General features: G+C 44.6%; 1 long non-coding RNA gene across 2 annotated transcripts; it reads right to left on the bottom strand.

The window, feature by feature from the left end:
- Positions 1 to 13,378: 13,378 nt before the first annotated feature.
- Positions 13,379 to 61,659, bottom strand: LOC133221509 (uncharacterized). 2 transcript variants are annotated; one of them, XR_009728012.1, is made up of 3 exons: positions 61,452 to 61,659; positions 25,832 to 25,962; positions 13,379 to 14,022 (listed from the first exon to the last, which is right to left on the bottom strand). It is a non-coding gene; the product is annotated as an uncharacterized LOC133221509 (long non-coding RNA). The 2 variants fall into 2 exon arrangements; XR_009728011.1 differs by lacking the exon at positions 61,452 to 61,659 and adding an exon at positions 42,653 to 42,789.
- Between the last annotated feature and the right edge of the window lie 10,430 nt (positions 61,660 to 72,089).

The raw sequence follows: 72,089 nt of genomic DNA, 5'->3' as shown, positions 1-72,089 counted from the left end.
GCGTAAGGAAGGGCATGCTTACACTTGATCACATCAGAGAAGGAGCAAATCAGAGCAGAACAAAGCCAACACTTGGGTCAAGGTTGGACATGCACAGGAAAACCTGTGCTTAGCAAGGAGTTACTCCTTGCATTTGGCTGACTTCAGGGGTTATGAAGGTACTGAGCTGGCAGCTTAAAAGGGCTGGGAGAGGGAAACAAACCCTTAATTTATGGATGTAACAGCTACAGGAGTAAACCACAGCATATTTCCTACCTGAACTTGTGCCTCTCTGTCATAACCAAGGTGATGGGAACGGGTGAAGTCACAGTTAGGCTGAAGCAATCCTGCCTCCCTCACCAAGAGCTCTGCCAATGCAGATGCTTTTCCAGGGGTCACAAAGCCCAGTGTGGAACACAACAGTGACAAAGTGTTTCCAATGAAAACAAGCTGGCTGTGGAGCAGCCTTCCAGAGGTGGCTAGCACAGCAAGCCAGCACCTCACTACCCTGAGGACACAGGCAAACCTTTCCTCCTCCTGAAGGCTGTTTTGAGCAGGAAGTTTATGCAGACACCCCCTCTGAATGCAAAGCACTGTGTTATCCACTCCTTTCCATTATTCAGCATCAATTTAAATTAAAAGCCAAGCATTTTTAAGAAGCTAACCCAGTATCACACTTCACTCTTCCCAAGGTTTTTACCCCCTTAAAATAAGAGTTGAATTAATTAAAGAAATCCCAGAAGGAACCCAATGCTGCTGCCAAACAGTTCACTTCTGCAGATAACACAAAGCCCCAAGATGGACAGCACAGCGTGCCCCCTGTACAGATAGAACAGGAGGAGATACTTTGCAGGGGGTTGCAGAGCTTATACCACAAATGCATCTGAGTACTGTGACCTACCAGACTTTGCTATCCAAAGCATGCCACTACAGTTGGAATAATCAATAACTGGGGAAGCCCCTTAGTGCTTGTATAGAAACCTGGGTCATGCAGAAGGGAGAAAGCAGCACAAGATCCTTCTGCCGCATAGAGTGCATTAGTAAGGACATAAGCATGTATGAAAATGCATGTAGGAAGAAAGTGTTAAGGAGCAGGTACATGAGATCTTGCCCAATATGTACGGACGATGTTCACGATGCACAGGAAAGCATCTAGAAAGCCCTTAGCAACACAGCCTTTTCCACAAGGTTCACTTGCATGGAGGGCCCTCAGTGGCACTGTCACAACCCACACATTCATGCCACACCACACAGAACAATAACATTCATTAAACAACCCATATCAAAAGCTGTAACAATAACAGTAATGCTTTATTGTCATAAAGATCCCAGCACTAAAACTGATACGCTTAGTTAAGGAGAAAGAACTAGAGACAAAGAAAGCATGAAACCGATTGCTTGCTGTACCACAATTAGCACAATGATTGCTATTCAGTCTAAGCAGGATCATAATCAGCTCTCCACCTGAACATGTGTGGTGAACCACCAAAAGAACCTCACCACTTTCAAGCAATATTTAAGAACTACTATGTTAGCATCAGTATATTTGGCCTCTTTTCCACCAAAACCCCACTTGTTCCACACTCCACATTTGGCCAGAAACCAAAGGAAAGAGCCAAGTTCAAAGCAACAAAAATCAAAGCTCAGCATAGACAAAACAGCTCCTTGTACACCCTCTCTTTAGCCACAGTGCAACCAGAACCAGGTCTACATCTCTCAATACAAGTTACCAAGCTTCAACATTCTTCTGGAGAGAAGGTTCCCAAAGAGCCAGCTTAACACTCTGTCTCTTAACACATCCACCACCTAACGCAGCAGAGAAGCTCCAACACCTCTCTGATGAGGGACCATTCTGCAGTCCTGCTACTCACTACATACATTGCTTCTTATTCGGTCTCTGCACACCAAAGTAAAGTTCACTTACAGTTAGGAGCAGATCGTGCCTTTCCTTCCATCTCTTCTGGTCACTCCTGTTTCTCTGGGACCCTTGTGGCAAAGGTGGCTTTGGGCAGGCAGTTTATTTCAGCCAGTCAATTAGGAGACTTCTGTAAAGTCAACCTCACCCCACAGCAGGTTTTTCTCATGACACAGAAAAAGCTTTTCTCATCCTTTAGGGAGGATGCAAAGTCCCCTGTATTTTTCCCACTTGTGATGTTACATGTAGACTGAGAACAATAAAGAGTTCATTTTTCATTTATCAGCACAAGTTGCCTTCTTTTCCTCTTCTCAAAGCAACATAGGCACCAGATAACACACCCCAGTGCAAAACCATAGGGTGTGAGTTCCAACATAAAACTACTCAACCTGGATCCTCCATAAAGGGAAAAGCCAAACCTAGCATCATGCTTATAAAAGAGAACAAAGCTGAGGGACGGAGCTTAAGATCCGCTCCTGGACCAATGAGCAGAGGCTGGGGGACCCAGGTGGGGCTGGTCAGTGCAATAAGGTCTTATTGGCTCTATTGGTGCACACAGGTTCTGGCAAGTTTTACTTAATTGCTGCCAAGAGAAGACCACCTGCACAAGGCCAGGGGACTTTAGAGAGGTTACTTGATTTCTTTAAGTGGATTTTACTCTTGAAACACCAGTGTAGAAGAAATGGGTTGCCTGGCCCTCAAAAGCCAGATTCGTTAGCTGTCATGATCAACCCTCACTGCTAGCCAGGAGTTCAAACCAAGGAACTATGCTGAGTTTCAATTGGATGAAGCCTATGGACTGGCACATAACTCTGGCCCTGAAAGATCCTGACTACTTTCTCTTTCAGTCAAAATGTCTCTTCACACTATGCACCCAAACTGGGACTGGCAAAACCCACCTGACAGACAGCACTTGAGTGAAACCCTCCCAGCTCACAGTGTAAACCCAAAGGGGAGCCAAGCCCAGAAGGGCAAGGAGCACAAGAGCCTGTGATTCATGCTCCTCACCAAGGTGATAGTTCTCTAAACCTACACTTCAGACGGCTCAGCCTGGCAGGGGTACCATGCCCCATCTGGCTTGTAAGCTATTTTTTAACTTGCTCTTTGCTTTTTCTTAGCCCTTGAGTCCAGGAGATGAGTGAAGCACATGGATAAAAGGAACTGTCGTTTTACAACAGTCTTTTCCTTTCCTTCATACGCGTCTTTCTCTGTATGCATTCCTGTGCCCTGCCATCAGTTGTCTGCAGACAACTCCTTGGCACTTCGTCCTCCTTGCTTTCTCTTCCAAGTCACCAGTAGCATCCTCCCCCCAACCCTGCTGTGGCAGCATTTCTGCACCAAGAAGATAATAAATACATCAAAGCTGTCAAAGTCACGTTGTTTTGGCTGGAAAGAGGTGCCCTCCTGCTGGGTGAGATTACTTCCCACTGGGATGTATGGCTTTCCCCTTACTGACAGCTCTCCAACAGGGAGTAATCGGTGTCCAACTGAGAGGAGCAGGCAGCTAACATTGCTGAATGGCACTTAGGACTGATGAGGGCAGGGAGGAGGAAAAAAGCAGCTTAGCCTTGCTCGCAGACAGCCCTTCTCTTGCTGGTGCAGTGTGCTGACAGAGACACAAACTGGGTCTCCTCTCTTGCTCTGCCTGTGGTTTCCCAGGCAGGGGCTGGCAATGAGAAATGGGAAACTAATATTCCTGCTTGAGTCTCAGGGCAAGTGTCAGCCTTAATCCTACAGACGCGTGACACCTGGAACCAGTAGCTCCCGGTGCCTAAATGTATTAGTGAAGGTGAAATGAAGAAAGGCATGAAGAAGGACACAGAAGAATACCTCTCTTTGCCCTTGGGTACTGGTGTTCTTCTAGAGGCCCCCAAGGAACAGATGCCCTGGCAAAGACTCACCCTGAGCTGCACTCCCAGCACAGGATGGATTTCTGGGACAAGAGCTAGCAGGAAAGAGGCATTCACTTGGCAAACAGATTTCCCATGGGAAAAAAATCATAAAGAAAGGGTTTGGTTTGTTTGCATTTTGGAATTGTCTGGGATTTTCTGCAGTCCCGAAGGCATCCAGATACAGTGAAGGGCAGCTGTTTTCCCACCTGCATCAACTCCCCTCAGAAACCTGTCATCATTGAGCTGTTGTTCTGATTATGCCAGCTGAATTAGCTTTGTATTCTTGGCTTTTTTAATTAAAGAAATAGAAAAGGGTAAAATGATCACTGGGATGCTGTGATGAGACTAAGTATTATAGTGAGTCATGTGGAGTTTCTCCACCTCTAGACCAGCCTCTTCAAAGACACTTAAGGGAGTCAATTGCCCATATCCTACTAAAATCCTCTCTGTATGTGGTTCATGAAGCTTTAAACCCCTTTCCCACCCCCACAACCTCCATGCCTCACCTCTCAAGTCTCTCTAGTCCATTATTGTTGAGGCTGGTTTGTGAACAATATGTTCACTTTCCGTACTGCCTAATGAAGATGTTCCTGTCCCTGAATATTACATCTGCTGCACACTTAATGGAAAAAATAGCTATTATTATCATTGGTGGTTCAGATGAGTTTCTTGGCAGGGAGGGTGGTACAGTTATGTGGACAATCAAACAAGCCAGTGATGATTGCCAAGGCATTTTTGAGGAAATCATTGCTGTTTAAACTCTAATCACAGCAATACCTCATTTAAAAGCATAAAAGCTTTCACCCAGCAGACCTACCTTTACTTTTTTCTTTAATAGCCAGACAATTAAATAAATCTCCTGACACTTAACCATCATTTACCCAACAGTCAGAAAATGGATTCGATGCCTTTGCATTAGTTAGATTACTCAAGCAAAAAGCAAACAAGTAGAAGCAGGTGAAGGAAGGTGTTTGAGACCTTTTGCTGCTCTGCAAGTATAGCATGGTATCTTCTGCAGGGGATAGGGGGATTTTCTTTTCTTCTGGTATTCAGACACCAAGAGAGTTCTTAGCATTACTGTGTTTCCTAGATTTTAATGTATTTGGGAAAAGGAGGTAGTCCTATCCCCTTTTACAACCTGGAAACTGGAGTACAAGACAGATAAAACTACCCTGAAATTCTGTGTCTCAATCTGGTGAGCTGTTCAAAAAGTCACCTTACCTTAACCCTGATCCAAGCTTTATTTTGGTAGCATTTCCACTAAAACTGATACCTGGAAACTTCAGTGCAAGTGTGGAATAAATTTCAGCAGGAAAAAAGTCAGGGATCTAGTGCATTTTTTCTGGCATCTTAGGAAAGGCCACATTATCTAAAAACACAGCCCTCAAATTAACATTGAAGCAACTGTGCGTGACCCTGCACTGGTATGAACACCAGCTATTGACAAATGATAGATCTTTTATTACCCCTGATCCCAGTGGTCCTCTTAATTCCTTCTCCCTCATTAGGTTCCTCATGTGAAGAGCATGTTCTTCTGATACCAGTATTCAGAAGCTGATGCTAAATAACTCCTAAATTTATTACCTTCTGCAAGCTGTCAGCTACCAGCAACTGTAATGGGAGCATCTTTCTCCTTTTCAGATAACAAGAATGCTACAAAATTCTTGTCTTCTGAGCAGTGTCTGAGTTGGAGATGGATCATTATATATTCATTAAGCTATGCTGAATTTCACAGTCTCCTTTAGAATATGCTGTTCAGAAAAAGAATACAAGAAAACATTGAAAGGAAGGCAATTGATCCAGACTCTAAGACTGACAACTATGTAGACAGTGAATTGTTTCCTGAGCTCTGCTTACTCAATTTTTAAAGAGTTCCCTCTCCTTAGAGAGATGAAGTCTTGGTTTTTACCTCCCTCCCAAGCCTTGTTTTGACAGCAAAAAAGCCCTTCACTTTATAAAGACGTGTATGATGGGTTGGAAAGAGTTAAAGCCTCATCTTCCACTCCTCCCTCTTTATCGTTTTAATTGGCTGTTCTGATGACCTGACCACCTCTTTGATAGACATCAAACGCCGGCCCGTGAAATACGGAGCATGTCAGCCTGCCGAACAAGGGTCAACCTGATTGTCAATAAGGCCATCAATCAGAGCTGCTGGCACGATGGATCCAATCCAGACCAAAAGCTTCAGCTGGAAATGAAAAGAGCCCCGCTGATGATAACACAGTGTGCACCGTGCGGCCCGACAGCTTGCACAAGGGTCACTGGCCCAGAGGCCAGAAGGCGGCAAACTTCAAACTGGAAGAAGGCAGCGGTGAGCAAACAAGAAACCCTCAAAACCAACAGAAAGGAACCCACTTGGCTGACCCAGTGGTGGCTCCGAATCAAAGCAGCTAAGTGAGGAAAGAGAGGTGGGAGGACATGCGAGAAGTCAACAAGAGAGACAGTGAGAGGTGCCCTTAAGGGTAGCACCTACCCCTTCTGTTTCTCCTCCTGCGTATCCCCATGGGTGAGGAGTGACACCTGCACAAGGGATCCCACAGCTGCACAAATGGTTTCCATGATGAAGTGAATTAGGGAATAGATCCATGGTAAACCATAATTCCTTTCTGAGATTGTCGGTGGCTTCCATCATGAGGCTGTAAGAATATGCTATCAAGGGAGGAGAAAGCATGAAAAAGAAACAGCTGAAGAAAGGAGGAAAAGGGAAAATACCTGTTTCTAGTGAGAATGCTGGCTTATGTTGGCCTCAACAGTTTACAAAATCACTGCTTAACATGCCCATGGTGTGACTAGCTCTAGCCAATGACTTCTCTTTGGACATGCACCATGACCACAAGCTGCAGAAGATCTTCTGTTTATAAATGGGGCACAAAGTAGGGGTGATATTCTACATAACTCTGCAATAAGAATCAACTCTAAGACACCAGTCACTTTAGATGCTGTGTTTTCTGAAGACAAAACAGCTTCTGAAACACATGACAGGTAGTGGGGAAAAGGATTCAAATGAAGTGTCCTCCCGCAACACTAAGGAAAGCCTGATTCTTAACCACTGGGAAACTAAATGGGACAGAAAGGCCTAAAGACACTCCCCACCTTGAGTATTCTTCTGGCTCCATCATCCCTTCAGGGATCATCATCCCAACCAGGGATCCTCCATTATCCCAGACAGGCCAGGTTGGATGGGGCTTGGAGCAACCTGCTCCAGTGGAAGGTGTCTCTGCCCATGGCAGGGGGTTGGAACTGGATGAGCTTTAAGGTCCCTTCCAAACCAAACCAGCCTGGGGTTCTATGGTTCTGTAAAGGGATAAGGTTAGAATCCTCAACAGATACAAGGTACATCTGCAAGGGCAGAAAACTCAAGACAAAGCGTTATGCCAATTCACACCTATAATATATCCATCCCTGTACACCAACATGCTCACACACACTACACATGTAGAAACACAAATGTATACACACGTGGTGTATGTGCTAATTTGAAACACAGGAGCCTGAAAGCAAGACAGAAAATGGCACTTAACAGGTTCCTGAGGACCTGCTATGCACATACACTCACTCACTGAAGTCAGTGTCACACACAGACCTCACTACTCAGAGCTGTGCCCATTTCCACCTACACCCCCAAAGCCAAGTCCGCTTTTCCCTGTTGCTCTGAAGGCGATTGCTTGCTAAACGCTCCAAGCCAACTGCCCCGGCTGCTGTGTGCGAGTTTCACACCCTCCAGCCTTCCACCCCTGCCCTCTGTTGCACCTCCCCGTGTCGCTGCTCACGTCTCGGCGCTCAGAGCCTGCTGGGGTGCAAATATTTGCTTGCTCTGGGGGGAGGAACAGAGGGCACTGGCCTCCAGGGGCAGGCGGTCGGCATGTTTATTCTGGAATAGCAAACACCATGGAGAGCAAAGAAGAGAAAAAGCCAGATAAGATAAAAGTGTGTTTCCAGGCCTAACAACATAAAATCAACAAAGATCACAGAGGAAAAGTTATCTGCAAAGACCAGCAAATCCAGCAGCAAGTGATCCTGACAGAGGAGCCTTTTTGCAGGCTGGATCACTCAGAAGACTGCTGAGATCATAGAATCATAGAATGGTTTGAGTTGGAAAGGACCTTAAGATCATCCAGTTCAAACCCCCCTGCCAAGGGCAGGGACACTAAACCATGTCACCCAAGGCTCCGTCCAACCTGGCCTTGAGCACTGCCAGGGATGGAGCATTTACCACTTCTTTGGGCAACCTGTTTGAGTGCCTCACTAAATGATGAAGTTGCTTGTCTCCTGAGTGCCCAATATCAAGCCATTGTGAATCACTGTGTCTTGGTATGATTTACATAAAACCATGTTTTCACAGTCTTTGGAGTCTATTTGGAAAACACACTTCTGGAGTTTATGCCCTGCTCTGTTCTGCCCACGTCATGAACCTATAACTGCAACCAGCATCTTCATAATACAGAACAGAACCAAAAGACTTGTGCACATGTTAGAAGATAAGATTCTTCCAGAACAAGCCATCAGGCTAATATCTGTATGAAGAGTGGTGTGAAACACTGCAGCAGTGGGAGTGGGTATTTCTTCCAGAAGATAGATTCACCCAGCTGTGAATCTCTGTCATTTAAGAACTATCCACATTTGCTGAAGTTTTAATTCGTGCACATGACTAATTTATAAAGTGAAACAAAGTGTACTTTTAAGACGAACTGCATAATGATGAATGCAGAGGGAAAAAATAGAGAGGAGGTACTAGAAGAACCACATGTGAAAACCATATGGAAGAGTGTTCCACCAGCTTGGAACCAGATGGAAGAAAACATTGTCCCTGGACACTGTACAGAGTCCTACTGATAACACGTGATAAATCATTACACTGAGTGTAAGCAGGAGGGTGAACATCACCACATACCAAGCTGCGCAGGGACAACAGGACCACAAGCTGGAGGACATGAGATAAAAGGACAGCATTAAAAGCTCAGATGTTACCCTCTTGTGTAGATCTAATCTGGGCAATTATCAGCAGGGACAGCCAGAATAGCTGCAGAAAGAATCAAAAGCACAGCAGCAGGGTTTAAATGCACGGAATAAAACCACAACACAGCCAAGTCTGCAATAATGGGAAGCTGAACAGGGATATTGGAGCACTGTTGAGATATTCGTCCCTTCGAAGAAGATATGAACTTAGTCCTGCACCCAAGAAAAAAATCATCTGTGCAACCTTTGGCAAGTCATTTCAGGCCATCTGGAGTCAAAAGGCATCCTCCCATTCACTCCAAGGCTCCATTTCCCAGAGATCCCAAGTCCCTTCTTCCACACTCCTGCCTGCTTGACTTGAGGGCTGTCTGTGACAGCATCTTCCTTCTCAGGAAGGACAACCGTTCCTGACCCGGTTTTGACTGGCTCAGAAGACAAGACAGCAAAATACACACAGATGACACTCAGAAGTGGGTTAGACAGAAGGTGGCTGTGCCTAATAATCAAGAATTTATTTATAGTCATCAGTATCAAAAAGCACTGATGCCTGCAGTAGTTCTGCTCAAGATAAATGGGCCATTACGTTGACGTGGAGCTGCAGATTGCAGATTGACAGCTAGCTAAAGCTTTCCACCCAGCTGAACTTTCCAATCCTGTTTATGGCCTGAAAGGTCATTCCCGGCTGTGACTCCTCTTCTCTTGCCAGTCTTCATTTCTTGTGTCCCAGGGAATTTTCCTATCACAGGGAGGGGAGCCTAATGATAAATACGACTGCTTCATGTCCCCATGTGCCCAATTATCTGTGTAAGCACCAAATGACTTCTCATCCTAAGAACGGTCTGAAATCTCTCTTCCAAGTGCACTGATCTTCTTTTTAATGGTATAAGCCTGCGTAACAGACCCCAGAGCAGGATCGGTCCTTGTGCGCAAACACACACATGGACAAGAAAGCTGACCAAAACACATCTATGCAGGACCACCAAGGATGACCCTAAATTAGACCACCCAGCCACTTTGTTGGCCTTATTTTGAGGGGCCAGAATCTCAGAGCATAAACCAGTGTCCTTGCGCGGGTTCCTTGGCCTGTGTTTTAGACCACTCCGTATCTCCAGTGACTTCCTGCTACTGACCTCTCCTAATAAATCAGCCTCCCTCCCTCCTGGCAACATCCTGTTCCTTCCTCAAAAAAACCTCCCACTCACAATCCCAAGGTTTGATATCAATCTTAAATAAATGCCTCTCTGGACTCAGCTGCATTCCCTAAGCCACCTTATCTCCTGCCTCTCTAGGACGTCTGCGGTTCAAGAAGCATATGCAGAAGCCTCTTAGGCCTGTTTAATTTTAATTCCACACTTGGATCCTCTTCCTTTTCCCCACATTTGCTTACAGAGAAGGAAACTTCTCTTCAGGAGAATGTATACTGCTCAGTGTGACTTCCAAAAGGGAACAATGACAACCCCCAAAAGAGACAGTGTTGCAATTTTCTGTATGAAATACAGTGAAAAGAGAATCCATGGGAGAGGTACTGCTTCATCATCTTCCTTGTTCTGACTTCCCTCACTTCACAGTTTAGGTGAAGAAAGACTTTGTCAATACATCTACCTATTAGAGTCCCTTCTTCAGCATTCAGCACTAGGGGACCATCAGTCTCCTCCACCTTATCTTTCCAATTCCCATTCAAAGTCCAGCTTGAACTCATACACTCATAGAATAGTTTGGGTTAGAAGGGACTTTAAACTAGGGCACCTGAGTCAGGAAAGCACCACCCTTCACTTCCTAGATCACCACTGCAGAAAGCACAGGCACCTACAGCAAGTTAATCAGGACAATGGGGCTCTTGGTCACATCCTTCAGCTACAAAACTTTAGCTAAAGTAGGTTGAACCCAGGTGCTGACACCAGTTATGACCCCAAAAGCCCATGGAATAACTCGCAGCCAAAAGGAACCACATTTGATCCAGCAATTTCTCTTTAATTCTCTATGTCTTTACACTTTGACAACCACAGCAAAAACTGGTTCATGTTGGACTTCATTTAATTTCACTCAGGAATTCTTTCCCCATACATTCTATTACTTCATCACTTCTGTAACCCCTTCTGTCAACATATTTACTCCCACCTTCAATACCTTACGCCTGGTGCCTTGCAGGTTACCACATCCTTCCAGATAATGGTATTACTCAAAAGCAATGAGATTTGCCTGCTTAAATTTCACATTTACAAGGTGATACTAATGCTTTCCTGCTCAAACGCTCTTGTTTTCATTTTCCTTTGCTCTATCCTCATCTTTCCTTGCCTTTCTAGAGTACCAAAATGCCCCATATCATCTAACCAACCCCCTGGAATCCATTTCAAAGAGGAGCTGTTTCTCACTTGAGAAGAATTCCTTGGGTCTCCTCAGACTCGCATCTCTTTTCCTTTAATGTAAGCATAACTAATTCATTAGCAATTCACTTGGTAATGAGCCAATGATCATCTTTAAGAAAAGCAGCAGTGAAACAGCAGATTTCCAAGCTGGAAGAAAAAGCTGGAGAAGAAGCAACGAAAGCAGGCTTTAGTCAGAAACCCAAAGAGGGGTGAATAAGGTGGCATGGCACTCTCCTAAAATGCCCTCAGAGTTTATAAAGTAATCTTATTCCAGCACACGCATCCCTCAGATGCCCTCCTTCCCCTTATCATCCAACTCACTCAACCATGTCACTGACATATGTACTTAGCAGCAGTTATCGTCAGTGGCACATAAATAAATGGCAGGTATCAAAGAATCAAGGTCGCCAACTCGTCATGAATATTTCAGAGAGAAGCAACAAGAAAAGCTCGAGTGTCTGGGCCTCTCAGATTTCCAACAGAAGGAATAAAACCCAAACCACACACACACAGGGTCTGCTGGCTCGGCCATCACATGCACGTAGCTCATTTCAAGGCACTACTACATATGTTCCAAGACAATCTGTCACATTTTAAAAATATATAAATATCTATTCTCTATCTCCTCTGTATAATGTGCAAACTCTAAGCAGCTGGCAAGAGGGCAGTGGTGATTTAATGCAAGAAAACCGTGTTTGCTGAAGGGGCTGCGGACAAGATAGCTTGGGTTGTAACAAGAAGCCTCTTTGACAAAGGCGCAGAGTGGCATCTTTTCACACAATTATATGTGGGTCACATTAACCTCTGCTGTGCAGGATTCCCTTGAGCTGCTTCTGTCTGTGTGTCGCTGCAAAGAAATCCAAGCAGAAATTCCCTTCTCCTTCTCTTTCATCTTCACAGGATTGGGGAATGCAGTGAAAGGATGGAGAGGGAAAAGGGGTTCCCAACCTGTTACACACAAGCTATGAGCGTGAGTTGCCCAGTGAAGCCAGTAGCAAACTCCACACTTTGGGGCCTAGCAGTTCCATTAATGAACCATGTTAATTAATGGCCAGATATGAGATTTCAACCTTTGTCAGTGCACTAGAGTATTTGGATATATGGCTATTTATAGCCAAGGAGACTTTGTTAAGTTTCACTTTCAGCTACAGTAGACTATGTTTAGAAATGATAGGAGTTTTGTTCTGTGGATGGAGACAGGCTTTGGAGATACAAAGTTTATCCTGTCAAGTACAACTCAAATTTTCAAATGGAAACTTCATCAAAAGCACCATAATTCCTTAAACAAAGCAAGCATTTCTTTAACCTCATCATTTGGGTATTCCAGTGTTCTGGCTTTGTAGGGACTTTCTTTATCAGACAGCTCCATTGCTGGGCTGGCAAACTTTCAATGGGATTAATTTACCACTTTCTAGTTCCTTGGAAGTCTGCTCTTTTTATAGATTTTGCCTGTTTTCCCAGGCATCTCACCATATTCTTCATGGTAACTCTGGATTCAGGTGGTTTGATGAGGTATATAGCAAATGATCTTTACATTCCATAATGGATTTAAGTGATGAGGAGAATATCACTGTGGAAACACTGCTTTCCTTTATATTAAAACGGGTTCTTTCTCAATGAACTCATTATGGAAATGAAGGAAACATTCCTTGCAGTGACAACTGACACTTATATTGTCATTCAACTCCAATGATTTTATTCATTCACACATTTTCAATACCAATGGGCTGCAGGGCCCACTTACAAAACATGGGAGGCTGGAAAACCTTTGAAGATGGCTGGAGACTGGGAGATAAGGACATAGACTGAAGTGTCTGCCAAGACATCTAGAAGCAAAGATTAAGGCCAACAATTTTAAAGGCATTTGAGCATTTTTCACCTATTGAGATCAGTTCTAAATCATGGTGAGATAAAAACATGCACCCTGGCATTACCAGAATTGAGCTCACCTTTCACCCTCTGTTGCTCATTTCCCTCCATGCCAAAGTGCTCTTTCCACTGCTTTGTGCCAGGAAAACTCGGTGTGACCAGGTGCTGAAGCAGACAGAGGAGCTTTTCCTGCTTTAAACACACAAACACAAACTAAACCTTTCCCCCCTCAAGTTGGATGGCTCCTCCCATTTGGTTCCCAACCACAGGAGTAGTTGTGCCAGCATAGCAGCAAGTACAAGAGGCCAGGAGACAGCAATGTCTTAAACCAATGTTACCACCAAGCAATTTGTAACAGCAAACCACAGGCTAAATCTCAACTAAAAGCTTTTCAGGTTCAGAGCGAATACCTCTATTAAGATGAATTAAGCAATCCGTGGTGTTCAGAGCTGCAGATTCAATCTTTATCTTCAACACTCACCCCTGTAGCACAAATGGCCTGAAAGAAACCAGCTAGGAAGACCATTAATTCCATGGTGCTGTAGAAGAGGGGTTTTGGTGTGTATTTTGTTTAATACAAAAGCATATCTCTGCAGTGCAGTCAGTACCATAGTGACTCCTCTATACCACAGAGAGACGAGAACTACCTTCAAGTTCCCTAGTGCAGGTCCTGATAACCACCTAGTCTCAACAGCACAGGCTCAGCGTGGATTCTTTGTCCTGACAAGATTACTTGCAAATTAGGTGAGGAGGTCAGAGAGCTGCCCTATCACCACATAAAAATGCAGCTCCAAGTTGATACCCTCCCTGTTTGTAAAACACTTTCTCGCAGGTCATTCACTTCATGTGCCATCTTAGTGCCAAGTTTCACCCACTCCTAGACCCAGTTTAAGCCAAGAATATCTTTAAATGCCTTGCTCAGGCTGAGACTGCAGGTGTGTACTCACCTAAGTTGGGTGTCTTTTCAGCTGGAAGGTATAAAATAGCTCCTCATCCGGGAAGAGTCAAGTGTGGTGATGGTTAATGCCACGCAGAAACTGGATCACTGGAATTAAACACATGTAAAACTGAGGAGGATGGGAGCAGGTTTTGCCTTGAACAAACAATAAAGCGGTTTCTAGATGTTTGTACATCATATCCCTGTGCTGGATGTAAGAGCCTGTCCCATCTGGAGGGCTAAACCAGTCAGATGAGGTTATTGTGAGAACAGTTTTGGATCAGGATCAGAACATCCTCCTCCACCATGCTTTGCAAATGGTCTGCCTCTAGTTTGTCATGCGGAGGCATGAGCTGCCTGTCAGTGAAATGAGCAGAGTACTGAGGGATTTCCCACGCGAGATGGTCCAGACACCACGGACCCACATGAACCCATTCCAGATGTCCCAACAGCCCATACTGACACGTGGCACGAGCATGCCCAGATGACAGAGGGAGCTGGAAGAGGTTTCACACTTGTCTTTAATTCCCAGCTTTGTAGGCTATTTGGAAAACACCCTTCTGGAGTTTATGCCAGATTTTGGGAATCTGGGAAGCACTAACAAAAGCAAGACTGCCTGGTTTGGGCCGTTGCATGCTCTGTGACACATAAGGCACAGGGTAATACCCTCTTTATCTTATGTGCATGTAGAAACGGTGTTTGACCATAATGCGCAGTTGCATCAGACATACCCTACAGATCGAAGTCTCCAGACAGGGCACAGCAGCAGGCATACACACAAGGCTGACCAAAACCAGTGTCATCTTCCAGTACTGTCACAAGGGCAAGAAGCAAAAGGACTCAGAACAAGAATGCAAATGCCATACTGGGCAAAAGGCAATCTAGCTCGGTACTTGATCTCTACCAGAAGGCATGGGCAGGCTGTTTAAGGGAGAATATAAACCCCAGGTTCTTCTATGACTGGTCTTTCCCTGGTCATTTTAGCCATTGATGGAGTCACCTTCTATTTACACATCTAAGTGTTCTCTGAACATATTTGTGCCTTTGGCCATTGTATTCCTTGTCAATGACTTCTGCAATCTGTTTAGCCACTCATGTCACAACTTAGTTCCTTTTATTTGTCTTAAACTTATTACCTGAAGGATTCTTCTGGTCCTCCTGACTCCAAAGGCTCCTGATGAGACCTGTTCAGGGAATTTTTCAGTGCAATTTCATTGGGAAAGGTCAATTAAATTATACTGAAATTTCTCATAAGAAGAATATAAGAGTTTCCACAAGAGTATGTTCTCAGGACCTGCAAGGAATTTCTTCTTCCACTGCACTCCTATCCTGTTTTTGGTGTTACCATGTATAATGTGGGGTACCTGGAGTTTCACACTACGTGCAAGTATTTAATCATGTGTACAAAATCAAATGCTTCCAGAAGGACAAGCTACAGATGCCATCCATTGTATCTGAGTTAGTACACTCAGACCCAGCATGGAAGACTCTGGTTCCTGTCCATGACCTGAATAAGGTAGACTTCAACTTTGGTTTCCCATCTCACAGCCACATGACATCAGCACTAGTTTATTCGGAGGTGACTGAACTTCTTGTTCTGGGTTAGAATAGCCATGTGCTTGTTCTAAACTAGAATAGATATGAAACCCCTTTCCTAGTTCTACTGTCCTATGTGCACTTCTTGCTCACTTGACCTTCACTCTTGAACTCCTACATCCCCAAATATGCCTTTGCTTCTCCAGCTGACATCTATGTGCCTTCCCCAAACTTACTTCTTCCCTGTGCCTCCATAACCACTGAACAAGCTTTGCCCTATCACTGCAGTTTGGAACCTGACACTGCAGGCAGTTTGGAACCTGACACTCTCTTTCCCTGACACCTTGGGTCTAACTCTGACAAACGTGGATGGATACAGTATAGATCTCATCTCAGCCACTCTCATTAGGAAACCTTTACAGTCATAATAAGAAATAGGAATTTCCAAGGTGTGATTCAGATTATCCTGAAGTGAATCACTAAACTGGAATATAATAATAATATATATATTTAGATTGGATATAAGGAGAAAATTCTTTCCTGTTAGAGTGCTGAGGCACTGGAATGGGTTGCCCAGGGAGGTTGTGAATGCTCCATCCCTGGCAGTGTTCAAGGCCAGGTTGGACAAAGCCTTCGGTGAGATGGTTTAGAGTGAGGTGTCCCTGCCCATGGTAGGGGGTTGGAACTGGATGATCTTAAGGTCCTTTCCAACCCAAACCATTCTATGATTCTATGATTCTATGAATATGAAGACTAAATCATGTCACCATCTATAGTGTAAATACTTAAACTCAGTTAAAAACCAATAATCACATCTTCTGTCTTTGCTGTCTTCTCTTGGCCACAAGAGAACATCATGCAACCCAATTTGTTCCTTGCCACTTTGGGTGCTTTAAAAGGAGTGAATACTTTCTTTCCATTCTTAGTTTCAATAGCACTGTCTTATGATGCTCCTTTTTTTCCTCTCCCTTTTGAATGGGCATGTTTCACACCAGTTACACCAGCTGGTATCCCACAAACCTCCTACCCTGTAGTCCTGCTACCTAGGCCCTTTGTGAAACCAGTTAGGGATGTTCTCAGATGACTGAAGTGACAAGTAGTGCTGTTTGTACAGACAAACCTTTCAGGTACCCCAAATATTAATTCAACCTTCTGGCATAGACACGGCCTCCCCGCACAGAAACATAATGATACACACAAATAAGAAATCAACTTTCCGCAGCTAAATCAAAGCTGTGGAAAAAGGTTTTATTCACCATTTCAGGAACAAGCATTTCTTATAAGCAGCTTTTGTAAGACTTCTCTTTGCCCTTTCAAAAGGATGTGGGGAAAGAAGTGGTAACATCTTGGGGCTTCCTCTGAGAACACCCCATCTCACCTATCTGAATAAGAATCTGAACCCCAAATTCATTGCTCTGGTGTTAAAATGGCCTGGGACAGTCCCTCAGGCAGGCAAAAGCCATTTAGAACTAGAGTAATTCTGAAAGCTTTTTAGGTAAAGAGCTGAATTGGTTTTTGTCTGAGCAAATCTGATGTATAAAGAGGTAGCCCCATCAGAAGGTGACATAACCCAGATGCCACAGTGACTTGACACTGACTTTACAGCACTCTAGAGAGAGGAAGCAACTTCCCCTTGATCAGGCAACACCCAGGACCTCTCCTGCATCACTGAACACTCAGAAATGCCCCATCCCACTTACCTCCCCCTAGACAAAATGAAATGTTGTCCCCTATGTATCATTCATCAAAGCCAGGCCCTGTAATTAATAGCACCATTTGTTCAGGGGATTTCAGCAGGTACTGAAATCCAAAGCATCAAAGCATGGACAGTCTCATCCTGGTCTGGCAGATATAAATATGCCAGGATGACTTTCACAGACACTTGACTCGGGAATCACTGTCCCTCCAAAAATGGTTTTAAAGGTCTTTCAAAGCACTGAGATACTGCAAACTGTGTTCTCAGTTCCAGCACAGATGACACTAAGAAAACAGTGTTCTGTGTGGAACCACGTTTCTGGGGGGTTTTTGAGACAAGATTTTGGGCTGGAATTGTCTTCACAAGAAAAGGGAACAGGCACAATTACAACAAATACCAAAGCTCCAAACAGACAATAAACTTGGAGTAGTGAGGTACAGCACAGGCCTGGTTGTGCTGCCTTTTCCTTTGGCAACACCTCCCATCACAGTAGCAGAAACAAGGGAATGGTTGCTGCGAAAAGACTATTGTCCATATCAGAGGTTCAGTTCAGACTTTACTAAGTGACACAGGACTTAGGCAGAAACCTTAGCACTGCAGCATGGAATGGTTCAGCCTAGCACAAGATCTGAGCCTCCTTCTTAAAACTCCTCAGCTTCTCTGGGGCTGTATTTTGGGGCCTGTGGTTTTTCAGCAAAGTGGAATTTAAAGAAGAAAACCTTGGTTCATTACATCATGGCTCCAGGAATATGTAGGAACATTTTACATCGGATCACATCTCCCCAGATTACCTTCTGAGCGCCTTGTGGTCAAGTCACAGGGCTGGAAACACAAGAGTGATGTGAATAACCACTGAATAGCTCATAGATCAGTTCTCTCACGATGCTAGCAGAGAAACTTGGGAGAGGCATCACTCCCCCTTCAAGGGAACGTGGTAATTAGCTGAAGGAGCTGCTATGCCTATGGAGATACAGGAAGAATGGACTGGAGTTAATGCATGCTTCATCTCACTTCACAGGAATTCTGCACCCAAGGTTGCCTGCAGTGCATGAGTATTGCTCCTCCTTATCTACTCCTCCATGTCTCAGTTTCCTCTGGGCTTATTACCCCGTCTCTTGCCTGTGTGGTTTGGAAGGTCTCTGGTGAAAGAAGGAGAAAGACCCATCTTTTGCTGTGAGTTGGTGTGAGGTTTTGCTCCCAGTCCTGGTTCTTTTTAGAGGTGAACCTTCCTTAATGAGAGGGTTCACATCTGAAGCTTCACTAGATGGTTAGAGCGGATGGTCCCTTCCAGCCTTACCTCTTTCAAACCCACAGAAAAACGGCAAAGCAGAGGGAGATGGAAAATGCCAAGCTGCACGAGGAGAACCTGAGGTAAACTCTTCCAAGAAACCATTACTTTATGGGGAATCTCTGTTTCATCCTTGTACGTTCTGCCTTCGGGAGACACTTAGTTTCGCAATCTATTATTAGCTGGCTAAGCCCTGTGCTTTGGTGGAGTACTGTACTCTGCCTTTCAGAGACAAAGTGTGAACCTTAAATCTCCAAGTAAAGCCGTGTAAGCACAATCTGTGCATTTAACAATGCAAGGATGGGCAGGAGGCAATCTTAAAACTCTGACCTCAGGTGACTTCTCAAGTCAAAGACAAATTGAGACACAAGCAAGGATTCTGAGTGTGCTTATATTCACTGGTTCAGGCTGCTTCTCATCGAGCAATGTCACCGTGAGACTTTTATTCAGCTGAGATAACAGAAGTGACAGGAGCTTTTGTTGGGATTGGCCCTTAAGCTTCCCTTGTCACACCATAATTAGCTGGATTGCTCTATTACAGTTGGGGTATTTCATCTGCAAGTGCATTTGGATGGCTAATTCAAAGATGAGTCTCAAAAGCAGAGAATACTGCAGTGTTACAAGCCCTAAGAATGAGATGTTTCTCTCAACTAGGTGCCTCATCCATTTTGCTTGCTTTCTGCTCCAGACTAAAGTCTTTATTTATGCCTTGAATACACAAATGAGTGTGAGCTTTTGCACAGGAGTCAAGGACAGTTCCTGTCCCAGAGGGCTGACTACCTAAAAAAGGTGACAGGTAACACCACCACCAACTCCTCCTCCTTATAAATCAGGCAATGAACCATGAGGAGATGAAATGACTTGCCTGGTATCAGTCCAGCTGAATCAGAACTCACAGCACTGGGTAATGACTCAACCAGCAGACCACCCTACTCTCAAACGTAACTGGAGATTCAAACGCAAGTAGCCTGGCAAGGGATTAAATGGTTCACATAGCTGAAGATCTCTGGATACCCCGAGGCTCTGCCACAAACTACCTCCCTTCCACACCTCGGCACAGGATCTTTGTCAAAGCAGCTCAAGTCTGGTATTGTTCCCAGTGGCCCATCTGCAAGCTTTGGCATTAACTTCCCTGTAGGTACCTCCCTTTCAAACTGGAATCCAATTTACAAAGCCTTTAATTTTAAACTTTCTCATCACTGACTTAATAAAACTAAATGACAGGTAATGGTCCCAGAAGCCAGGAACTATTAGATCCTTCTCAACACTAATAAGGGCTGATCAGACGATTGTGCGCTCCTTTTCCAGCTCATGAAAACCCAGCTCCCCAAGGACTCTGCAACCAGGGAAGAAACAGGAAACCAAGCAAGGGTAGAAGGGAAAGGAAAGAATAAAGGACAAAAAGGAGGAAAAATCCATGTCAATGTGAACACTTAAACCTGAGAAAGGGTAGCGGGATCATTGCAGATAATGCCTGCTCTCTTCTTGGAGTTCATCTGGGGCCCACGTGCTCGCTCTATTTCCCTAGCAGGGCACTGGGGGCTCTCAGAGGCACTACAGGCATCGTAGGGATGCAGAGGCATGTAGCAAACCGGCTCTGATTTCTGCCCAAAGGCATCAGTGTCATACCGGTCGGGATGTCAGCTTGGGAGAACGTCAAGGCAGCAGTCACGGTGTGCTGTCGCAAAGAGAAATAGATATCATTTCAAACACACAGCTCGGGAGAGAGGAGGGAGAGGCAGAAAAGTGAATCCCATAATGCACATTTGGAGGGGAGAGAGGGAAAAGGAAGCTTAACTCTGCTCTGGCCATACCAAAGGAGGTGGAAGTAGAGGATGCCCTGTATCTTTACAGCTGATGTGCCGCAAGGCTGGGAGGGGCAAGTGGGTGCTCCAGAATGGACCCAATTCTTGTCTCCTTTAAACGCTTTTGGTTAGAAAACAGTATCTGGAACTGGCCTTCTAAGACTACTTAGGGAATTCCTTGGCTAGCACAAAGTTTTAGTCTTTGTCTTTAGTACAAAGGAGAATGACAATGATGTGGTTGCAACAAAAGGGGCTCCCCCAGTGGTCTTCTGTCCTCCTCAACCTATACCTCCACACTTTAGTGATAAATGAGGCTTAAAACCCAACGTCATTGCTACATCTTCGTAAGAACCAGGCCTTACAGTCTTCACATCCTAGGTCTAAAGCAACCCTGGCTTACATACATTGAATTACACCCTTTTCCAGAGTAGGGTGGCTGTTAGGATGGTATTACATCTGCTGCTGCTTCTTCCCAGACTGTACTTCTTTCATGCTGACTTTCCACCTTTCAATGGTTGCAAGGGCATTTGCCATCCAGTGCACCTAGTTGGAGGGGAAAATCTTCTTTGTTGGAGGGGAAAGACAGTATTCACCTCAGTCCCATTCCCATGCTAGGAGAACTGAAAAGAGCAAGTTATTCATTGTAAAAGCAAGGAGTGAAGGCTGCTATTTCAGTTTACATCAGCATCCCTCAGACCAGCTGATATCACTACCCAACACGGAAAACGAAGCCCACAAGAATACAGAAGCCAAGTGGTGACAATTCCTGGAAGGAATTTCAGGCCAATCCTTGTGGCTGGGACAGAAGAAGAAATGAACACAGCAGGTACTTGAGGTTCAATGCAAATGAGGGCTAAGTATTAAATCTGATGGATGCTGCCATTTACTCTCTTCAGGTTTTGGGGCTCCAGGTGAACTGTGAAACAGGTAAACTGTGATCATTAGTGGCAGCTGTCCTTCTACTGCTTTGAAAAGATACAGTTCTGTGAGATACCTGCCAAGGGTTCTGCCTACACCAAACAGTGACAGTGTCACAACATTCCCAATATCTTCATCTAGGTCTAGGTAACCATATTTTCAAAGCAAACTCTTTTCAAATAATACCTTTTAGAGTCACAAAAATGCCATCCAAGAGCATTTGTATTGTAACAGAAGAAGATGGAGTGAATTCTGGGGAGAAACACGACATTTCCAAGAGCTGATTATTCCTTGTTCCCCATAAATCATTCATTTTCTGCCCAGGTGCACAAAGGCAGAAGAGCACCAAAAAGTCTCAGGCTTCATCTTTGAAGGCATCCTAGTGGAAGGCTTGGAGACAACACAGCAAACTTATCTTATTACCCCCCACCACTGATGTCTGTGCTGCATTTTTGATATCCAAAGTCTGTATCACAGAAAGCCCTGGAGCCTGTTGCAGTATAATTAATGTGATAGGAAATCTTGTACTGGAGCACAGCCAGGATTTTCATCACACTCAAGGCTCACTCAGTAACCACTGGACTTTCCATTCCTCCCTCAGCCACCCACCTTATTTGTCTTTGCTTCCCAGTTCCTCTGAAGCACCTTTTAAACCCTATTGACATGATTCTTAGCTATAGTAGCATGCAGGATCTACGAAGGACTCTCTGTCTGGAGCAAATTCCTTGCCTGCTGGCTTGTCTCTAGCCTAAATCAAGGCTCTCTTACCCTTACATATGACACTAGCTCATATAGCCTTGAAACCTCTCACTTCCCTATTCCCTTCAGATATTTTTATACTTAAAGTGGTTCCTCCTCACTCACCCCTGTCCTTTTCTTCCCAAGTCTGCCTTTCCACATAAAACTCTTTCAGCTTTTCTGAACAGGGGGAAATCTCCCAAGACCCTGTATTATTCTGGTTATCCTATACTTTTCCCTGTTCTCTGGATCTCTCTCGGATAATAAGGTGCATACACTGCATGTTACAGCTGTAGAAAGAAGGGGGATTTATACATATGGCTTCTTCTACGTGTAATACACAGGCCTGGATCCTCTCCCAACATCTGCTCTTAGTCTGGACAAAGGGAGTAAAAGATGTTACAAGGTTTGTAGCTTGTGTAAGAAAGATCTCATGAAGAATTGCAATAGCATACTCCTAACCCAGGGGAAATGGGTATGGACAGCCTCTTGGAACGAGGTACAGCCTTGACAGGGATGCTTCATCTTGCAACACTAGCTTTTTCACTGCACTCCTTACTAGTATATAGCAAATAGCATTTGTATTGCTTCCTACAACACTACAGTGTTGGACAGATGGAAGTATCTGTAGCCTGTAACAGATAGGATTAGTAAAGAGGCTTGCCACGTCCATACAATAGATGGACAGCAGAGTGAAGAGGAGAAGCTGGTGTCTTTCTTTCTGGGGTTACACACTTACTTATCTGAATGTTTTCTTATTCTTTTGGGAAAACACAAACTACTGCTTTTGCTCTGTTTCTACCTGCTGGTCACCAATGGGTTACACCAAGCTGTCACCCCAAGCAGTGTGCTGGTTCACATCATCCCAAATCTGTGCCCATAGGGAAATGTAAGCAACCCCTTGCTGGTAGTTTTGCTTTAACCTGACTCAGCTCTAGAGTAACACAACCCCTTTCATCAATTATACTTTCCTGGCTCCAGATTTCAGGGATTTCTATTCCTTACTGGAACACAAACCTAAGTGTGGATTTTCTCACTCTCCATGTAAGGCCCATTACTTACATAAACTCAAAGGACTGTTGAGCTTTATATCCCTGGCTTGGGCATGATCATATTTTATGTAAATTCGTGAAGTTTGTTAGTCAACTTGCTTTTCACACATGACAACTACACAATATCCACTATAAAGCCACAAGTTTCACAACATCCAGACCCCCCAAAAGCCTTAGATGAGCAGCTCCCATGGGAATCCTGAATACAGCCCTCATGCATCTCAGGTGGGGTGCCCAGAAGTCAGGTTTACTCTAAATCTGTAGCTGAAAGTCTGGATAACCACCTAATTCTGGTGGAGCTTTATCTGTCTTTGGCATGCCTGAATATGCTCTCTTTGTCTGGCCCATACTTTGGTCCTCATGGGATTTCAATGCTTCAGGCACTCTCTCAGCATTTCAGCTTCTTGGAGCAGTATCTGTGGTTGGACCTGCATGAAGAGTCCAAGCAAAACCCACTCAAATAGTAAACCTGAAACATCTGAGGTGCCCTGATATTTCTGGGTGGGAAAATGGAAGTTCTCCCCCTGCAATGTGCCTATGCAGGAGGAAAACCAAGGACAGCAGGACTTCTTTCATAAATACTATTGATCTTTCAACCAATCCTTTCTCAGCCAAGCTTCAGGTATTTGGTGACAGAGCATAATGGCCAAGAAGGTTGTTTTCTGTCTTGAATGGAGAAGAGCTCCCCATCTACTAAAGGGACACAGCACTATGAGTCTCTCCCTCTCCTCCTCTCCCCATTCACTGCTTTTATTTAAGCACTTCACAGAATGAACTAGCTAAGACCTCAGTGCAATGACTTCATCTGGGGTCCTGTAGGAGTGGCAAATAAGAAAGAGTGAGAGAGGAGCTGTTTGTCCCAACAAATAGAGAACAAAAGACGAGATGTTCTAATTTGGATGAATACAGATTAACACGCCGTGCTGTGGCTCACTTGACTTGAAGAGAGCTGTGCAGCACATGCACGACACAGCTGGATTCTGGGTTGGGAAGCCTGATCCTGCAAAAACAAGTTTTGCAGTGAATATTAGTGCAGTCTCACTGGTTGGTACAAGCCGTGAGCTCTCTTAGACTATTATTTCATTATGGAAAAGCACATCTCTTGGAAATCCTCCTCCCTGTTCTGCAACTTTCCTTCTTGTGTTCCCAGCACTATTTAGGAAGGCATGGCTTTCCAAGGAGAAGCATGGCCAGATGGTGTGGTGTTTTCCTAATAAAAAAGGAAACTTGGGATGCATTTGTGTCCCCTCAAAAGAACTCTAAAAGTGGATTTTGAGATGCAGGATTAAAGGAAAGGCTGAGGGCCTGGATTGCTTTCTAACTGATATCTACCCAGTCACACATATGACAGACACTTATCCTTTTCATTACTTGTTGTCTGTTCAAACCACACAACAGTGTCATTGTTCAGATGGCAACTTCACAGCAAAAAGGCGATGGGCACATCCCTCAGCTGGAATTGGCTGCAGTTCAGATTTCAAAGCCCACAGCAAGGTTTTTTTTTCACTGCAGCTTTCCTTCTGGGAGCATGCTGACAAGCTGAATGGCTTACCCTCAAATGTGCCAGCCTGTAATACAATCACCAGTCACCCAGGATCTTCTCCAGACCAGACAAAGGTACTGCAAGGGCAGGCAAAACAGATGCCCTGCAAATACCAGAAATGATGTGGTGTTTACTAGGACTCTCAGCCTTGTTCCTGCCACTCGCCTGGACCAGCTCCAGGCGTTCAAGGTTCACACTGGACTGACTCCACATTAAACGACAGTGTAATAATTTATGTGTGTCTCCATGCTTTGGTTTTAAAGCCTGCAATTGAAAGGATACAGGAACATGGTAATTTCCTTGCTGAATCTGACCTGTGGGCCCATTAATGCAGGATCCTATTCATTACGCTGGTGAGTGGATAGTTGACAACATAGTTCTCTCTGCTCTGGTATTTGGGAAATGGTTGCTTTAAGAAGGATGGCAAAGGAAACCTGAATAGCCTGGAGTAAATAAAGAAAACCTTGTTGATAGAAACAGGGAACTCCTTCTGCAATACTACTGCTAGAGTATTTGTATACCATGCACAGCTCAGCGTCTGTAACTGCGCTGTTGGGGTGAGGAAAAGAAAGGAAGTTCAAGCTCGTGCATAGTTTTGTACATCTATTAGCTACTTATGGTTTGCTTTGGAGAAAACCCCTCAAAATCTCACTGTTCCCTCCACAATTTCATTTTGGACACACTGAAATACATTGGAAATGCCTTAAATACAACTAAGCACACCTGGAAGAAGAAGCAAAAAGCAAAAAGTCATTTGGAGAGAAAAAGAACACTTAAGTATAACCCATGTCTTCAACTCGATCAGCCTCTCCTCTATTACTCCTCTGAAGACAAAAAAGAGGCAAATCATTGTGATTTCCTCAACAATTGCAGTTTTGCCAAACTGACATTTTCCAATGGGAATGAGACTCTCAAAATATTTCTGACTAAACTGTGCACCATAGTCACTAGAGAGCATCTGTGTGAGCTGCCATAACTAGGACGAGGTTTAAGAAAGAATTATGTTGCTGTGAGGGAATTCAGTGCTTGGACATGGAGTGTAAGACCATGTGATTCCTACCTCTGTGTTTTCACCTTCAGCTTTCAAACTGTTGGCTAGACAAATACTATTGTCAGCCAAAAGACTGAGCTCATTACAGAGGAAACATACGTATCTGACAGCATCTGCCATGAAACTTGGTTCTTATTCTGTCTTGTTTAGGTGTTTTCTCTTAAAAAGTCATCATACTGGAAGTAAATGTATCCTTAGTTCATCAGCACAAAGACGACAAGACATGAAGGACACTTATCTTGTCTAGACATCATTAAACTCTTATAAATGTGACCAGAAATTCTTCTTACCAGCTCAGGAGTATCCATGTTGGGGAGGATTTTCAGTGCTAACAGCTCTTGCTTATATGAAGAACACTGCAGAAGTACTTTCTCCAGGCATCATGATAACCCAGCTGCCAACATCAACCAGTCTGAGGAATCTGAGAAAGGAATGAACAAACGTGAAAGTGTTCATGCTGGATGGTTGGGCTCTGGGACAGCCTGAAAAGTGGTGCTCTGCAGCTGCCCTGCCTTTAACGGTATCTTCTCCACACAGTGTTTCTTCTACAGCTATTTTCCTACCAGTGGCAAGCTATTCCTGGCCTACAGCAGCAGTGAATTGGTTCCTCCCTCCTGTCCCTGCACTGACTCAGCTTCTTGACCAGAAAGCAGAGGTATGTTGCTGACTTCTGTCTCTCTTAACCCTTTTCCCACCCAGAAGCTCTTTATAATCATTCCCACCTGCTCCTCCACACTCAGATATAAAGTTGAGATAGAATCTGGAGGAGCACACTTCTTACTCCCAGCTCCCCAGAGCAGGTGCCTTGCTTTGTTGCTCCCAGAGCACAGGGAGATGTTAACACATAGAATTCCCACCTCCCCCAGTACATTCATTTCTAAATCGTCTCAGTCCTTTCAATCCTCTTCAAGCATTCAGTTTGGGCCCCATTTACAGCCAGCTCTTTCCCTGAATCCACTCAGCTGCTCTGTTCCTATGAATTACCTCGACACCGTGAGCGCAACTGGATGACACGTCCCTCCGCTGTCTGGTAATGGCTTTTATACATGACCGAGGGTTAGGAAGGTTCTTATCTGCACACTTCAAAGAGCCTCCTCCCATTTGACAACTTGGTGCCTCCCCTGGATGATTTGAAAATCTTATTCTCCACAGTTCTAAGCCTTTTGATCTTTATAAAAGCCAGGTCACAGAACAGCTCATACTCTATGTCTTGATGGATGCCATAAACCCTGAGCCATGGCCTCATTGGGCCTCAGTACCTCTAATCTTGTAGAGTATCTTTATGAGTATTTTCTTTGAAGGGCTACAATCTACCTTAAAATCTTGTATCAAACTCACAAACATCATTATTGTGCCTGCAATTTACCTTAGGAAAAGAGAAATATAATCCACCATCTACTAGTTTTTCTCCTACCAATCCAACCTTTAGGTCATTCGCATTTACTTCCTCTCCAGCATAAAAGCAGATGGAGGAGTTTGCAGCCAGTTTCACTCTCTGGGCAGTGCTGTGCATGCCAGTACCACAACATCACAGGCCAGTATTTTAATCTAAATAAAGATAGTGCCAATTCCTGTGTCTTTAAAATAAATGCGTGAGTCTGTTTCTTTTAGTATCATTTTACAAAGGCTGTTTAAAGTGCAGGGTATAAGCTCACTGATGATTTAAGAAACTTATATTAAGAAAAATTCTGACATTTAATGAACTGAGAAGATCAAAAGCAGGATGAGAAGGATTTATTTCTACACACTATCACTGCATCTTCTTCTGTCTATGTGTCACTGTTGCTGAAAGGGCTTTTCATCACCTTGCTATCTTAGGGCCTGATCTCCACCCATAGCACTGAACACCACCAAGGTGCTGAGGGCCCTCACAACTTCACTGGTGACATGTGGAGCCAAGAATGCTCCTCAGCCCTGAACTAACTTCATCTTTGCCAGGTCTGGCCTGGGTATCAGAGATACTGTCAGCAGCTATCACCAAAATGATCTTTCTGCATTTACTCAAGGCAGCCAGGACACAGAGAAAGAGGCATCATATCCTGAACACGAGACATAGAATGGTTCCTGAGTTGAGGAATTTGCATGGCACGCTGAAGGAATGAAATGAGGTACGAAATGAGGCTTACAAGATCTCAAACAAGAGATGGGTCTGTCACCAGTCGTATTTTCGCTAACTCTGGAAGAACTAAGAAAGAAGCTCTTTTGCTTTCCCAGCTTTGTTATCAGTGTATTCCTGCACAGACAGAGTAAAGACAGAAATTGTGTGGAGATGAAGAAAAGCGAACACCTTTACTGGATTTGCCATCCATGTAAGATGTGCAGGTATTTCAGCCTTGTTCTTGTCTGTTAGAAGAAGATTGAGCTATGCCTCCCTTTCTCCCCAAAACAACAGTGGATCATGGAAACTCATGGAATTTTACCATTTAAGTCAAGCACAATATGCATCTTCCTTTATAAACTATGTCATGGAGCGAGTTCCTTCCTTCCCGCTCAATCAGTACTTGTACAAGGACACAAGGGTTGATTCAGTTTATATGGTGACACTTCACATTTCATGGACTATTCCCCATCCCTCACCCACAAAAGTGACAACAAGCAAGTACATCCCAAATCATAGGGGAAAAGATGATGAATACAAAGGGAATCTATTGGAATTATTTTGCATTACAAAACAAGGGAGAAATATTTCCAGTATCATTAAATTCCTCATTTGTCCAGTGCATTTGTCCAGAGCAAAAGAATCACATCAAGGAAAACAACAATAAAAACTCAGCACAAGATTGAATAGGAAGAGAAGAAGGAAAGCCTGTTAAAATTCACAGTACCTAAGAATTAAGATTACCCAAGATGTTAAGTTTGACAGTTTCCTTTTCTTCCCTTTTAAAGGGTAGGTCAAGGCAAGTAATGAAATTTTATAGACAGCAAAGACAGGCAAAGGAAATAAAGAAAAAATCAAAGGAAAGGAAAAACTCAGAGGGTCTATGGGATGACAGTAGAAAAAAACATGGAAAGGGTTGGAGTTGTCAGAGACATGAAGGCACCTGGTACAACCTTCATCGATAAAGGCTCAGATCCGTATCATCAGGAGACAGCTCTGCAGGTCCGAGGCCTGATTTATGACTTTCACATTGCCAGCTGTGACATAATTCACTGGGCAGCAAGACTGAGGTCAATATACGTTTAAGTAAAAAGGGTTTTTGTAAGCCTGTGGGGTCAATCAGGAAAAGCTGTCATTACTGGATGGGAGGGAAGAGGGGAGAACGAATGGGCTGGCAAGGAGAGGAGAAGTGACCAAGCAGTCAATTCCCGTTAAGTAACTAAGGCTGTTTTATTGCTAAACAGCAGTCTAGCAACAAAGCACATCCTGGAGCATGTGAGCCAAAGGATCTAGCCCGTTGGAAAGAAGTACCCTGTCCCCTCTTCACCTCTACCAACCTCCTCGCAGATTCAGCAAGGACTCAGATTCCAGTCCTTCCTTCAGAGACAGAAGATCCACAACTGAAAAGACTTATACCACCTGAGCCAAGTCCAGTTCAAGCAATCTAAGGGCCCTGTGTCAAAAGCATCTTGCATCATGGCTTCAGCACCCTGTCCAAGGTAAGGCCTTCCAGAAGTTCTCAGTTTTATTGACACCTACCTTGTGGGTGCTATGATGTCATTTACTGTAAGGCAAAATCCTTCTACATAGCAACCATCTGTGTATTTACAGTTAAGCTGTAAGATTCCTTGTGGAGTGTTCTAGGGAAAAAATTCTGGCATCTGAACCAACTGACATAGATTATGTTATGCCCACCCCTCAAAGGGTAACACTGTCTGGTGTAGACAGGGTTAATGAAACGTTCCCTAGCCAAGTCTGAAACCTTCGATGCACATTTCTGACCCAAACCAGGCCTGTATATAAGAGAAGACAACCGGTCTCTGTGCTCACTCCCTACTTCCTCCAAACTGGGTCTAATAGCTCATGTTCCAGATGCCAAGGTGAGACCTTGGTGATAAAAGCTGGATTTAGGAGATCGAACTGAATTCTCTTCCGCCTGCACCATCCGAAAGCAGCGGAATCCTTTGCTTTACGTGCAAAATTTCAACAGAAATAGGGCAAGCAATACAGAGGAGAAAATATCCTGTTTTAGCAAGGAAGGTGGGAAAGGCTGCTAAAGCTAAGTAGCTAAATTTGACAGCTTTTATTACTTGTATGGAAACACAAAATCACGAGAAAGTTGAGAAAAAAGATAATCCAGCTGAAAGTGTTCATGGCATGACTACAGAGAAAGTAACTACAGAAATCCATCTTCTCGTAGACTGCCCACAGATAGGCCTGGTAGCTGGAACACAGGCTCTGAGTAAGCTCTAGCTGGCTGCCTGCACAAAACAGCCTGGGAAGCTGCTCTCTGGCCAAGCAGGCTTGGAAAGTAGTGTTACTCACCAAGAGTGTACCAGAGCAGTTCCAGAGAGCATGGATGTAGCCATCCGGTCCAGCTTGGTTTGGCACAAGAAGGTGGCTGCATAAGCAGTGGTCAGAATGAAATCCAAACCCAAGAGCACTGAAGCCACAAAGTGAAGATGGCATGAGACAAGAGACAGGCCGCCTTGAACAACTGAGGACACAGCAAGTTTAGGTTTGCTTTCTAGGTGCAGGCCATGACTGCTGACAGGGCTGGTGTGTCCAAAGGAGGCTCTTAAGAGGAAGCTCAGGTTTCACCCGTGAGCAGAAATGTGTATTATGACTTCTCAATTCAATGCAAGACCTCACTGACTCACCACATAAGCTGGTTACTGTGTATGCAGGGATACTTTCCCTCCAGCAAACTTCCTTATGTTGGCATTAATTTCTTTGCCTTCTTTGGCTGCTTGAATTCATCTCTTTAAAGCACAGAACTGACTTATCTTTCTATACTTGGAATGTTCTCTGCTGTGTGCAGGATGGACTTTGACAGGCCAAGAGCATCCTCCAGAAGACCCTTGCTGCCCACCTCCTTTGCAGTTGTTTGCTGGGGCACTTGTGATTCTGTTCCAGGTAGCTGGGTCATCTCTGTAACAAATAAGTGTGGAAAGAAGACTTTTATAGAACCATTAGGCATCTTAAAAGAAACAGATCATAGCACATCCATTTCAGACATAAGCTCTCTTGAGAAACAGGTATGAGCTGTCGGTTCAGGCCTCTGCTTTGAGTAACTGAAACGTAAAGTAGCAAACAGAGGTTAGAAGCATTTGCTTTCAGCGTGGGACTCAGGAAGCTCTTGCATATCCATGATGATGAGATATACCTCCCATCCTGCTGTTACTGAGCATTTAGGCCAGGCTTTAAGAACCTCAGTTGTAAGGTGCACACAAGATATGAGTATTTTCCTCATCATTATTGCAGGGGCCGTAAGTGGCAAAAGCAGCTCCTGGTTTGGAACTTGCGGGAAAGCTCGTTATCAGTGGGGCATCCTTGAAACAGCAACCAAGAGCATTAACTTTTAATATTTAATGTAATCCTTAGGCTCTGGGAGAGCAATGTGAGAAATATCCCGTAAAAATCTATTAGTGTTAATAAAATACCACCCAACAGGTTGTCCATTATCAGCAATTAAAGTTTTCAAAGCAGGTCAGAGAACTCCCTGCAATGATTTGTGTGGCCTTTACATCCGTTCTTCTCCTTCTGCCATTTTTTTTTTCCTTTATTAAACTTTCTCAACTCTTTTTTTCCCTCCCCTCCCTCCCTCCCTCCTACAGCACAGTCTGCGCCCTAACCAGTGAATTATAGCACTAATGAGGTGTTTATACTCTCTGCCCATCAATCACAGATGTGTGTGAGTGAAAGCACCAGCCCATAGTCGGGAAGTGCTGCAGCCTTTGCTGCAGCCAAAGGAGTATTAGACTGTAGCTAGATAAATCCCCTGCTCTTTTCCTTTGTTGCTTTTAGCCTCAGGGCAGCAGCAAATACACTCCATCTGATTTTCTACACCGCATAAAAACGGGGACATCCTTGTAGCTCACGTACGTAACCTCTGTCCCTCTCATTTGTCTCACTCTACCCCTTAACCCCAGCAATGCACCCTGGAAAGTGATAGCCCAAACAACCAAAGCAGCAGCTAACACAGGGTGCCATCAAATAAGGCAAGAGCTGCCCCCCCCCTTCTGTTTCAATGCTCTTCTCAACTTTTCCTTGGCTATGTCTGGAAAGGAAGGCAGATCTGCTAACATGCCGCTGGTGGCACCCTGAAGGGCCAACACTCAGAGCGTAATTAGGAATCAGTTAATTTAAGACTTGTTTCATTTCCTAAAAAAGCAAAACCAAAACCCAGACTTGGATTTTTTTTTTTCATGGTGAGGCTTTGGCTTTCTCACTGGCAATGAATTCATCATAAAGAAAATGAAATCTAAATGAATAAATACCCACCTTTATGGAGAACTCAAACAGCTTTACACCTACACACAGACAGTAACTAAATGAGGTCTCTGTGGTCTCAATTTAGCATCAATTGGTAAAGAGTGGGGCAAGTTCAGATGTGATGCTCACCAAGAACTCCTCAAGGTATGTTTAGTGTAGCCTCAATGTCCGCAGGAAGAAGACAAGGAGCTTGTGGCTGGTGTCCCAAGCAGCCCTGCACACCAGTTAGAAGTCTCCTATGTCATCCTTAAGGAGTTCTGAGCAAAGAGAAGGAGCTGAAGAGACTCAGCCGTGGCTGCAGGGACTAAAATCAGTTCTTCCAAAGCAGCTGCCTCTGTTCTAGGTTGATTCATGCAAACTCAAGTGTACCCCATGTGTATGCATCTTGGTGGGGGAGCCCAGTGCTGTGTGTGCAATGCTGGCAGCCTCCTGCCCGAGGAGCTGTGGTTTTAATCTTACCTCAGCACGTATTAGGGTGGAGCAAGCAGTTTTCCCTCATCCCCATGAACGATTAGTATGTAGGGATTTTATATTATTCTTAAAGAAAATCATGTTTTCACTTGAATGGGGTTGATCTCTATGGTGCTTTTTGGAGCTGTATTCCCCTCCTCTGCTTCCCATCTTCCCCCCATTCCAATGAGGGAAATATTCCCTTCTCCTCCTCCCAGTATCCTGATCCATCTTCTGATTCATGCTCTGTTCCTGTAAATAAAGCTTTCCCTCTATTGTGCCCCCTGCCCACACCCTCAGGTGCAGACCCATCAAAGGTGGTCCCTTTGGCTTTACAGCTCTATAGAGGGTTTGTAGCTGAGCACCCATCACCACACTCCCCCTGGGGACAACAGCAGCCCTAGGGCTGCCATTTCACTTCTTTTGGGAGAGGAGATCTCTTGTCTTTCTCCAGGTTCATGCCTAGAGCAGAGATTTTTAATGCTTCTCTATCTGTAACCCCACACCGCTTTTGGAAGGAAGCTCCAGGTTCTGGTGCAGCCAGTTCACATCTACTGAAAAATGATCATGTTCTCCCTAGTTTCTTTTCATGACCCCCTTCCCAGTCACTCATGGATCCCCTCAGCCTAACGGTAGAAACACTTGGATGACATTTTCCAGTGCAAATAAAAGCCTTTTGTCAGCACAACTACAGGGTCAGATCCGCACTGGAACCTGGCACAGACCGGAGGGACATCTCTACTGTAGATAGGGTTAACTCACCTTCTGGCAACACGGATAAGCACATTGATAAGTGGCATCACCCTGTGGCCATATTGCTTTTGGTACTCCAGCAAACGCATCCGAAGGTAGCTTGGGTGCCTCATCCTCCCACTCCGTCTGCTGGGAAGACATTTCTTGGGAGGGAGGAAGGACGAGAGGGGGAGAGAGGGAGACAAACAAACACTGGGCTTTGTGGTAAGCAGTGGGGAGGGGGGACTTGGCAGTGCTTTGTAGCACAGAAGGAAGCCTTAATACTTGGAGCCAGTTGACTAACCTCACTGGTGACCTTCCATCGCAGGCGCCAGTGCTCTCACACAGGGGAAACAAACAGAAGGAGGGAAAGAAACGGAAGCTAAAAGCAAGCGGTGCAAACATCACTGCAACATAGGGATGGATGCTCCTGTCACTTGAGAATGATATCTATAACCATAGGGGGAGCACTAGGAGGGGGAAGCAAACTCACCTCCCTGATGCACCTCATAGATTCGTGCTCCTAAGGGTTGTGTTTCTATTTAAGCACCAAAAGAAGTGGCTGGATTTTCTCAGGAACTTGGTACACTGAGAAACAGTGGGTTGGAGCGTCCCAAGGGCTGCATGCAAACCATGGGGTAGGTGTTGTGCAGGCTCAGCCCTGAATCATGCAGGCTGGTGACATGACCAGAGCGCACTGCAGCTCCCTGACTCACATGCCCAGGATTCCTTCCTACGGAAACCAGAGCGTGGGAGGAGAGAAACTGGGAATGGTGAAGAGCCACATCTCACAGCTGGGAAGAGAGGAGACGGTCCTCGACACAGGAGTTGGGAAACACTGAATATCCCACAGCTCAGCTAAAGCCCCCGGGAGCTGCTGGGTGAGAAGATCCCCAAGAACTCAAGTTCTTATAAAGCTTGTCCTGTCTGACATCCCAGGCAACAGCAGGACAGAGAGAACAGGGATGCCCTACTCCACTGTGCCCATGAATGAGGCAATTCCTTTGCATACACTTCACATACTCATTCTGCTGCTAGAACTGAGCACTCAAAATCTGATTTGACACTGGAATATGTTAAATACCTCTTTTAGCCCCTTTGTCCTGGGCACAAATGATTATTTATGGTTACATTCATACAGAGACCTTAGCAGAGCTAAGCAAATGTTTCCTTCCATCACAGAAATGCAGCCACCTCTGAGGAGGAATTAAATAACCACTTAAACCCACAACTTCTACAGTGGAAAATGCATGTACAAGTGTTGATGCCCACGAAGGTTCCAAGACAATACGTGCAAGCACGTGGGAGACAGACGTCCCACCATCTCCTCTGGTGAACCCTTCTGTCCCACCTGGCTGCCAGAGCACTCTACCTTGGAGCAGGGTCAGCAGAGAAGAACGTGCCTCCACGCACACCACAGAGCCTGGGAAAGAGGGGGGAGAGCGTGGGCAGCACGGTGGTTTATGGGCAGGAATTCCATGTTTAGGACAATCCTTGGAGTCAGCTGAAAATCATTAAGTTTGGTCACTTGAGTGCTTTTGAAATCCGTGCCCCAGCCATGAGTGTGAGGCAGGCCTGCTCCCGATGACTCATGTGGTGAGCACGCAAGGATCATACATGCAAGACGACCCACACGACTGAACCAGCTGCGTGAGGTGTAAACCAAAGGAAGAAGTCTAACGAAGGACACCCTTAAATATGTCACGTGTGGCACTGGCACTGGTACATTCCACATCATTTCTCCTCGCACTGCAGCCAGGATGGCAAAACACGTACCCTCCAAAGTCAACAAAGGCTTTTGGACAATGCCCAAGAATCCCTGTGTTGAGCTTACTCCAGCAAAGCAAGGGAGAAACGACCAGATCACAGCCAAAGGCTGTATTGCCACAACAGTGGATGAGCATGGAGCCAGCCTGGGCAAAGCTGGAGTGAGAGACATTGATTCTGTACTGCCAATACAGCATCCCTGAGACCTGCTGAACTTCCTCTGCCTGTTGGATTAAAGAGTGTATGGAAATAAGAGCCAGAATGGGAGCAGGGAGAAGAAAATAAGGGGGAAATCACGCCCCATAATTTTAAGCTTCTAAAAGGTAGGGATTCATTCCAAGGTAATTGTTTAAGTTCACTTTACATGCAGTGGAGAAAGAAACTCCTTGCCAGAATGGAATTTCTCTCATCTTAAATTAGGTGGGATACGTGTTCCTCCTTGCTGTTCTCTGTTAACAAGAAAGGAAACCTAGACAATTAGTTTAGTCTGGATACTTTGCTTAACAAGACTAAAACTAGGAGAGAGGAGTCTTACTTACCCTTGATGTCCTACCCTGGCAAAAGCAACAGAGCCACGCGTGCAGCTTCACTCCCCTGTGCCCTGGCAAACCATCTCCTGCTTCTGCCACCTTTACTCACATTGATCATCACCTCATCACCCAAACCCTTGAGAAATCAAGGCAACTCCTGACATGAGGATGCCAGAAAGTGGCAAATTCTAACTTGCAGGAATAAAGGCAGGAATTTCGGGAACACAGGGATGAGACCTGGTTGGCATCACAGTTACTTCAAACATCTCAGCCAGTTGCATGAGGAGGTGACAACTTCTCCTTAAACAGCCTATTTGTCATATTTCTGAGCTGCATGAATAAGCAGGTCCTGGCACTTCTCCCAGCAGAGCGCTCCTCCCAGCTTCCTCTCACTAACGGGCACAAGAGCTTGAGCCCATGAACCCTTCTCCTCCTTCACCTTCGCTTGCTCTCTGCTCCCCAGCACACACAGACCTGTGGTGAGCACAGCTCAGCCATTCAGTGCTGGAAAACAAAGCTGCCGTCAATCCCTGAGTGCAAAGGAGGTGCAAGTCCCCTCCTCTGTGCCAGGTCACACCGGCTCTGCTATCCATGGCATGCCTGGCCTCGCTCAACAGCTTCCAGCAGGCTGCACTGCTACAATCAGTCTGCCTCAGTCCTGGAAAAGGAGAAGCCATGAAAAACTACCTTGAATCCTGCCTCTTCAAAACGCTGCTCACAGCTCCTTTCTTTACTTCCTTCCTTCCTTCCTTTTCATTTCTGCAATTAGTTCTCCCCCTTCCTCCTTTTCCCCTTCTTTTCCCTTTAACAGAGGGAAAACACAAGAAAGGAAACGCAGGCAGCCAAAAGCTCATTAACATACTTGACCTTTCTGAAGGAAATTAATTCCAAATTCCCACATACCGGCTGTGTTGCTTGGTTTTGTCAAAACGGTGCCATCATTAGGGAGGAGAAGAGATGGCTCAAGGGGACGGGGTGTCTGCCACCTCAATGGAACTTGCGCCGAGTTACTGAGTGCTGGCACAAATAAAGCAATGACATGGGCCATTCTGTCAGCTTTTCACATGAAATTAATCTTCGTTTCATTGGCTGTGTAAATTTTTATCACCATGGAGTGGGGGGTGATGAATATAGCAAAGCATCCTGACAGCTATGGCCTGAAAACTCGAGGTTGTCTCAGCATCTTAACCGCAGTGGTGCTGGAACAATTCTTCTCATGTCGTCCCCGTGTGCATGCACACGTGTGTGTGTGTGTACATGTGTGTATTTCTGCCTGGACATGGGAGTGATTCACTGATACTCTCTTTGGACTCTAATGTGCTGTGGCCTGGGAAATGCTTGGGGTTTGGATTTCCTGGCTTGAAGGCAATGGTGAACAAATCAGGGCTTCTCTTTCACTCTCCAAGTCCCAATCCAAAAGCCAGTTTGGATCCCAGCATCCTCTGATGGGGTTGACAGGATTTCCTCATTGATGATCAAAAGAGCAGCTCTGCCTTCTCCTGTGGCTCTGCAGCCTGTTGTTGCTGTTGGTCTCAAGGTGCATGTCGCTTTGCAGAGTAGGTAAGGACATGACACTGTTTGCTGCTAGCAAGGATGTGAGAATAACACACTTCTGCGGTGCTGCATGCACCTTCCCTCCTCCCAGACACCTCGGAAACACACACACGGGTGCACTGCCACAAACACGCTCTCAGACTGAACCCAGCTATACACCCACACTAAGAGGCAGGGTAAGCATGAAACCATCCTGACTGTACCCCGAGATCCACATCCACAAGCACAGCAATGTGTGAACCTGCAGACATCCCAGGATTGCAGTTTCCTCTGTGCTTTATGCTTTGTCTGAGACAGATGAGAGACTTAAGCCTTGAGTCCCTATAAAGCAGCAATACAGATATCATAAAGAAGCTTGTCTCTGAAGCAGTCTGATAGATAATGGCCAGAAACAAAGGCACGGAGGCTTGGCTGAGATGAGTGACCAGGCCTCTGGCCGCTATCACACATGCTGCACTTGGCATCGCTTGCTAGTCAAGGGCAACAACTGCTCTTTTCTGAGCAATAAAGAGCAAAGCCAAACACAGCCACCCCCTGCATCCAAGCTGTCAGTCAGAGGCAATATGCTCAGCAGGAATTGTGCTGCTTACACTTACGGCTTCACTGGGAAAATCAGGACCTGGCTCCTGAATGTAAAGCTTATGTCACTTCCCAAATTAAGCAGCGTCCATTCTGCACTAAAGTGCACACATGCCAAAGTCTGGACAATGACAGAGGCGTGTCCTGACAGGAACATCACCACAGGACTTGCTGGGTGGAAGGATGTACACACCAAACAAGAAATCCCTTTTCAAATGCACATGATGTCTTCATACACATGCCCACTGAGGGTGCACACAGGAAGGCATACAGAGATGGATGTTCACATTTGTGTATATTTGGAGATAGCTCACGAATAATTGTTACTAAAGTCTTACAAGTAAACATGCATGGAAACACAGATGTCAAGAGCTATTTTTAGTGAAGATATTATCAGTCTTAAGCCATTTCATCAAATTGTGCTCTTGAGCAAATCTCTATTTAGTACCAGAGTGCAGCCTCCCTGACACTGAGCCACAGGTAGCTAAAAACCAAAGATGTATATAAATATGTCTGACATCCCTGTCTGAAAGCTTTCACAGGTCATCCTTCTATCAACCTCTGGTTAACCACCAGTATCACATGTACTCCTACACGCCAGTGGCCCTTGCACTGTAAGGAGTAAAGAAATCAAAGCCCGTGCTTCATACTTTGTTGGGATAGATGCGAGTCTTAAACCTTCAGCTCCTTCAGCATCAGTGGAGAGTTTATGGATAAGTTGCAGAATCATGGAATGGGTTGGGTTGGGAGGGACCTTAAAGCTCATCCAGTTCCAACCCCCTGCCACAGGCAGGGACACCTTTCACTAAAGCAGGCTACTCCAAGCCCCATCCAACCTGGCATCATCTCCCAAGCAGGCTGACCTTATGGGCACAGAAACAGTTGACTAAAAGAAGTTCTTGATCCTTTATCATGATCCCCATCTAAATAGTAAAGAACTAAATGAGGAAGAAACCCTCTAAGAAACACCACAGCGAAACTTATGCTCTGCTCCAGATCCTGGTTTGAAACTGAACCGATTGTGACAGCCACAAAGTCACATCACCTAATGGCCACCTTACAGGTGGGCACTTCACCAAAGCAAGTGTTATGTTAAAACATCATCAGAAACAGAATAGAATTTGATGCTGGGGGAGTTTTTCAGCCTAAGATTTTAGTCACCAGAATATTTGTATTATCCAGACCTGGATTATCCCAGAGTTCAGCAAACGCTTCTGAATGCAAAATAATGGGAAAAGGTTGCAAAAAGTCAAAGTTTCCTTTAGATTTTTTTTCTTAAAATGAAACCTTGCAGTTGTTTCTTCCATTTTCCCACTCACCTGAGGGGCTGTGCTCAGGATTCCTCTTTGCTTGAAGCTGAGAAGTGTACAAGCAGGGAATCTCCCAGGTAAGGTCTGAAAATGTGCTGAAAAAAATACAGTTTCTTTTCAGTGTGTGCCTTGCAAGATAATAGGCAGGTAGGAGTCCCTACAGAGTCTGAAGTTCTTTCACACATTAAGTACTGTGTGGTTTTAAACCTGTGATTTGTGGATGATGGGGATGAATCACACAGCTCAGCCTCTAAGTGCTCAGCTATTACCTCCACTGGGGACTATGTTACTGCAGGAGCACTAGCGCTGATAAAAGCACTGAGAGCATTGTTTGTCCTTGGGCACATCATCGGTGGATGTCTGTCTCATATCCCTTCTGAAACACAGGACTTGGACAAAGCAGATATGGTTGTGACCAGTATGGATACTGGCCACTGGGAAAAAGAGGAAGTTTCAAATGGCTGAATCCCTCCAAATATGGGAAGGAAAAATGTTCAGTAGATCTCTAAGGCCAAAAAGAAGAGCAAAGATGGTCACAATCAAAGAAGTATAAAAGAGATCTGGTAGGTCATTGAATCCCCCCTGTTTTCCCAAAGATGGATCAGCTTTTTTGACCTCTTGAAGAGAGTCATGGAAATGCTTGAGTCTCAGATCCACTAAGTTTTAGCTCAGACTGGTAAGAAGAAGAGCTCAGGGTTTGGTTTTGTTACTTACTATGTTGTCATCAGTCCAGCCCCAGCCACGAACTGGACAACTAGCTGATCTACGTACCTGGCAGCAACCTAGCTAACAGGAGCACCGGACAATCATCCCTCTCTGAGTTGTTAGACCCCATCTGGTCTAGACCTGGTTGTGAGCCTGCAAGTACAAGGAAGATACTGATGAACTTGAAATCCAACAGAGAGCCACCATGACAGTCAGGGGCTGAAGCACAGGACCCAGGAAGATGAGCTGAGGGAAGGGAGTTTGTCTACTTTGTACATGTCCTAGGGGGCATCTAATAGCAGCCTTCTTGATATCACTGTAGGTATAAAAGAAAGACTCAGGCTCTTTGCTCAGGTGTGTGGCAGGGGAATAAAAGACATAAATTAAAGGTCAAAAGAAAGGGCAAAAATTGAAGGAGTGAAGGCTCTGCCTGGATATAAGGAAAACTGGGCTATCACATTTCTGAGCCAGGAGGCTTTAAACATCTGACTGAGTCTTGAAGTTCTCATCACCCTTTTCTGAATTCAGTGTTGAGCCTGCTTGGACTAAAACTCAAGAGGTTCCTTCAGGCCCAATTTACTCATTTCTCCTTCCAAATTCCTTCCAGGGTGTGTAAACGTGTCTGTCTCCATGTATGCATGTTGCAAGAGAGAGGGCACATGTACCAGGGCAGTATATGCGTGTATAAAAGAGCAGGTTGGAGTGTGTATGGGTGTGATTGCACAAAAAGAGATTTTCTGCCTCTATATGTATGCATGAGTACAGCAAATGAAAAGTATTAGTATGTTTGTAAGCAAGTGTATGTGTCTGTGTGCTTACACATCAGTGACATTGCTGCATGAGGGAACATGTGTATGTGCACACAAGGAAGCTCAGGAGAGAGAGAGTATGTTTCCAGCTGTATTGCAGAAAAGATCTCTGCACTAACAAGAGCATCCTTCTCCCTCTTCCCAGCCCTTTGTGGCTTGTTGAAGTAATGTAGTTTGTGAGGGGGGAAGTCTTATATCTTGAGACAAACCACATACCTCCAGGGTGTGCATCCAGCCTGGAAGAGAGTGGAAGTGAGACAAGAGAACAGTCCAAGTCTCTCTGAGGTGTCACTGTGCGCACACTGAGTGCAATGACTTGGTCCCATTGGAAGCGATGGGGTGAGAAGAGAGAGCGAGCTTCCTTGAGAGAGCTTCAGAAACAGAAATAGGACAATCCAAACACGCTTCCACTTGAAGTCATTCCCCGTGTACATTCCCAAAGGGTCAGGGATCCTCTAATATGATCGTAGTTGGAAAAGGTGTTCAAAACCATGAATACAGAGGTATGCGAGGCGCAGTATTAAAATGTGGTGTCAGAATACACATGTAAAGTAACATGTTTGGCATCAAGTGCTCTTAGCCTAAATATTCACCAAAGGAGGTTCTGGTTAACCTCTGATGCTTTAATAACCCTCTTGCCAACCTGGGTAGGAGCAGAGAAGCAGCACTCCCAAATTCCACAGAGATGAATCACTGGGTAACCCGGGGGACCCTGGTCATGCTGAAGTGTAGGAGAATTGAAACAGATTGCCAAAGAGCAGAAGGCACACTGCAGGAGGAGGGAGAGCAGGGGGGATCACAGTGTGCTCAGCAGCATCCTGATTGCAGCCTGCGAGGCACAGTAACAGGAGAGGGGAAAATCCCATCCAAACTCTCCAGTTTCCAGCTTTGACTTTCAGCTCTGCCTTGACTGATGCTGCTCCTGACTGAGTTGCTTTACCAAGCCCTGCTGAAGCGCTGTGTTGCTGTTCATGCGCTGTATTCCAAGTAGTACACAAGCCAGGGAGCTGTACACCCAGCTCATTTCATCTGATAGGATGGCTGAGGGGGAACTTGTAAGGTGGAGATCAGAATAAATGATTTACCAGGGCACTAAAAGATCAAGGCAGTTGTGTCTATAGGATCTCAGAGCATCTAAAGCCTGAAGTGTTGCAGCACTTTGAGATCTACCCCCAGGCTGTCAACCTTGCTCCAGCTTCTTGGAGTAAATAATTGTCCTGATCCTCATTAGCCAAAAAGTAAAATACCTGTTCCAAAAGCTCATGCTCCCTCAAGGAAACAGGCATTGGTGAGTACCTGCTTCTCAAGAACACAGAGCCATAAGAAGGATAAAACTGCTATTTTACATTTTAAGTAAGATTCCCTGCTGCAGTTCCAGTAGTATGAAAAGAACAGGAAAAAGAAAGGCTTTCAAAAATGCCTTTTCAACAGAAACTCCAATTCTCACTCCAGGTTTCACTGTAATTCATTCAATAGAAGAGTATCCATCTTGATTCATACTTTGGTCCTTTTTGATATCTGCTTCAAGTCATGGATGTTTCATTGGTAATGTAGCTGTAATGACAATAATATCCAGTTTCCCTTAATGAGCATGAACTTTCGGGCTAATGGGGCCATGCCACCACATTGGTATCAGACTGTTTCACCCTCAACCACTGTGAAGAGTTTCCAACTCCATAAGAAGTCCCACCAAGCTGGAAACATGGTGTTCCTGAGAGGGCTGCGAGCAAATTCAATATGCCAGTATTTGAAATGCCAGAAGTCATTTGCTGTTGGAGTGAAAATGGCCCTTTTTGATTGCAAAAAGACTGTATCTTACTCATAAAACTCTATATGGGCAGTCACTAGAGGGGGCCAGAAAGCCACCTTGTAACAACAGGGGCTGAAAAAATCAATGTTAAGGACAAGGACTTGACTTTTACTCTCCGAGTAGTCCAGTGAGATGAGTAAGGTGGGCTCCAGTGCCTTTGTTTACAACGGATGCCATTTACTCCATGTGCAGTTCCATTTAAATGAGTGGACATCTTCAAGAAGAAGAGCACTAGCCCCATGAATAAATGTGACACAGTTTGGTCTTTAAATAGCACTACCCTTTATATGACCTTCCACAATCATAAAATTAAGTCTAGAAAGACCTCCAGGGCAAAATCAAACTGAATTTGTCAAAATGGGTTACAAAGAACATAGTATGCAGCCAACCTAAGTTGGAAACATGTCTCCAAATAGGAAAGAGTTGGAGGTCATGGAGAAAACACAAGAATGGCAGAAGCCAAGTCCATGGTGATATGGGAGGCATATGCACTATGCAGAGCATCTCAGTGCTCCCCTAGGGTCCAAGAAATGGATGGGTTTTGTTTCAACAGGAGCACTGAAAACCTTCAACCTGAGGTAGGGTCTTGCCACAGGCAGTACAGGCACATTGAGAATCCAGCACCTTGAAGACTTGACAGGCCAAGCACACAAAAGATGGAGGAGTTAACAGCAGCTCCAAGGGGCGGTGTGGCTATGCCTGGAAACAAGATTAGCTTTTTGAAAGCCACATTAGTGCTGATGGGAACTTGCCATGTAGATGCGCTGCAGGATGCTGCCAGCATCCCATTACTTTCCGGTTGCAACTAGAGCATCTTTTCTATTAACTCCATTGGGCACCACAACAGCATCCCCGACAGCGTCTTCATTCACTACTTTTTGACTATTGAATGCACAGCCATTGGTTCTGCTAAAGAAGGGTGATCACTTTAACCAGGTCTCTTAGCAAGCTGATGCCAAACCAGCAACTGTCTTTGCTGAATGTCACCAGCAGCATGTACCCCTAAGCAAATGGGTAACTGGAGCCCCACAAACCCACTGACTAAGGTCTCCTTGCATGCAGATGTCACTACGAAGGAAGGACGTTCTGGCTACATTAAAGTCCATTAGGTCTTTTACGTCAGCTTGCAAGGTTTTCACCCTTTGGCCCACACACACAAGGGATGTTCCTGAAGAAATTCTAAGGACCTTTTGAAAGGTGACCAAGAAAGCCAAGCTTCCTGTGAGGAAACACAAGTTTCCTATGAAGGACTTCATGGACAATGTCTACAAATCCAAAAGCTGAAGAACCGCTCTCAGTTTAAAGACAGCTCTGAAATTGCTGTTGTAAAGATACACCTTGTGCTGGGAAGAAAACAGCTCCTGCCCTTCAGTTTAGCCCTCCATTTGCATAATATCCATATTGCATAACGCCCATACTGCAAAGCTATGCCATAAAAAGGTCTAATTTAAGTTATGAAAAGCTGTCAGGGATGAGAAAGTTAAGATTTGCCTTTCAACTCTTCTCTCTTCAACTGTCTTTAAAAATGATTCACGATAAAGCCAAAAACTAAGCAACTACATGATTAGAACTGAGCCCCACCGTAAATCCAAAGGCTTTTCTTTCTGTTCTTACCTCCTCATGCAGTATCAGGTTACCAGAACAGAACAACTGTACGAATCCAGAGACAGCCAAATCTGATGCCCGAAACTCAACTGCTACTTGCTTAAAAGGTAAGTGATATCTCAAGAAACACATGTTGGCTGTGCGGCTTAAAACAATGGATCCTTGTAGCAAACCATAAACCTCTACTTAATAAAAAAGAAGTTACATTGTCAAATGACATTTACCATAAGCAGCGGACTGTCAGGGCACAGATACCACGTGCTGCAATACTTCTCTGGGGCTGCTCAGCAGAGGAAATGAGAAAAAAGAGCTGAGCAGTTCAAGCACTCACAGGGTATTGAAAGAGGATGAACAGAGAATGGGGTTTTTCCTCCTGATTTCTTTCCCAAAGAGAAAATTACTGAACATAGAAAGTGGAAAGGAGTAAAGGAGAAGGGAGGGAGAGAGAGGTTTGAAAAGTGTCTTATTTTCTCCTTACATTCAGCCAATACAAAGGTTTCAGTTAGTGCTTAGAAGATTTATTTTTGGAGATGGGAGGGCAAAAAGTAAAAGAGAACCCAGAAAACCTGGGGCTTGGATGGAAAAGGAAGATTTGGAAAGTAAAACCTTATCACGTTATGACAATAATGGTATAATAGTGCTCTACTATGATAACTACATTACAGCCCTATGTATTCACATGCCAACTGCATATCCACAACAACCAGGCATCTCTGGATGACATTAAACAGGTTGGCAAATGTACTTTGCCAAAAAGAAGTGTTTAATTTTTAGCTTCAAAAACATTAGGTCTCACCAGCACTAAAATACAAGACCCTAGAAGGCCTTTTAAGCAGAGAGATACAAGGACACAGCAGGCAAGAAGATCTGAGGCTGTTCAGATAAACCAAGAAATCTCCTGCTTTCCTTGCCAATACTTCAAACCAAACACAAGCTGTAAGTGTATGAAATTCAGAACCATTTGTTTCAAGAGCCCTCAGTTCTTTTTTTCTACCTGAACTGGAAAAGGGGAGAGAAAAAGAGTACTCTGCACAAAAGATGGGTTTGCTTTACATCTCTATAGAGGAGCCGGAGTTTTCCTTAACGTCTCTGCATCCAATCAATGCCACAAGTCTAGGAAGTTTGGTAAAGTCTGGATCCACATCCTAATTTCACAGAGACTACATATGATATCCAATGCATGTTATCTATATAGCAATTCATGGGTCCTTCTCTATTCTTCAGAAAGTACGTACTTTTATATACCCTTCAGGCTGGTACATACGCCTTTCTTGTTGGGAGCACAGGGCTAAGTGTTACTGGTTCCACTACTGAATCATTGTTGCTATAGATACTGCTACAGTCACATTATAGTTTCCACAAAGATGCTTCAGCAATTTACTCTGGTGATTAAACTGGAGCCATTTATTGCACAGAATAAATAACAGGGCAATGGTGAATTATGGGGCTACGACTCCATCGATGGGTCCCGGTGACATCATAAACCACAAGAACCAAGCTCAAGTCCTCAGAACTCCCGAGATGGAATTATAAGCTCCATCATTCAAACTGTGCTCTTTAAAGTTATTTGATATAATATATGGAGCCAACAAAATGAAAGAGAGGGAGAGAGAGGCAGAGACAGACCGTCAGGCTCTCAGGCCAACCACGTACTCTCCTGGCCACCACCAGTCTGCAGCCAAGATTGGGAACAGCTGCCCCAGTGCACAGGAGGGACGGGCTGCCAGGCATTCAGCACAGCCAGGTATGTGTCTTCTGCTGGGAGTGCTACTCAAGATCAATGTTGCCTGTGGGACCACATGGCTCAGCACGGTTCTGAACCCTCACAGCCTGCCAGGAGAGCCTGGATTCCCAACAAAGGTCTCTGGGAGCACTGGTGTTGTGAAGTACAATGAGAAGAATGAACACGTATGAAGTACAGGCATCACCTTCTTTGCTAAATCCTTTTTGCTCTGTTAGACAGAGTGGGGTCACCTCTCTCCTGAGCTCTGATGAACCCCAGAGAGAGTGGGTTTTAAAGAGTTTGAGCACTCTTGTGTCTAAGCACTGAAGTAGCATAATGATGTTTGCCTCATGGCTCTGCATCCTGATGGTATCAATGAAGGATCTGTTTTTAGAACAGACCAAGACTATTTGCTGGCCAAGAATTTTCTCTTGTAAGGATATGGGGCCAGGTTCTGAGCACGTTGTAAACTGCTGACATTGATTTAAATGAGCTGAGGCTCTGGCTCCAAGCCTACTGTGCTAGGACAGCATACACCTGCAGCTGATGACTGCAGAGCTTGAGCAACATTGATTGCTTTGTGCGTTCTGGCCCATTAGATGTTATTTAAAATCCTGGAGTATCAGAGAACAGAACAATCTATAAGATTAGTGATAGCAGATGGATCTTCTCACTCGTAAAAGTTGTTTGTTTGACTTCAGTGCTTACCAAAAGTTGTATTTAGCAACCAGCAAATGAGAAGCTTTTTCCTCATCTCTTTTGAAAGCTTCATGCAGCCAGCTTTTTGTTTCTTGATGTATTCAGGGACAAGGAAGATGTAAACCAGCCACTGCAGGCTCACTCTTTCTTGAACAGCACAGAAAATGGAAGTAAATCCCTGCTGGGAAATCACAGCAGGAATGCCACAGCAGTTCTGGGCTGGGATGAATGAGGTGGTGACTCTGCCTGGCCATCTCCCTCTCATCACCATCTCTCAAACACAACTTTCAGATCAGGGAAGTTAAAGACTCACTCCAGTTATTCCCCTTTAAATGTATACTTAAGGGTAGCATTTTCAAAATCACTCATCATTGACCTAAAATGTGATGCTATTTGAGGTCAGTGTTGTATTTTCCACTGGGGACAGCTGGACCAATGTTGAGTACTATCAAAATTTCCGTCCATGCATACGTATACAGAGAGGGAAAGAGAGTGTACAGCGATACATGTATCTTAATGTACCATCCCAGACAGAGACAAAACCACACTTTTAATAGCTTTCTATATTGATTTCAGAACTATTTCTCATGTGACTGCAACATTTGCAGACTTTAAAAACTAAAGCTCAACTTCAAAACCGATGGGCTTGATTGTAATCTCATTGTAAAATGATACATCTCCAATGAAGATAATTACCCCGATGGAAATGTAATCAGAAACAGGTAATTTTGTCTCATTGCCCTCCTCTGTTCACCTTCTTTCAGATGGGAATTCGGGTGCAGATACAGTTCAGAACTGTTCATACCTTTTGCAAGCTGGCCAAGAGGAACTTTGTAGAGCTGCAAGTGCCCATATCAGACCTAAATTTACCCCTCTTTATCTGCCTTCACCTTATCTCTCTCCATCACACATACACACTCATTTTGGGTTTTGTCTGTGCTGTGTACCCTTCACCTTGTACTTTGTGTTTGCTACAGGAGGAATGCGTCAGTTCAGGTGAGCCAAAGATTAACATGAGCAGCCTTTCCTTCTGCTGAAGACTCCAAGGGTGATGGAACACACCTCTCGTGGCACCTTCTCCATTAGCAAAGACATTCCAAGTAAGCTGTTTAAGCTGCTCTGCAGGGCAGGCTGCTGTTCTCTGCTGTAAGTTAATTGTTCAAAGGATGGGCCCTTTATTTATATTGCCTTAGAGAACAGGTAGGCTTATGGAATAAAGCTGCACAGCAGAAGGAGGATGAATTGCTGTGGTTAATTAGTAATTTACTAATTGCATATTCCAGCAACCCTGCAGGATCTATACCACACTAAACACAGCATCTACACTTTCCCAAAGACAGCATTCAAAGCTCCCCAGCAGCACTGCAGTGGGCAAGGCCTCAGAAACACCTTGGAAAGGGTAATTTTACTTATGGCATAAATACAGATAAGATAGTGACAGCAACAAGATTGCCAGCACAGATTCCCCCTTCATGTAAGGAAGAAGTTGCCACATGTGTAAGAAGGGACTATTGTCCATGCTGTCACAGAGCACAGACTTTGGGGCCATTTCTAAAGGCACTAAAATGGTTATAGGATAACAAAGCAAAAAGCAGAATCAGGAGTCCTTGGAGTTCAGGACATCAGACTTTGGCCTTTTCAAGGATCTACTTGAAAGAATTGCATGGGATACAGTCCTGGAGAAAAGAGGGATCTAGAAAAGCTTGGTTGATTCGGAGACATCCCCTCCTCCAATCTCCAGAATGGTCCCTCTTGACAAGCAGGAAATCAAAGGAAGCAGGAAGCTTGCATGGGTGAACATGGAGCTCCTGACAAAATTGATATAAAGGAAGAATACAAGAGGTAGAAGCAGTGTCAGGTAACCAAGAAGGAATACAGAAATACTATGTGAGCTTGAGTCAATAAAGTAAAAGCCTCTCTAGAGCTGAATATGGTGGGGAACATGGAAGGGCTTCTACAGATACATCAGCAGCAAGAAGAAGGTTCAGGAAAATGATAAATGGGGCAGGGATATGGTGAAAAAGGACCTGGAAAAGACCAAGTTGCTTCATGCCTTCTTCACCTCAGTCTTCCCTGGTATGCCCTGAGCATCCTGACCTAGCTGACCCTGCTCTGAGCAGCAGACTAGAAGATCTCCAGCAGTCCCTTCCAATTCAACTACTCTGTGATTGTATGGATGAAGCAAAGGAAAAATACCCCTTCAGAAACACTATGAGGGAAATGAGGCCTGAATCAAGGAGATGCTTCCACAGAGAAGGATGCAGGATTTGAAATGTGAATCACCTTTTCTTTTGTTCCACACAGAAGCAGACAAAAGCCAAGAAGGGGTTTAATTGGGCACACCAAAGGCAAGCTCAAGCCCAGTGCGTGTGCATGTTGTGAATGTGCAGTGCAAAAGGCAGTTGGAGGACGTAGTGAAACACAACATACCCTTTAAAACACAGGGTCTATTGTCTTACCTGACCAAATTTGCCTTAATCAGGTGCTGGCTCCATTTCACCTCTTGAACACGAGCTCCCAGATTTGCAAGCACGCAGTGAACTTTACCAGCAAGCAAAAACAGCAGAAAGGAATAAAACCCAAACCTAAGTCTCACCTTACCTGAGCTTGCTCTTTCACTTTAGCCCCTTTGCCCAGGTCACAGGATGCTTTCGCCTGGCCAGACAACTAAAGGAGAGCAATAGAGAAATCAAATGTTACTAGGAAGAAGTAAACTGCCTGTTGTTCTGGGCATGCTTTTTCTTCCCTTCCTTTAATTTCAATTTGCAAAGACAGTGAAATGGAAAATGTGCCTCTAATTATTACCCCTGTGCTGCCTAAAAGCCTCTCTCCAAACTTTTAAGTCTCCTCAAGTTTCAGGTCCTCTTTTTCTCCCTCTCTCTTTCTCTCTCCCCCTTTTTTATTTAAACTAATCTAAAAAAGCTATAAAAAGCCTCTGACACTATAAATTCCCTTGTAAACCCTTGTTTTATAGGTTTAATTGCCTCATTTTACTGCCTTGCATGCTTTGTTCCTTCAGTATTTTAGAGAGCTGCCCCAGTATTTAGTACAAGCAGGCTACCTGGGGAAAGAAAGACAATCTCAGAGCCCTCTAGTAGAACTTGGCTGTGGTCAGAGCTTTGGCACGGGCAGCACCCTATGGAGACTGAGCCTTGAAATGGCTCCACTCAGACGCATGCATGTGGGAAGCTGACCTGGACAAAAATGGAGAGTAACCTCAGCACTGGGAAGTTCAAGTGTCCCTTGACATGGGTTAAAATCGTGCTGAGTAGCCTTGAGGGTATGAGAAGCCCCACAAAGAATCTCTCAGAGGGGAAGGGGCGCCGGGGAAGATGCTGTTTGTGTTTCTGTTATGTGAATAGTTTCTTCCCCAAGCATTGCCAAAGCACAGTTCAAGAATCCCAAAGATTCCTAAGGGCAGCCTCACACTAGGCACTATACAAACAAGGATAAAACAGTGAGATCCCAGCCCAGGTAGCTCTGTGTCTAAGCACCTACCCTCTTCCAAGGGCAAGAGGGGTGAGTATGAGAGTCCTACCAACATTCTTGGTCTTTCATGGTCTCTTGCTCACAGTGTTGAGCCCAAAGCCTTAATGTCCAAGCAAACAGCAAAACCCACTTTGACTTCACACATTTCCTAATCATGTCCATGTCTGTTGGTCCATGTCTGTTGAACTGGCTTCCAGAGATCTTAACTGGACACTGTGGCTGTCCTGTGCCTCAGCCTGAGTGGTGTGAAGGGCAGAAAAGATACATAGGGACTTCACATGGACAGCTACCAGGAAACTCTTGTTCTTTTCTCAGGATTAGAATCATCAATGGACATGCAAAAAACAGCCACATTCACAGTCTATGTTGGTTTTTCTCATTAAAGAACATTTACAGCATGTTTCTGTGCAAGTGTTGCCTAAACACCATCAAACTGCAGCAATGCTGTGAAAGCTTCATTGACTGCCTTGAGTCTTGGATCCAAGACCTTGATGTCTAGCAAAATGAAACAGCCCTGCAGACCTTTCAACAGAAGGGTTGGGTGCTTTTCCCCTCAAACAGTGATCCCAGAATCCATTTCTTAGCTCCCAGAAACTGAGATGACACCATTGGTTTCATCTCAGTCGAGAAATGTCTGTGATTCCCATACCCAGGTGATCTGTTAGGAAGGACAGACTATGCTGGGGTTTATTCCCAAACTCCTTCTTTCACCAGTTCTAACTCAAACATGGGAATCAGAAAGTACTAGAAAGAAGGGAGGAATAAATGTAAGCCTAAAAGCTTCCAAACAGTTTGGGTTTGGCTTAACTGAGGAAATGGTAAAAGCATCCAAATGCGGCTTTTATTGGCAAATTAAAGGGTTTTTTCCCCCTGTTTTCCTAAAGAGGCAAGGCTTGTGAATCAGGATGTGTATGCATCTTGCATTGCTTTTTGGTTTATGGTAACTTCAGAAAACTTTGAGCATTCTTAACCAAATATGTCAGGGAGCAAGAAGGCTCAGGATTATTGAGTGTCTGCAAGTTCCATAAACACAGATGAGCCAGCGAAGGGAAAAGATACAAATTTGTTTTCCCCGTGCTTAATCTAAACCAGACAGAAAGTTCTATTACTTTATGCTGTTCACCAAGTTACCACCCTCTAAAATGCTTCCCCCAGAGGGAGGGACAAGTACGCTGTGTGAAGAACTGAATTTGCTTTTTGTAGTAACTGAGGTGCAAGAGTAACAACCTATTCATCTTTCCAGGCCACTTACGGTTTCATAGACGTCTATTGTATCGCCCCTCAGCTACCTTGCAGACTGAAGATCCCCGGTCCATTTAGTTGCTCTAAATAAATATGATGGTTTTCCCTTTCCTCTGCATTTCTTCTCTTAGCTGGGTTCTGTAAAGAAGAAACATTCCCTGTCCATTGAAAGGGAACACTATTCCCTGTGAATGAGCAGATCCTGAAAAGAAGACATTGCTTGTTTTAACCATGAAGCTGTTGGCAGCCAGGCAGGCGAGAGGAACAATGCTAGAAGCCTCAAAAGGGAAGGCAAGAGGAGGGAGAAGCACTTGGAGGATCAAAATCTGGAGGAAAAGTATGTTGAAAACAAATGAACTGAAGAAAGAGCTTGTTGTTGGTGAAGTTGATCCTTCGTGCTGCCCTGCTATCTTGTAAAAGGAGTTTTATTTGCCTTTTTGTGGGAGTCCTGGGAGGAAACTATTAAAGCAAGAGGCTTTAGGCAGTTTGTGGGGATGTGTATATAGGCATATGCATGAGTGCGTGTGTTGGGGCGTGCATGACTGTGTGTTTCTCCCTCCCTTTTACAAGGGCCAGCTAGGTCACAAGGTTAAAGCCAGGGGGGACTTATTTTGTGTTGTAAGAACTTTTACAAAGTGTAAAGGATCAAAGTAATTAGCTGAGGGTGAGAGCCTGAGACTGTCAGAGAAGTAACACAGCCCCAGCCCAGGAGTCTTGATCGCAGCCGGCCAGCCTGCAGCTCCAGATCCTGGGGATCAGTTACCCAGCAGGGCTGTGCAGCACGGGGTGTGCTGCTAGATAGGAAATGTGTAAGGAGGAAGAAAGACAACATTTTGGATGGAGCGACTGGAAAATGTTGCAGAAATGCAGCTGAATGAAGCACAGGAGCTCTGAGGTGTGAACAATCTAAAGCCAGCTGTCTGCTGCTGTGAGAGCTGCCAAACCATGCTGGCACTCTCTGGGGAGCAGGTCATTGCTTCCTGCTTCCAGCTGGCCTGGAAAGATTATCTGAAAGTGAGGCAGGACTCTCAGGCCTTTGGTTTGGTCTTTCAAAGCAAAGGAACAAGGAGGAAACAGGCACACAGGGGGATGAAGCATCAACATCACAATAGCCAGCCCCAAGGAGCGGGTCAAAGCTACCTGCAAGTGTTAGCCAAGCCTCTCACAGAGGCATCTTTGCTGTCTGTGCTGGCTCCCCTGGCTGCCTGTTGCTCTTGGGATCCTCTCCTAGTGGAATTCCAGCCCATTCAACAACACTGACACTGAAAATGACCAAACCACAACTGTCTCTGTAGTGTCTGAGCAGGGGAACATCTGTTATATTGAGTGCTGAGCTTCTTCATCAAACTTACAGACCAAGAAGCACCTGAGTCACTTTCTTCCAGACCCCTACAGGAAAGAACTTTGCCTCTAAGCTCTCATCACTCACCTTGAGAAAGAAGCTTTGATGACACAGATCCTCTCTGGCTATTAAAGTAGCTCTAGTTTTTATTCCTAGAACAACAGAGGTATATGTGCATAGTACCCATTTCATAGCAAGAAAAACAACTGCTACTTACATTGCACAAGCTATCTGGCTGTTCCAGTTTCCCCTTTTGTTCCTACCGTACAGACAAATATTGGGAAACATATGCTGTACACAGGTTTTTAGGAGAACTACACGAGTGAGATCAGAACTCTGCTTCAGCTCCAGGGGTGGCTTATAAGCATGAACCACCAAGCTGCAGAGCACATAAACACAGGCTACACCACTGGAGAGCATCCAAATCCCTGGAGTCACCCGCAGTTTTGATTGTCAGTAGTAACTGGGAGGAAGGAATTATATCCTATCTTAGAAACAGAGGCCAAGGTCTTCCTGACGACCACAGAATGACTTGCTGGGTAATGTACCCTTCATCCAGCTAGGCCACCAGATCCCTCGCCTCTCCCAGCCTTGCTCAGCAAAAAGCTGATCAGCTGCCAATGTTAGAATTCAAAGGGATAGGAAGGAATTATGGAAGAGGGTAGAACCCCCAGCTCTCTTCATATCACAGCCTGTGATAAACTGCACATCCTCTTTACCTGGAGCACTGGGATGGCAGAAGGAGGCGGCATTTCTACACCCTATCTGCAGCTGCTGTGTGAAAGACAGACATTTACTCACAGAAAAGCTGCTTTTTAAACTACTGCATTAGTTTTATTAAATGTTCATCATCTAGATTTCACCTTTCCTCCTCAAATTATGTTCATCTTTAGGAGAGAGAACAAACCTGAGATATCTAACCACAGCTTTGGCTCTGAGCCCTCCAGCCCCTACGAGGATGAGTTAGCTCTCGGTAGATGCTATTGATCTCCAGGCACAGATTGTCTGGCTGCACAGTCCTTGTGTCTCCAGCCTTACCCTGCTCCACCCACCTGAGATCTTCCTTCCCATGGGTTCCCATCCTTCTGAGCCTGTTTGAGATGCAGAACGTGGAGCTGGCAGGTGTGGCTCCACGACGGCCCGCAGTCATTCATCACACAGTTCTCAATAAGCTAATAGCCCTAATGTGTGAAAATTGATTTCTGGGGTGAATGCAAAAGTCCCAGTGATTTACACTCTATTTCCAATTGATGAGGCCCAATTGATTCCAATGAGTACTAAAATATTTACCAGAGTGAAAGGTAGGGGTGTGTGTGTGGTGAAAGACTGGGAACAGGGTCATCATCACTCACAGAGGTATCTCAGCAGTGCTTATGAGCAGCACCGTCAGCCTGTGAAAGGGCCCATCAGGAAATGAAGCATTTGGTGTAACAGGAAAAGTATTTGCTCAGCATTAAGTCAGGAGAAGAAGGAAAGCAGTGACCAAAAAGAAGGAAAAACTGATGTGTCACAAACACAGCCTCTTTCAGTGCTGGGTGAGCTCAGATTCCTGTAAATCCCCAGACTTCTTGGAGTAATAACCCCTGGAAAGCACCTTTGATGCTGCGTCCTGCCAAGGCCAGTTTGAACTCAAGCTGCCTTTGCCCTCTGACTCTCACTGGCTCCATGAGCTCTGTTGCAGCAAGGCTGTGCTCGAGGTTCATGTGAGAACAAGGTCCAGTGAGCTTCCCAAATGTCTAACCACAGCCACCATCTGCTCTGAAAGTGAAACCTCTCTAGACACAGCTTCCCGTAAGACATGTGTTTGTGCTCCACAGTTTGATGTGCCCCAGGGCAGCCACTTCCCACCACCTAATCCCCAAGTGCTGATGTCCACTACCCAGCTGCCTCAGTAAAGCAGACCAGGGCATTCAGGTAGAGAAGCAAATGGGAAAGGATGAAGGTTGAAGCAGTCTACAAGCTCGCTTGTATATTCCTGACACAATGGAGGACCACCGTTATCTCCAGTCTCTCGTTCCACCTGAGCTTGAACCAACAAACTCAGCTTTCAGCTTCCACTGATCTTTCCCAATTCATCCTACCCTTCCCCTATTTGTCAACCCTCCCCTTTGCTCACCTCTATCGGGTAAAGTTCTCATTTACCACATCAAAGGTTAGCTCTTGTCAGACACAAAGCTTTGAAATACATCTCAGCAACTAATAATTTCCAAGTTTGGAGCTGCCCCCTTATCTTTCTTTGTCACTCAAAAGAAATTCAGAGCAGAGGCTTGCAAGCACATCACAGAAAATACCAAAACCCTATATTTAAGCCATGGGGTCAAGAAACAAAGGTCACATCTAGATCTAGGTGTGAAACTACCAACAGTCACCGGGTAGTAACAGTTCTATGAGGCAAGGAGGCGCTTTCACCCATCACACACTTCCCAGGACACCCTCGAGACCTTATCATAAGGAAGTGGAGGTGCTACCCCATTACAGCCTTCATAACCATGCCTGCACTGGGACTGCACCTGCACCAGTAAATGTGACAGCACTGAGTTCATAATTTCAGGTCAGTGCCAACGCGTGGAGCCAATGTCCCCTTGATAAACAGCCCTTGAGTATATCATGGCATGATCTCTTCTGAGATCATTTGTAAGCAAGTGCTCATACATTTCCCACATAGGTCTGACTTCTCTGAATTTTGGCAGACAGTGGCATAAGCAGAGTTTCTCTATTTCTTATCATCCATCTACTCATAACAATGAAATGCTCTGGGGATCATGAAACAGTAGAGAAGCACACATTCAACTAATATGAAATGTCCTATTTCTACCAACTTCCCAATGTAGCAATGCCAGAAGATGAGGAACATAACTTACACCAAGCTTAATGTACAGAGCGCCATGGCGTAGCCCTATCCCAGATCTACCCCATCAGCACACAGGTACATGTTATGCCCATCAAGTCCAAGACCACTTTGATCAAACACCCAAATGAAAACCTGCTTTATAAACAGGTTTAGAATCATTAAAGGGAATACCCAGTTAATAAGGACTAATTGTTATTCAGCTTCACAAAAAGATGATGCAGTGTTTAATCAGCAAATGTCCCCATTTGAGTTCTCGAGGTGAAAAATGATATGCAAGTGCAAAGTGTTTTTTAAAAATACTGGAAACAGAGTTTATAAATAATAAAAGAGAAGACATTTCCATTTTAGTCTCTGTTCCTGTGGCCATCCCCACTCCCCTTTCCCCTGCTCACTCTGCCTAGCTGTATAGAAAATCAGAATCCAATCTCAGCAAATCTTATTGACTGTCTCCTGTCACTCACCTGATTAAAGGTTCCACTTACATCCAAATGGTTAGAGCCATGACTCTGAGCCATTCATAAAACTCGTATTGAAGGATTAGCTTTCACAAACTTTGCCTTAATGATTATGCATTCTATTGATCAGTGGGGGGAACTATAAAAATTGACACCAGAATAAACTTTGAAGGACTGCTCTCGCTCAGCAGAACCATGATCAATTTGAATCGACCGGGATGATAGGGAAAGGGAGGGGGAAACAACCTCTCTCCATTAGCTGGGTGTAATTCCTGATTAGCTAAATGTTTCAGGGTTTTTTCTATCTGTCCCTTTGCTGAAGTCCAACAGCATCTTAGTGGGATGCAGATTAGCAGCCTCTGAAGTTAACTCTCTGAAATGCACTGGTGTATGTTCCTTCCACCTTTGCTCCATAGATATGCCCTTTCATGACTGCTTTGATGTTCAGATTTTCTTATCCCTCTTCCCCAGTTAAAAATAATCCAACACCCCACAGTGATTATTTTGTTCATGGAGAACAGGTATTAGTCACTGATAACAGAAAGGAAGCAGCATGTTAGTGTGCCATTCATTCCTAAGGCCAAGCAGGAATTCTTTGGAATTTCTTTCCAAACCTTTCTGGACCAGTGTATGTATACATTCAGGTATCCAGCTTTGGCTAGCCTGCCCAAAACAGGAAATGATTTAAAGGGAGATGTGCCCCAAACTGTGAGTGCTTTCCTAAATATTTCACTTGCTTTAATATAAGAAAAAGAAATACCTTCTACCCACAAAATCTGCTTCTCCTAAATCCATCATCACTACAACAGTAATAATCCTTTCATTGTGTTTACATGTGCAGTCTTCTCTTGAGCAGAATGTGAGTGTTTTCCAGCTTCTACAACGCACAACGTGTATACAACTGCCTTTCAAAATGCAGCTGCAGATTACAGCTGAGGATACCCATTTCCAATTCCTCATATTCCTTGTATTTCACTGCCTAATCACAATCATTGAAATGTCATTTCAACATAGTCATCACCACTTGATCCCACCTCAACGTTCAGCATTGCCAGCTCATGGCACTGAAGCTGAAATAGCAGCTCTAAAGGTTAGTGTATGTATCTTCTCAATGTATTTCAGTTCCAGTGCATGCAGAGGAAGAACAGCAGGAGCTTCCTGAGAGGTTTTACAGCAAGAGCTGCATCCAGAACTTGGCTAACGTCTCCCCATGAGTGCCTGTTCTATTCCAAGGAGTATGGATAAGATCCAGTCGAGGGAAGCAGATGTTTTTAATCATAGAATGGACCTTATCTAGAGCCCAGCCTTCACAGCCACTGGAGTCCAGCTCAAGTTTACATTATGCTAAGATATATTCCCAGACTCAGTTCCAGGTGGCCACTGAAATGTAGGTCTCTTTTTTACTAGGAGATTACTCACAGAATGCACGATGCTTTTGCTCTTGTTTGACATTCATCCGAACTTTCCTACTTGGTATCCTAGACACTTGGGTTAGTTACAGTAGACAGGCAATCAAAAAGCAGAACTGAGAATGAGCTGATAAAAATGGCCAATTTACAGAAGTAAGACTTTTTCAATAAAATCAGATGGCTAAGATAGAATTTTCCATTAAAGAAAAACATCATAGAAATTGGGTAACTGTGTGCAGCTGAGCAGGATTCATCTCACTTGATTTTAGTAGTCAGCAAATGAGGTCTCTAACCTGGACAATCCTCCAGGCTCTTTGCTGAGCCAATGTCACAGGCATCTCACTGGGATAATACAGCCCATCTGTTCCAGGTACCTTTTGGGGAATGAAATGGCTCACCTCCTAACTAGCATATGGCAAACATCACCTCAGGGTAACATGTATGAGCATCAGCATGGACCCAGAAAGAAGCAACAAGTATGATCAAAGTAAGCAGTCAAAGTCCCTGTGATGAACACAGACAACATTCAGACTTAGTTTTCAGAGGTCTCCAAAGGCACAGGCTCAGTGAAAAACCAGCATGATGTACCCAGTAGAAAACTGGTCTGGCCCAAAGATAAAGCTGGAAGCAAAGCTGGTAACAGGAAAAGGTGGACTAATGTAGCTTAAACTAAAACCATGGCTGGATAAGACTAATCAGAAACCACAGCCAGACACCTTCAAGTTAGCAGTTAAATGCTTGAAGGTCATGGTAAGTAGCTGCTACAACAAACTAGTAGGAAACGTACACTGCTTAGTGTCAACCACTTAGAACTAAATGGATTCAAACAGACTGGCTTCCTTTGCAGAATAACTCAGGCTATAAGAGACATTGCTTTGACCTCACATTTTCTGAATCTATGACAGGAGGTTGATTTCCATGGCTGGACTAGAAAAGCTGAGTAAGAAAAGGTATCCTCTGATATATGCAATTTCAATAAAGACATAAAAACCTGTCTACAATGCTTCAAGGAAATAAGAACAAGACCTACTGTAAATTAAAACATGGCCAGTATTAACTGCATGGAAGTTGCAAGTAAAGATCAAGTCAGTGTGTTTCCATACACCCTTTGAATATTATTTATTTCAGTAAGTGCTGTCCAGTATTCGTTCTACTCCCAGAGTTTTCTAACAGCTTCTAAAAGCTCTCCAAGCAATGAATTTAGAGGAGATGACATTCTCATTTAAGTTGGAGACCTGAAAAGGATATATGGAAAATCATTAGGTTTTGCAGCAGACCAAAGAAAGAAATCTATGGTTGAACTTACAAAAACAATACTAAATGATGCTACTAACAGAAGTGATCCATAATGGATGCAGGCTGAGTAAAAATGACTTAATTGCTGATCTAGGGAAAAGAAAAACAATAGCTGAAGTGTTCACTCCACACAGCAAAGCAGATAGAAAGAGATGTATAGGGCTGATAAACTGATTTGGCAAAATTCATTCCAAATCTATACCTGATCAATAAATCCTTGTGGAAATTGTTGGAATATGAGGCTGCTGGCATTCAGTAAAAAGACATTAATAGACATCGAAGCAGTTAAAATCATTTAACAAGAGAGTTTAAAAACGCTATGACATGACTAAGTTGGTTGCATTGGAAGTACTGCTCCATACCAGCACAAAGTACCTGTCAGACTTTCAAAGTCATTTCCAATAGTACATCTTGTCTGAGCTTAATACAGTGCTGGGGATGGCATGGAAGGGTGCTGACTCGGCACGCAGGCATCTCCGTGCCTGCCAGTGTCTTTGGCCTCTTTCGCAGTAAGAAATAAGAAGGAGAAGAAACTCCAGGGTATGAGTTTCCCAGGAAGCTGGACAACGTAGGTGGAAAAGTCCTTCTAAACGCAAGCAGTAGTTCTGCTTCCAGCTCTTTTGGGAACCTCACGAGTTCTCAAACTTGGAATCCCAAACATAGCTTCTGTTTCAAATTGTTCCTTGGCTATTCCCTGTTTGCCACACCTCAAACTACTGGAAAAATACCCCTCCAATGAAGAGCTGAAATGGTGAATGCTGAATAAAGTGGAAAGCTAACCCCTCCAGAGTCTCATCACCACCACTGAATCATCCTGACCAAGAAAGAAAGTTGTTGGGGAACGATCACAAGGAGAGGCTTCATTTGAGCTTTTGGGACATCAGCAGATAGTGGGGTGAATATTTATCTTTCTAAAGAGCAACAGGGAAAAAAAAAGTACATTCCCTTTGCAGTTGCCAGTGATAATGGATGCTGTGTGAGCTAAAACCCCAGCAGTTAAAAGCTACATTTATTATCACTCTATCTCACACCAGCAAATTTATGATCCCTTCCAGACCTAAAACATCAAAGCAGAGCAGGAGTCAGAGCCTTTTCAGACTGCTGAGGGTTTTTTTTTTTCCCCTTCTTCTTTTCACATAGATTGCTTTATTTATTTTTTAAAAGGAGGTGGGCATTAAAACCAAAATCTGACCTTTGATCCCCTGAGGCAACTCATTACTTACAGGGGCAAATAGGGAGCTGAAAGTTTTTCCTGCATGAAACCGTAAATAATTCTTCCCTACATCCACAAATCACTCGAGGTTGGTAAAGTAAATAGTAATTGGTGGGTTTCTCCCTAGGGGCAGGTCTGAAGGGGGTTGTAGATTAGAGTTAGGGAGGGTTTTTTTGTTTAAGAAAACCCCTTCAAAAACCATGTTCCCCTCAATGCTCCAGATGCTCAGGTAAAGGGGAAGTTTGGAGATGTGTGTATGGTGGGGCTGTGAGGAGGGGAAGGGTTTGCTGCTTTTCTTAGGTTTAGCAGTTTCTTGTGTTGGAATTGAAGAGATTGACAACTTTAGGGCAAAGGGGAGTATTAAAAATGTTAAATGCCCCATATACACAACAGCCTTTTCTGTGTATTACCAACAAGGTCTAAAGAAGGGACCTTCACACCTCCTCCCGTAGCTCCACTGGTTAGTTGGAAGAGTAGTGGGCTATTGCATCCCTGCTCTGCTTTTGTAATGTGTTACTACAGTTACACATGATGCACATAGAGCACACGTTATCAAATTCCACCGTTAGATAAATTTTACCCTAAACACATGAACTCAACCCAAGTTCAAATGCCTTTTCAACCATCACTGTTTCAACTGTGATCAAAATTACTTTGTTCAATAACTGTCATACATAAATACCTAAATAAAAGGAAAATATCCATGCTTATAACTGGATGAATACAGTAGTTAGAGCAGACCAGCTAGAGAAAGAACACTAATATTATCAACACTAGTTGCAATCTCCCCTCGCTGGACCAATGGGACCTGCCTGTCATCAAACCAGGACTGGCCAGTGATGCACTGTCACAGCCCAGTGATTCTCCCTGCTGGAAAATGATTTAAGAGCTTGCTGATAGCATGCCAAAGAACAGCCATCAAATGCAGACACAGTAACTCCAGAAAAAGGGATGTGTAACTGTTATGCTTTGATGAGAAAGGTCAGAGTCACTAGGGTAGAGAGAAAACGGAATGGAAAACTGGAGGTTTATAAATGTGACTGACACATCTCTACCTGCATGGAATGAATACAGCCAAACACTGTTATTTGCAAGGAGAAAACTGGTCCCAAGCCTGGTTCTATTTCCAAGAAAAACAACAGGTCATAAATCTGTATTTAATAATTGAAACAAATGGCCTGACTTGCAGCCAGGCTGAGCACAACGCTCTGAAGAAACCTAAGTATTGATTAAGACATGGGATTTTTCTACCTGGCCTCTGACTCCTTTGAAACTTCCAAAGTCCAGTGCTAAAGCCACCGGGAGTTTTATCTCAGACACTATTAGGTTTGAAGTTCCTTACGTTTACCTTTCAGCCTCCTCAGTCCCAAGATCTAAGGCCAGCACGTGCCAAAGAAACCACCACAGGCTCTGCTGAGGACCCAGAAGATATTACAGTAAAACATGCAGGAGTTGCACTAACCTTCTTCCAAATGCAGCCTCTGCTCTTCTATACCCTATAGCAGACATAACTGGTATATAAAACTGCTGTAACCTGCACTACTGAAGATCAGAGGATTGGGAACACTTGAAGTTTCACCTCTCTGACCTGCAGCTTTCCTTCAACAAGATTTTCATCCTGGGGTGGGGATGGCACAGCCAGACACAAGGCTGGTCCTGAGTGGCTGCACTTTACATAGAGAATTACTAAGGTAAAACAAGCCAAGCATGGGTTTCCTTTTAATAAACCAGGTTAAAAAATACCATCCATTCAGGGTGTGCTTCACAAGGAGCTCAGTCATTCCTCCTGAAGTCATGGCAATCCAGGCCTTTATTTCTTAAGTATATAACAATAAAGTGATTTATTTTCAATCTCCCAGCGAATCAGGAAATTGTTGCTATTCCCAGACAGGGAACAGAGACAAAGGAAGATTAAACACCCAAATATCACACTAGAAGCCTTTGGCAGAGTAGGAAACTAAACTCACCCCTCCTTTCTGAAACGTAGCTCGGCTTCATACACATCAGACCATCATTCCAACCCTCACGTGATGTGTAGACACATACGCCTTCTGCAGGGCTCCAAAGCACAAAGGCAGCAGCTAGTAAAAGATTCCTGCTGGCCCAGACTCAGATCCTGTCTGGACTGAAGGAACAGGTTTCTGGTTTCAAAAGGAGCTGGGCTGAAGTTGCTTTCCTTCACTTGCAACCTTTTTAACAAAACAGAGATTTTTCCCCAGCAAATAAAGCCATAAATCAGGACATCTCCTGAGGTTCTATTTTTTTCCCCTAGTTAGTGTGCCCTCCCTCCCCTTTCCATCCCTCCAGACTTACTTCATAAACATTAGCTTTCAAGCATCTCTCCCCCCAGAGGACATATCATAAACATCATGTTAAATATTTAGAACAGGAAACCACCTCACTTTTCTAGCTACATAAAAGCTACCTTGGGAGGGTGCATTTTCTGTCCTTATGTCTTTTATTTATTTATTTCTTAGTGCAAATCATCTCAATAATCAGTGCATTTGCCAGGGACATTTGACAAGTGTTAAGAAGCCCCCTTGTACCTGGGCAAAGGAAAACGCTACTGGACACTTTGGGGAGAGTTAGTGCATCCCGCAAGCATCCTGCTCCTTGTGGGACTTCCACACGCTTTGGATAGGCACTGGTGTACAGAGCTCAGAAAAGGAGCTCAACTAGAACCAACTAGGGCCACTTTGCAGCACTCCCAGCATCCACTTAAATGTCCCGCTTCCAGCTTGCTTACCTCAACTGTCCTGAGGGTCCTCAGGAACCACTAAGTTAACATGTAGTGAAGATGTTTAACAGCAACCAAGCATTAAACACCACCAAGAACCCCTTGTGCTCAGCTGTAAACCCTGGAAGTTCCAGGCTTGATTCAATGCTAGCAGGACTCAAAGGTGCATGGCACAAGAACCTTTTGATGACTCTCCTGTGTCCTCACCTTGTCTGCATTTATTTATTAGACCCAGTGCAAAGCGTTCAGTCCCAGTTTCAGGCTGTCCCTTCCTCACCTGCACGGCTCCTCTGTCCTCCTCACCTGTCACACATACAGGACTAGGGCCACTTTGAACACTCCCTCAAACACAATAACCTGTAAGCATTTACAGGGCTGTTTTCCCATTCCTTCCTTCAGAATTCATACACTGACTCCTCTAGCACACAAATCCATCCCCAGAAAAATCTCTCCTTTCCACACTCTTCATTAATCTTGTGTCTATTTTGTATGTATGCCCATCAAGTGCTGGCCTCTTAATCTCTCCATGCTGCATATTGCTCATCTAAACTACATCTACGGAACTCAAACCCTTTCCTGATAAGTTGGTCTCTGTAGATCTTTAACATTAATTTACTTTCTTCTAAGTTTCCAAATATTTGATAAGAGGCTGTCCAAAACAGGATGCAACAGTCCAAGTTGTTATCTAAAGCACCAAAGCCATGGAGAAAAGAAAGCAAAAATCAGGCCTGCAGCCCCCAAATTACCTTTTTCTTCCATCACACATTGCAAGGTCACAGTAATTCACTCCACACCATCAGCCCCATCATTCTGCCTGGTTGAAACTCAGCTCAGCTTCAGGGGAAGGCAGTGAAACAGTTTGGCAACCCATAATGTCCTGCTTCAGTCCTATTTGGAAGATTGAAAAGGTGCAAAGGGCTTCATGGTGGCTTTTCAGACATGGACAAATCTCACCCATTGTACATAGGTGAATCAAATTTGCAGTGATGCAAACTGGAAATCCTTGCCAAGTATGCATGCAAGAGCAAGAAAAACAAAGATCATAAAGATTTATAGATTGCTTTAAAATGCATTCACCCTAAACCATGAGCGGCTCCTAAAAGCACTACCAACCTGGCTGAAACGTTGTATGTACATGAAGGACTCATTCTGCTGGAACGATTGCTTGAGTGAAGATCAACAGAACTAATGAGCTAAAAACTGCAGGTTATTAGTTCAGTACCTCAGAACAACAATAAAATTAGAAGGTTTATGTCTTTGATTTCTATGTTTAAACCAAAGAAGGGTTACTAAGGACCTATGGGACCACAGTGGTCCACTTCTGTGCACTGATGTGTAACACATCCCACTGAATTATATCAGCTCGTTTCTGAGTGCCACAATTCTGGCTGCTTTGAAATAGATCACTTCAGAAAGAGAAACCCAGTAGTGTAAAACTTCAACTGTGCAGGGGCCTAGGTCCTCATGCAGACTGGAACCTGAGTATCCAAACTCCAAGCTGGCAAACAGCTAAAAAACCACGTCACAAGAACAAACTCCCTTGCCACAGTCCTAGTGCTCCCTGCTTTTAGTCAGGATAAAACCAAGGAGAAATAACAACTTCTACAGCATTAAAAGCATGTCCACTTCTACCAAGCCTGAAGTGGGATCATGAATAGAAGTGTGCGAGACTAAACCGGGCAAACATCAAAAACTAACAACAGATCATATTTTGTGATCATTTTGTTTCAGGCAGGAAGGCTGAGGCTGGTTCTAATTTGAATCTAACCAGTTGGCCAGGCCCTACCTTATATATTATCTTTGGAATGTGAGTCATTTTGTTGGCTTAGTTATTTCGTCTTCTGTAACATGGCACTCCTGACTGCAGTGGTATGTGGGAGCTATTTTTATTGGGTAGTAGTGAAAGGAAGTGATGGATAGAGCTGGTTGGGAACATTTCAACAAAACATTTTTTCATTCAAATTTCCTACTCGCTCCGATGTGAAGTTGTTCACACCGAGATGGCTGCTTCCAGCGAAGCTTTTTCTTTCAAATACCAAAACCTAAAGGATTACATTCAAAGCGGCCCATTCTAGTGTTTCTAAAGAGAAAAGTTCAACTGGCCAAATCATTTTGCTTGGAAATCAAAAGAGAAAAACCAAGTCAAAATGTTACTGGAGAAAGACCAGCCAGGCCTGATGAAGGAGCCATTCAAAGCAAAGCCATCTCTGGCCCTGCAGAAGTATGCACTTTGGATTTTAAGCTCTTACAAGTTTCATCTCGGTTCAGAACAGTAGCTCCCTTTTTTACGGCCTCTTCAAGAACTTCAGGAACATCCAAACCTTTGTATTATTGATATTTTGGCAGAACAAGCAGCACACTGTATGAGCAAGAGCTTGGGAAGGCACGATCCTTGAAATACTTGTCGGTCAGGGTCATGTTGGTACTGTAGCAAGCAGTCCCTACGTGATGTGGTGTGGTCAAACAGAGATGGTAAACCACATGTTGGAAACCTACCAGTCCCAGGTGCCCACAAAAGCCAAAAATTAAAAGGGTGTATCCTCAATGGATGACCAGCCACTCCTGAGACCCTGCCTTTCCCTATGGGGTTTTCCTAACAGCTTTCAAAAGCACGGCCAGCTACAACTTAAGCAAAGCTGGGCAGTGATCTAGGAAACTCTTCTATTATAGATGAGCACCAATAAACAGCCAGTGATTTGCTGGAAATTATGAAGTATAAATAATTGAGAAGCAGGGAGTTGGCCCAGAGGTACCCTTCTCTCTTGCTGATTCCTCTTAATGCATTTCCTTGATGCAACTCCCTGCTGTGTACCTAGCACTGTAGGGAGCAGCAGGATAATGGCCCTTGAAGAATCTGCTGACCTGCTTCTACATGGAGTTACAAATATGAACACCTACCAAACCAAAAGGTGCACCTAAGGGAACAGGGTTAACCCAGTGAGCCCAATTGTCACCCTATCTCCAGTATGGAAGTCAGTATTCACCTGAGTTACATAGGGGTTCTCCAGCTCTGGTGGACTGTGGTGCCTGGCAGCAGCTTGAGTGAAAGAACTTCGGTATGTATTTGCTGCTGCTTTTTCATGGTGTCATTAAAGAGGAGATTCAACCAGTGTACCACTTCCATGGGCTGATGCTCAGCTGTCCTGTGAGACAAGAGTGTTAACTTCAGCCGTCCTGATCTTCCAGCTTTGACAGATATGGTCTACAATGGCTTCTCAAGGAGATGAGTCCCAGTACGAGGGAAGCAAGCCTTTCCTAGGGGCACAACTCTTGGGCAGGGCATGAAACAAACCCAAAAGGCCTGGTCTGCAGCTCTGCAGGAGCTGAAGACAGCAGCACTGCAGAGAAGTTACATCCCAGATGAACAGGGCTTCAGCCAGAGGTTCTCCCTCAGTGCAAGGGGAAAGGACCCCAAAGGATACTCATAAAGAATCAAGAGCACCTCCCCATGCTCAGCCATGGGCAGTTCTAAGGGAATATTCTCATTATTGCCCATCAGTTTACATCTGTCTCACACCTTGATGCTAATGAACTTCTAATCTGCGTAATAAAACTGTGGATGCTGTCACAAGCCATATAAAACGTTTCGTAATACAAAAATGAAAGTCTCCCTGATTACTTGTTGTAAACCAGTAACAAAGCACTGGGTTCATAATTGCCTTTGCTTTCATGAGCTTTAAATGTGCCACCCTTAACTTCAGTGAAAATCCTTCGGCTCTTGCAGTGCAAAAAGAAACAACTGACTTACCTCAGGTGTGAAAGATGGGAACAGGAAAAACAGACAGTGGAAACCTTAAAAGAAGGCGCTTCATCAGGAGAAGTTTCTGGTAAGACTTTCAAAGCTGCTAAGGAAAGTGGGAATTAAAGCATGGAATGAGTCAGACCTAGCTTAGGCTAAAACCTGAGGCTAATTCCCATGTATTTTCTTTATAGCCTTGGTAAATGAGCAATTTACCTTGTTAAACATCTAAGACCAGGCCTATTAAGTGCCCTCTGGAAGTGTGCGACTGTTGTCACACCACAGTGCTCAGACTTTGACTTCCACATTTGGACAGGCAAAGGAAGGAGATCAGGCTGACTGTCTTAAGATACTTTTGCAGTTCTAGTGTAACAGATGGGTCACCGTGATCCTGTGCTCCTCCTTTGGTGTCCAGAAAACTCACATGCACTGGGAAAAGGAAGAAAAACGGGAATAAAGAAGAAAAGAGAGAGGAAATACAACCCCAAACCAAAGGTAGTGGGAGGGAGAAGGCTGGGGATGGCAACCGCTGCTTTGTTTATGACACTCAGGTCCACATAAAGCCAACCCTTTTTCACTAGGAAAAGCTCAGAGATATGAGGTTTTCTAGGGATTCCTTAATGCAGCAGCACGAGGCTGGCATGGATTTCAGATGAGGTATTTCACCTGTTCTTCTAACAGGCTTAGTTCATACCAAACCGCTCCACTCATTTGTGGCACAATATTCTCTTTATATGAAGATGATGACAACAATTTTAAACCAGACATGTAGGCACGGTTCTCAACAGAGTGATTAGGATCTTCTGGGAGAAGGATCACCTCCTCATCCCATCTGCATAGCACAGAGGACACCAAAAACTTGCACGGTGGTGAAGACGCAAGACAGCTTACTGAGCAAATAAAGCAGATATTCATGTGGGGGTAAACTTAGCTCCTGGGCATAATCAGGATTTCTGATTAAAGGGAATACATTCTGCCCCCACCAACGCACAAGCAGCCCCATGATTGCTCTGTGGGAAAACTGGCTGGAGAGGAGGCTAGGAAAGGAATGGGGCGGCCACAGGAACCACAGAATCCTGCATCTGACGCAGTGACTGCAGGAGGGAACTCAGAGCTGGCAGCGTCTCCAAGGCCAGCATCAGGGCAGGATGGGCTGATGAAGTCTGAGTAGATGCCACAGCTCGTAGCTTTTAAGATCTAAGTAAACAGTGTAAAGGGACATGGAACCAGGGCTCCGTATGCAGATTTTTCTCCATTATGTTTCCGAGCTGTTTTTTCTCTTTTCACTCCCAGCTATGGAAGACGCCAAAGCTGTTAAATATCAAGCGTGTATAATGGGAATCCCATGAGCTGGGGGAATGGCCGGGATTCAAGGATATGTCCAGAGGAGAAAAAAAATATTAGAAAGGAAAATAATAAAGAGAGAAATAAGCACAGAGACGTGGGTGGAGGAAAAACAGGAGGAGGGGGAAAGATCAGACCCAAGACTTCTCATCGGCTGTTCTGTTATTTAGGTCACCACTTAATGGCACCAGAATCATTTTTATTATTGTTGCTGTTGTTATTCCTGTTATTAATTACAGCTCTTACCCTTGGTCCTAAAATCTCTACAGAACATAGGCTCTTTTATGCCAGATACTGCACGTGAGCACTCACACTTCTGGCCAGAGGTCTCCTCTGTGAGCTGTGCTGTGTATAGAGCCCAACATGCTCCCAGCCCGGCATCAAAGGAAAGGGCCATCCGCCAGGACCTCACCCCTGCACTCCTCAACCCCTCTTACAACACTACTGCCACTGGAGGAATCTTGGCCCTGAAGTGCTGGGTGTTGCACTGCTTTCTCTTAAAGATGGTTTCTTTCTGGACACTGTGTCATTAACACATTGAGATGAAAAACAAAGCTCCAACCTTAAGGTCTGGAGGTGACAGTGTCGTGTATGACAGGAGGGGAGGCTGTGGCCAAGACTGATGTCAAGGCAGAATGCACTCATGAAATGAGATGGGAGAAGACTCTTCAGTGCAGTGGCTTCCAAACGATGCTAAAGACTCCCCTAGTCAGGCCCTGATAACTTGCTTGTGTTTTTCAGGCTGGCTAGCAACCCTATCCGATAGGATTGCTCTCATGGCAGCCTCAAACCTCACAACCTACATATAAAGTATGCATGCAATTGTCTTTTCCTATACTACTTGTATGCTTTTAGGATACAGGGTGAAGGGAGAAATCCCACAACTGTCCCAGTCTACAAGGATCAAGTGTGAAGAACAGCGGGGTTGGGAGGAAGAAAGGGTCTTGCTATTGCTGGGTCTCCAGCAGTGGCTGGAAGAGGCTGCAGGAAGCAAGGGCATTTGATGGGATCACTCAGTTGTAGGAACAGTCTCAGTTTTTAACAGTCAAAAGCTCTTAGCACGTGCACCCAAAGGATAATGAACACACTCGGCAGAGATCTTGTCTTTGTGTTTGCTCCCATTTTGGAGACAGGTTCTTTGTTTCCAGCCCAGCCCAGCACCATCACTTGGTAACAGAAGAACCAGACAAAAAGCTCACAGTAAGGAGGGATAAGCTGAAGTTACAGCAGCTCATGGTACTTCACTAAAGATTGAGGTGAACTTAACAAATGCCACTCGTCTTGTGTTATTTTTAAGCATGATACATAAACTAGATGTTATTTTCTGTATGCTAGAAATGGCAGAATGGAGGTCCAAGGCCAACAGAGAGCTTTATGCAAGACTACAAAAATTGAAGCAGAACCAGGACTGGAACCCTGATGCTATGTGTGCTCATCCTAACAGCACTAATCCCAAAGCAGAGCCTTAGAAGTCATTAACCTACCTTCAAAAATCACTATATCTGAGATCTACTATGAGATTTGGGCTTTAAAAAAGTTTAATTAAAGAAACCCCAAACAAACAAAGAAACCCAATTAAAGACCCTGAAAAAAAGAACCCAAGACTCCGAGTCTCTCCTGTAACAAAGTGTTTCCAGAGGCTGGACCTTCATTACTGAGCACACACTCACACTATGCACTGTGCAGGCCTGCAACACAAGTGGCAATGCTGTGGATGGACAGGACAACCAGAAAGAAAAAGGAAAGGCTCTTCCCTTCTTATTCCAGTGTATTTGGCCTTCTATAGGAAACATTATGCAATAGGATGAGGGCAGGGGGAGAAAAAGCTATTTTTATTTCCTCAGCCACTTATCTAAGCAACACATCAGCAAATGCAGCTTCATTCAAGTCCATCAATACAAAGATGCTTCTCCCTCTCACCAGCATTTGAGTCTCTGCTGCCTTGCTTCCTTTGCACTGGTACAGTTGAAGTGTGGTTGTTGCCGAACCCCAGATGAAGCTGTCTGATCTCAGCACAGCTCTTAGTAAACAAGTGACTGTTTTCACTCCATCAGTCAATGCCAAATCTTACCAGAGAGCTGGACAGCGAAGTACACTGTGAAACCCTGCAGTTTCAGCCCCAACACACTGGCCATGTCCCCAGGGGCTGCCCCAAGGCATGGTTTGGAAGTGGTTTACATCTTGCACAACAAAAGAAGGACAAGGAGGAACAACAAATATTTCCTCCTCATCTTGTCACTAAGAAACCTGAGGAGGAGCTGCCTCTCCCCTTACAGTTCCACATTCATAATAAAGCTATAGGAAATAATGGAACAGTTTAATAGGAAGACAGGATGCAATAAATGTACTGAAAAAGGATGGGAAACTGTATTTAGCAACACGATGAAAATCATTTCCCCTTCATAAGCAATCTGCTCTTTCCTTACCTGCTTGAAACCTCTCAATCCTCCACCTCCATTTCAGATAGAAGCTTTCATGGAGAAAAAGGGTATCTCCCCTCACTTCTTTCTCATAAAGTAATCCATGCTGCTGCTTCAGACAAGCCATTATTCATCTTGAACCTGCCCATCCCTCCCACTGGGGGCTCCAGATGGATTTACCAGTGAATCCAGCTAGTAACTCCTGCCAGCCATGGCACTGCAACATCCCCTGATGCAAAGCTGGGAAAAACTATGTCCACGTGTGTGTGTGTATGTGTGCACATGCAGGTAGACATGAATGTGTTTAGGCCAGAAAGGGAGAAAGCAACCAAGGAATTAGACACAAAAGTCCCTTTTTACTCTCACAGCCAAAGTATTCTCCCAAGAAGAGGAGTGGAGAAGCTCTAGCAGAAGCATCTAAATGATACTAACAGCAAAGGATCATCAGCTACTCAGCAGATCTCCATGCCCCCAAACTTCCTGGTGCTGGTGTGAAGGCAATTGTCTGATAACCCCTGAGATCCTTAGCAGATACGAAGTATGGGCAGCCACAGAGCATCACACAGCTTTACCACAGTGTCTTGTGATGCTCAGTGACAGCCCTGGTTCACTCAGCTCCCATTCCACCAGCCACTTCCTCCCCTTCCCTGGGGTCAGGCAGTTGGTTATGTCTGAAAACCAAATGTGGCCAAGATGAACACTGCTGTTGCCATGCGTGACTCAGGCAGCAATGGCCAGTTAGCAGGGAGTAAAGTTACAACTGATATTGGAACTTGATGATCTTAAGGTCCTTTCCAACCCTAACTATTCTATGATTCTATGATAGAAGAAGAAGCAAGCACAGTGTGATGCTGCCTGTACAGGTTTGCCTTCAGTGCAACACTGGCAGCCATGCCACCGAAGAGCATCACTTTTCTAGGAAGATATTTCTGATACCTGCTTCCAGAGTCCTTTACTTTGAGCATGAGACAAGATGTTGGAGAGCCTGAGGGAGACTCAGAGGCTGAGGCTGAGTATGTTGAAGACCATGCAAGGAGCTCACATACAGATAGATGAAGATGTGCGTGCATACCTGTGTGAAAGGCATGTGGGAGTGTGTCCTTGGTGAGCGTGGAGACACATTGGAGTGTTTGTGTGCTGCTGCAAGCACACAGATGGAACTGTTCTGAAATGGCTTCCAATCAATGGCTCACCCCATCAGTCACTAACCCTTCCACTCTGGGTTCACTGTTCTCCTATGGCGAGCTGCTGTAGCTGTACCGGGAAGGTACAAGCTCACTAAGTGGGAAATGAGCAAGTGTCACGAAACAAAATCAATAGCCTGGAGCCAAAGCTGTTTCTCTGCCTTTCCTGTCTCCGATTTGTGTGTGTGCATGCATGTGTGTGCGAGTGTGACTCCAGGGCTTCTTTACCTCCTGCATTCCCTTCTTCCCCCTCCACTGCCAATGCTGCTAATGAAAGCTGGTGTCCAAGCCACCAGACAAGCCCATCACTGCAATCACAACAACCGTGAGAGATAGCAGCCTGCGGGCTCATCAAGCTGTCCCCATGCTGGCCAGCCTCATGCACATGAAGATGCCAATCTCGCCTCTCTTCCATCCCTCCTCCTCCTCTTTGGCAGCCCAGTCTCCTCACCCTCCTCCCCCTCCATGCTCCCCTTCTCGCCCTCCCCCTGCACAGCACCAGAGGAACGCCAGCCCAGGCCACATCCCCGCTGCTGCCTCTTAATGCTTCTGATAGAAAATGCCCAGCAGGCTGAATCTTTCCTAGAAAAGCAAGGGCAGGTCGGAAGGCATATGGTTGCTGTCCTCTAAGCTCGGGGTGACAAGGTCTGTGATGCTGCTGCATCCTTCCCAGGCGGAAAAGGGGGGAAAAAGAGAGAGAGAAAGAGAGAAAAATCGCCTGCTTGGGCTTTGGGAAATCACAGGCTGCTCCCTGCAGTGAGCAAACCTCTCTGACCCTGTGCCACACTGTTTGGCATGTATCACACCACACTGGTGTGGCAGAGCTGGTCTGGTCTTGAAGTGAGAATTAAAGATGCCGAGAGTCTGAAATCTCTGGGTATTTTTTAACACAGTCATCGTCTGCTCTACCCTCTGAAGTGAACAAATGTGGAATCACAGAATCCCAGCCTGGTCTGGGTTGGAAGGGACCTTAAAGCTCATTCAGTTCCAACCCCTGCCACAGGCAGGGACCCCTTCCACTGGAGCAGCTTGCTCCAAGCCCCTGTGTCCAACCTGGCCTTGAACACTGCCAGGGATGGGGCAGCCACAGCTTCTCTGGGCACCCTGTGCCAGCGCCTCAGCACCCTCACAGGGAGGAACTTCACAGTGAAGAACGATCCTGCTGGAAGCAGGAATTACCC

The sequence above is a fragment of the Neopsephotus bourkii genome, unplaced genomic scaffold (assembly GCF_033783945.1).
Source record: "Neopsephotus bourkii isolate Nb327-2 ecotype Australia unplaced genomic scaffold, CSIRO-AGI_Nbou_v1 NB_1542, whole genome shotgun sequence".
Taxonomy (NCBI): Eukaryota; Metazoa; Chordata; class Aves; order Psittaciformes; family Psittacidae; genus Neopsephotus; species Neopsephotus bourkii.
This window is presented reverse-complemented; position numbering and strand designations above follow the sequence as displayed.